The sequence below is a fragment of the Oncorhynchus keta genome, chromosome 12 (genome assembly GCF_023373465.1).
Source record: "Oncorhynchus keta strain PuntledgeMale-10-30-2019 chromosome 12, Oket_V2, whole genome shotgun sequence".
Lineage (NCBI taxonomy): Eukaryota > Metazoa > Chordata > Actinopteri > Salmoniformes > Salmonidae > Oncorhynchus > Oncorhynchus keta.
This window is the reverse complement of record NC_068432.1, coordinates 3,051,122-3,123,210: the sequence shown is the minus strand read 5'-3', so window position 1 is coordinate 3,123,210 and position 72,089 is coordinate 3,051,122. Positions and strand designations below refer to the sequence as shown.

At 42.3% G+C, this 72,089-nt stretch overlaps 1 protein-coding gene and 1 pseudogene across 2 annotated transcripts; both read right to left on the bottom strand.

The window, feature by feature from the left end:
- Positions 1–7,594: 7,594 nt before the first annotated feature.
- On the bottom strand, positions 7,595–7,647 carry LOC127906550 (uncharacterized; annotated as a pseudogene).
- Positions 7,648–34,493: 26,846 nt separating this feature from the next.
- LOC118390874 (septin-8-A) lies at positions 34,494–70,945 on the bottom strand. 2 transcript variants are annotated; one of them, XM_035781585.2, is made up of 10 exons: positions 70,655–70,945; positions 61,955–62,069; positions 61,501–61,696; positions 60,453–60,639; positions 58,961–59,122; positions 54,258–54,354; positions 52,158–52,326; positions 51,816–51,948; positions 49,962–50,131; positions 34,494–35,479 (listed from the first exon to the last, which is right to left on the bottom strand). In XM_035781585.2, exons 1-10 carry the CDS (start codon positions 70,682–70,684, stop codon positions 35,317–35,319), a joined length of 1,422 nt encoding a protein of 473 aa, XP_035637478.1. In that variant the 5' UTR covers positions 70,685–70,945; the 3' UTR covers positions 34,494–35,316. The 2 variants fall into 2 exon arrangements, with proteins under 2 accessions (XP_035637478.1, XP_035637479.1); XM_035781586.2 differs by lacking the exon at positions 34,494–35,479 and adding an exon at positions 46,629–47,697 and having other exon boundaries at positions 70,655–70,938.
- Between the last annotated feature and the right edge of the window lie 1,144 nt (positions 70,946–72,089).

The window sequence follows — 72,089 nt, the reverse complement described above, 5'->3', positions numbered from 1 at the left end:
CATCGAAGTAAGCCCTGTTATAGTGCATTTCCACCACCTACTATACTGGCATATTTAATTCTGAAATATCAGTGACATAATATTACATTTTGTGTTAGAAAGAAATGTTAAGAAATGTTGGGGTGTATTCACTTGGGGTGTCTATCTCCTGATTCTGCCTCCTCAACCCTCCTCTCCTCCCTTTCTGCATCCTTTGACTCTCTATGTCCCCTATCTTCCAGGCCGGCTCGGTCCTCCCCTCCCGCTCCGTGGCTCGACGACTCATTGCGAGCTCACAGAACAGGGCTCCGAGCGGAAATGGAGGAAAACTCGCCTCCCTGCGGACCTGGCATCCTTTCGCTCCCTCCTCTCTACATTTTCCTCCTCTGTCTCTGCTGCTAAAGCCACTTTCTACCACTCTAGATTCCAAGCATCTGCCTCTAACCCTAGGAAGCTCTTTGCCACCTTCTCCTCCCTCCTGAATCCTCCTCCCCTCCCCCTCCTCCCTCTCTGCAGATGACTTCGTCAACCATTTTGAAAAGAAGGTCGACGACATCCGATCCTCGTTTGCTAAGTCAAACGACACCGCTGGTTCTGCTCACACTGCCCTACCCGGTGCTCTGACCTCTTTCTCCCCTCTCTCTCCAGATGAAATCTCGCGTCTTGTGACGGCCGGCCGCCCAACAACCTGCCCGCTCGACCCTATCCCCTCCTCTCTTCTCCAGACCATTTCCGGAGACCTTCTCCCTTACCTCACCTCGCTCATCAACTCATCCCTGACCGCTGGCTACGTCCCTTCCGTCTTCAAGAGAGCGAGAGTTGCACCCCTTCTGAAAAAACCTACACTCGATCCCTCCGATGTCAACAACTACAGACCAGTATCCCTTCTTTCTTTTCTCTCCAAAACTCTTGAACGTGCCGTCCTTGGCCAGCTCTCCCGCTATCTCTCTCAGAATGACCTTCTTGATCCAAATCAGTCAGGTTTCAAGACTAGTCATTCAACTGAGACTGCTCTTCTCTGTATCACGGAGGCGCTCCGCACCGCTAAAGCTAACTCTCTCTCCTCTGCTCTCATCCTTCTAGACCTATCGGCTGCCTTCGATACTGTGAACCATCAGATCCTCCTATCCACCCTCTCCGAGTTGGGCATCTCCGGCGCGGCCCACGCTTGGATTGCGTCCTACCTGACAGGTCGCTCCTACCAGGTGGCGTGGCGAGAATCTGTCTCCTCACCACGCGCTCTCACCACTGGTGTCCCCCAGGGCTCTGTTCTAGGCCCTCTCCTATTCTCGCTATACACCAAGTCACTTGGCTCTGTCATAACCTCACATGGTCTCTCCTATCATTGCTATGCAGACGACACACAATTAATCTTCTCCTTTCCTCCTTCTGATGACCAGGTGGTGAATCGCATCTCTGCATGTCTGGCAGACATATCAGTGTGGATGACGGATCACCACCTCAAGCTGAACCTCGGCAAGACGGAGCTGCTCTTCCTCCCGGGGAAGGACTGCCCGTTCCATGATCTCGCCATCACGGTTGACAACTCCATTGTGTCCTCCTCCCAGAGCGCTAAGAACCTTGGCTTGATCCTGGACAACACCCTGTCGTTCTCAACTAACATCAAAGCGGTAGCCCGTTCCTGTAGGTTCATGCTCTACAACATCCGCAGAGTACGACCCTGCCTCACACAGGAAGCGGCGCAGGTCCTAATCCAGGCACTTGTCATCTCCCGTCTGGATTACTGCAACTCGCTGTTGGCTGGGCTCCCTGCCTGTGCCATTAAACCCTACAACTCATCCAGAACGCCGCAGCCCGTCTGGTGTTCAACCTTCCCAAGTTCTCTCACGTCACCCCGCTCCTCCGCTCTCTCCACTGGCTTCCAGTTGAAGCTCGCATCCGCTACAAGACCATGGTGCTTGCCTACGGAGCTGTGAGGGGAACGGCACCTCAGTACCTCCAGGCTCTGATCAGTCCCTACACCCAAACAAGGGCACTGCGTTCATCCACCTCTGGCCTGCTCGCCTCCCTACCACTGAGGAAGTACAGTTCCCGCTCAGCCCAGTCAAAACTGTTCGCTGCTCTGGCTCCCCAATGGTGGAACAAACTCCCTCACGACGCCAGGACAGCGGAGTCAATCACCACCTTCCGGAGACACCTGAAACCCCACCTCTTTAAGGAATACCTAGGATAGGATAAAGTAATCCTTCTCACCCCCCTTAAAAGATTTAGATGCACTATTGTAAAGTGGCTGTTCCACTGGATGTCATAAGGTGAATGCACCAATTTGTAAGTCGCTCTGGATAAGAGCGTCTGCTAAATGACTTAAATGTAATGTAATGTAATGGGTGTATTCTTGCACATCGTAGCAAATCATAGCAAAGCGTAGGAAAACGTTTTGCAATGAAAACGAGAGTTTCTAATTGTACAAGTTCAGGTACATGTTACGTTCGTTGGATGAATTAGACCACGGTGCAGCGTGGTAGGCGAACATTTTGTTTTTTCTAAAATGAACACAGAAAAACAACAAAATACAAAACAAACGTAAAGTTCTGCAGGCTACACAGCACCTATACAAAATCAAGATCCCACAAACTAAAGGGGGGAAAAAGGCTGTCTAAGTATGATCCCCAACCAGAGACAACGATAGACAGCTGCCTCTGATTGGGAACCATACCAGGCCAAACAAAGAAATAGGAAAACTAGAATGCCCACCCAAATCACACCCCGACCTAACTCAATAGAGAAATAAAAAGGCTCTCTAAGGTCAGGGTGTGATAGTACCTCCCTACTGTCAAGTTGTCAGGTGTTGAGCCGTCAAGAATGATAATTTAAATGACTTAGCCTACTGTACAAACACAATCGTTCCACCTCTATTTGTGTAATAACACAGTTGTTCTTATTTGGCCCTCTGGGGTAATAAGCCGTTTTTAATGAGATCTGTGGAAATTAATCCATCCCTTCACCTAAACTTCACCTATTCATTATATTAAAATGCCCAGTGGATAATACAACGGTGTCAAAAACAAGTGAGTAGAGAATACAGCATGACTAGCATACAGAATAGGATTGGTCCTCAGAGATGCCTGGAAAGAAAACTTTGTTAGAGATGTTCAAAGAACTCAGAGCTCATCTTCTCACAAACACCACCTGAGAGACTCACTCATATCCATTTTAGCCCCATCTCTTTCCCATAATCACACACTGTCTGTGCGTAATGGAGGGGGGAGGAGGGTGGTGATGGAGGAGTGGTGAGGGTGGGAGGCAGGAAAGGGCCAGGGAACATCTGGGGCATTTCGACGAGCTACTTGTCTGTGTTTGCCAGACAGTGCATCCCTGAGCCAGCGGTGCAGGTGGGAGTCTGACAGGCAGGCAGATTATCTTCAAGGCAGCTCCAGCAGACCCCAGATCCAACACTGAAAGAGACATCAGCAGCACACTGGCCGTGTGTCAAAAGGCACCCTGTTTCCTACAGTATGTTACTTTTAACCAGAGCCTTATGGGACATGGTCAAAAGTACTGTACTTAATAGGGAATAGGGTGCCATGCGGGGCTCAGAATCTGTTTGCTACCTCTGTGTGTTCCCTTCCTGCCTGGGCTTTAGAGGTGACGCACAGTCTCCACTTTGATTTCCCAGGCAGAGCTCTGTCTTAGACTGTCACAGCACAGCCAGCCTGTGTGAGTACCATACGAAAGGTTGGTGTTTCTGATCATTCCCCGTCTGGCTGGGCCAGGAGATCCAGCATGATGCTTAATTGATAAAGAGAGAGGATAAACCTGTCAGGGGAGAGTAGAGAGTAGGAGAGGAGAGGTTCCTTCTCTCTGGAGTCGTTTTGCTTGTTATGAGTGTGAAATGTTTAAGCAATAAGGCACGAAGGGGTGTGGTATATGGCCAATATACCATGGCTAAGGGATGTTCCTACGCACGACGCAACACAGAGTGCCTAGATACAGCCCTTAGTTATGGTACAGTGGCCATATACCACAACCACCAGAGGTGCCTTATTGCTATTATAAACTGGTTATCAACATAATTAGAGCAGTAAAAATACATGTTTTGTCATACCCGTGGTATACAGTCTGATATACCACGGCTGTCAGCCAATCAGCATTCAGGGCTCAAACCACCCAGTTTATAATGTTTTTTATCTACCTTAGTTGAGCAGGTCACTCTGAATAAGACTGTCTGCTAAATGACAAAAATGTAAATGTATATATGAAAATTAACATACTAAAATGAACAGTAAAACACACTGTATATTTTTCAGGGCGAAGCTCATTAAAATGATACTCAGCATGCTTTGCAATTGTTCATTTTTACTTATAGTATTTAGTTATTTTAGCAGACGCTTTAATCACCCCATAGTGCCATCAGACTTCTGATACCAATGCATGGGGTAAGGGGGGCCACAAAATGTGAACCACTATTAAAATGGTATAGAAAAGTATTCTGTATTTTGAAAATACAAATGACAGTATTTTGAAAAATCTAAATACATTGGAGTGTATTTCAAACCAGTGCAATTCAAATGACAAAATACTCAGAAATCATTCAAATACGTATTTCAAATACACTGCCCATCATTGCCAGTGGTAAACAATCAGCTGAATACAATAGCAAATTCGTTTAACACCAAGCAAATACATCGGCTGAATACAGATTGGCAATAGTGAGTATATAAACAACAATCTGAGAGGACTGGCAAAACAATGTAGCACCAGCTGCGCCACTAATACAATCATCCGGCAGAAAATGTAAATAGTGTTGGTAACCCATATTTATCATTTAAAGAAGTGAATGTCCCGTTTCATGTGGCTGATTAGAGCCTGTTTCTATAAAAAAGGATAGTGAAGTTTACCATCAATACAAATACTCCCAGATCACTTTTCAAAATAACAGAGATTCTCAGCTGCGACTTAAGGGGCCATAGAGACGGCAGTAAAACTGTGCAGTGGACCATCTCTGGCTAGTGAAAAGGATATGGCAACTGGCAACCAGAAGCATGGGAATGATGTGGCTGGCTCTGTAGGTGTCTTGAATAAGGAACATGAATGATTACTTGCCAGTCATATGTAGGCTTGGGACCCCATAATGTCCTAGTGGAATGATGTTTTTAGACATTTTATGAATACTTTCTGAAGGCACTGTAAATAGATAACATCTGGACAACAAACACCCCAAAACAGTATGTCTGGCCTTATTTACGCAACAGTTTTATTTATGAGAACAGACAAAATGGCGACGAGTTCAGTTAACTTTGTCATAGCATATACAAAAAGTCAGAGTTTAAATGGCTTCTAACCTCACAGTGCATTTACATTTTGCGAGTAGTAGTAGCACACTTTGCCACATTTCCCAGGATTTCATGTGCCAAATTATTTTTAATGTGCATATACCACAGCTACAGTTAAATAAATCATCCAACAAAATGTAAGCAGGAAATGTTGCACTGTCTACACTGACATGAGAGGCAATTTAGCCCATATATCTGAATAATGAATATATCGTGTACTTATTTTAAACATCCTTTTAACCTCAAACTCTGATGCCCTCTGGTGGCCTTTTCTAAACGACACATAATATTGTACACTACCCTCATAAAGTACATTTCGGTTTCAAAGCTATAAGTCCTACAAACACATGCTCAATACTGTTAGAAAGGTAAGAACTGGGGTTCTGATCAATGTGACTACTACAATACTTATTTTCCACCATAATTTGCAAATGAATTTGAAAAATCCTACAATGTGATTTTCTGGATTTTTTTTCTTCATTTTGTCTGTCATAGTTGAAGTGTACCTATGATGAAAATTACAGGCCTCTCTCATCTTTTTAAGTGGGAGAACTTGCACAATTGGTGGCTGACTAAATACTTTTTTTGCCCCACTGTATATATCCATTAACTTTTTTTATTGTAACCAATGAGCTAGATCAAAAGTGCATGTGGAGAATGCATACAATTTAATGTGGATGGAGAAGGAAATGCATTGCTAAACAATGACCATCAGGTTGTACCCTTTCCATGCATATTAACTGTTTGCACTTTTGGTGACTTTGGTACGCCCCAAACCCGCCGGACCCAGTACCGGGTCCAAAACAACCACTCAGAGTTTAACAGGTTAAAACATGTGATCTAAATGCTATTTTATTCAGGACACTGAACCATGGCTCCTGTTCATTAGAGGTCAAAGTGTTTCACTCCCATGAGTCCAGCTATGACGCCTGTGTCATTCCCACATACAGTTGTCCTGGCTCAACTAAAACTCCCCACTGCAATATCTGCACCCACAACAGAGGGCCACCGGATCCCGAAACTGCATATAGAATCCCAGTTTAATGACAAAACATCTATTGCAATCCCTTTCAAGTAGAATACATTACATCTACATTACATTACAACACACTTGACAGCTTAACACATGGAATGTTGCAATGTATTCAATGTTTTACATTCGGCATGCATTTGTTGTGCAACATGAAATAAATATCATGTGGAAAATAAACACTTCTGAAGCCAAAGTAACACTTCTCTGTTCTACATTATGCGTCAAATCATTCTGACCTCAATAGCTAACTCCTCCATATGGACTGCGCTCCAACCATTAATTCATATTTATGTGTCGTTTCACATCGCTTGGTGGGTTTAAAATGTTTAATTTGGCTCAGGGCCATTAAACGATTTTGCTAAAGTGCCTTTATTCGGGTAACTGCCAAAATAAAGGAAACACCAACATAAATAAAGGTCTAAATTCAATCAGATCAAGTGTTAAATGTAAAGAAGGCTGCATAGGATTTCTCTTAATGTGAGTCCATGCTGCAAATGGCAATGTCAGTTTTAGGTATAATGCTGCGAGCCGCTTGTGGATTTGACAGCTTTAACGCAGCCCCGCCTTTGACACCATCAAAACATTATCTATGAGGATTTCTGCTAAAGCGGATCTGATTGAATCAGGCCCAAAGTGTCTTAATGAGGCATTGGGTCACAACAAGCCAGAACAGCTTCAATTCACCTTGGTATTGATTCTACAAGCGTCGGGCACTGCAACCCCATTCTTCCACGAGAAAGTCCATCATTTGGTGTTCTGTTGGTGGTGGTGGTGGTGGTGGTGGTGGTGGTGGTGGTGGTGGTGGTGGTGGAAAACGCTGTCTCAGGCACCGCCACATAATCTCCCGTAAGTGTTCATTTAGTTGAGATCTGGTGACTGAGATGGCCATGGCATATTATTTACATTGTTTTCATGCTCATCAAACCATTCAGTGACAACCTGTACTCTGTGGATGGGGGCATTGTCATCGTATGGGGGCATGGCAATCATAGATAAAATAATGGGCAAAATCATTTATACATGACCCTAAGCATGCCCACATAAAAATACTATAGTATACTATTGTATAAATACTACAGTGAATACTGTAGTATTTGCTGTCCTATTTACTGTAGTGTACTGTAGTATTTACAGTAAACTATAGTATGAATAATGTAGTAAATTAAAAAATGTAGTACAAGCTATAGTAATTCATGTAATGTTTTTCTTGATTGTAATATACTGTAGAATTAACTGTAGTGTTTTTGCAGACATTACTGTAGTATTTACTATAGTGCGAAATAGAAATGGAGGCTTTCTCCTTCAGGAAACCTACTGGATAAATACTAAAAGAGCACATTTTCCATCTTCTGCAGGCAGGCAGGTGAACAGAACAGAACAGAACAGTGCTTCTGCTCTTTTCTATAACCTATAGGGAACACAATATACGGTCTATACTTGGCATGTAGGTTTCTCAGTTATGAGTGGCACAGATTTCAATATGGGGAGGGGAATGGGAAGGTCATATGTTAATAAAATAAAGTAGTTTTTAATAAAGTTTTAAAAAGTGGAGTGTTTTTTCGGACTGTTGTGTTGTTGCGGACATTGTAGTATTTACTACAGTTTTTTGGCCGAAAATACTGTAGTACGTACTATAGTATTCTACAGTATATTACAACATTCTATAGTAAGTACTTGTGGTGCTGTAAAGGCCAAACCCTCTTACCACGCCCTTCACGCACCTTCCCAGCTCCTTCCTTCCCAGTTAGAAAGCTAATAGAGCTGGGCTGAGTTCATTACTCAATCGAGTGTTTGGTTGAGATCTGGTGACTGAGATGGCCATTGCATATCATTTACATTGTTTTCATGTTCATCAAACCATTCAGTGACAACCCATGCTCTGTGGATGGGGGCAATGTCATCCTATGAGGGCATAGCATTCGTGCTGTGGGGATGTTTTTCAGCGGGAGGGTCTGGGAGCCTAGTCAGGATCGAGGCAAAGATGAACGGAGCAAAGTAGAGAGAGAGAGATCCTTGCTGAAAACCTGCTCCAGAGCGCTCAGGACCTCAGACCGAGGCAAAGGTTCACCTTCCAAAAGGACAACGACCCTACACAGCCAAGACAACTTATGCGTGGCTTTGGGAGGAGTCTCTGAATGTACTTGAATGACCCAGCCAGAGCCCAGACTTGAACCTGATTAAACATCTCTGGAGAGACATGAAAATAGCTGTGCAGCGACGCTCCCTGTCCAACCTGACAGAGCTTGAGAGGATCTGCAGAGAAGAATGGGAAAAACTCAAAATACAGCTGCCTAGCTTGTAGTCAAACCCAAGAAGAACTGCTGCCAAAGGTGCTTCAACAAAGTACTGAGTAAAGGGTCTGAATACATACAGTTTAAGTCAGAAGTTTACATACACTTAGATTGGAGTCATTAAAACTAGCTTTTCAACCACTCCACACGTCTTGTTAATAACAAACTATAGTTTTGGCAAGTCGGTTAGGACATCTACGTTGTGCATGACACAAGTCATTTTTCCAACAATTGTTTACAGACAGATTATTTCACTTATCATTCACCGAATCACAATTCCAGTGGGTCAGAAGTGTAAATAGACTAAGTTGACTGTGCCTTTAAACAGCTTAGAAAATGACATAAAATGATATCATGGCTTTAGAAGCTACTGATAGTCTAATATAGATCATTTGAGTCAATTGGAGGTGTACCTGTGGATGTATTTCAAGACCTACCTTACAACTCAGTGCCTCAGTGCTTGACTTCATGGGAAAATCCAAATAAATCAGCCAAGACCTAAAAAAAAAAAATGGTAGACCTCCACAAGTCTTGTTCACCCTTGGGAGCAATTTTCAAACGCCTTAAGGTACCACACTCATCTGTACAAACAATAGTACGCAAGTATAAACACCATGGGACCACACAGCTGTCATACCACTCAGGAAGGAGATTCTCTCTCCTAGACATGAACGTAATTTGGTTGCAAAAAGTGCAAATCAATCCCAGAACAACAGCAAAGGACCTTGTGAAGATGCTGGAGGAAAGAGGTATAAAAGTATCTATATCCACAGTAAAACGAGTCCTATATTGACATAACCTGAAAAGCCGCTCAGCAAGGAAGAAGCCACTGCTCCAAAACCTCCATAAAAAAGGCAGACTACGGTTTGCAACTGCACATGGGGACAAAGATCATACTTTTTGGAGAATTGCCCTTTGGTCTGATGAAACAAAAATAGAACTGTTTGGCCATAATGCCATCATTATGTTTGGAGGAAAAAGGGGAGGCTTGCAAGCCGAAGAACACCATCCCAACCGTGAAGCAAGGGGGTGGCAGCATCATGTTGTGGGGGTGCTTGGCTGCAGGAGGAACTGGTGCACTTCACAAAATAGATGGCATCATGAGAGAGGGAAATGATGTGGATATATTGAAGCAACATCTCAAGACATGAATCGAGAAGTTAAAGCTTGGTCACAAATTAGTCTTCTAAATGGACAATGACCCCAAGCATACTTCCAAAGTTGTGGCAAAATGACGTAAGAACAACAAAGTCAAGGTATTGGAGTGGCCATCACAAAGCTCTGAACTCAATCCTATAGAACATTTGTGGGCAGAACTGAAAAAGTGTGTTTGATTAAGGAGGCCTGCAAACTTGACTCAGTTACACCAGTTCTGTCAGGATGATTTGGCCAAAATTCACCCAAATTATTGTGGGAAGCTTGTGGAAGGCTACCCAAAACATTTGACCCAAGTTAAACACTTAAAAGGCAATGCTACCAAATACTAATTGAGTGTATGTAAACTTCTGACCCACTGGGAATGTGATGAAAGAAATAAAAGCTGAAATAAATCATTCTCTACTATTATTCTGACATTTCATATTCTTAAAATAAAGTCGTGATCCTAACTGACCTAAGACAGATAATTTTTACTAGGATTAAAAGTCAGGAATTGTGAAAACTGTGTTAAATGTATATGTGTATGTAAACTTCCGATTTCAACTGTACAGGGGGTACCGGTACAGAGTCAATGTGCAGGGGCACCGGTTAGTTGAGGTAATTGAGGTAATATATACAGTGGGGCAAAAAAGTATTTAGTCAGCCACCAATTGTGCAAGTTCCCCCACTTAAAAAGATGAGAGAGGCCTATAATTTTCATCATAGGTACACTTCAACGATGACAGACAAAATGAGGGGAAAAAATCCAGAAAATCACATTGTCGGAAATTTTATGAATTTATTTGCAAATTATGGTGGAAAATAAGTATTTGGTCACCTACAAACAAGCACGATTTCTGGCTCTCACAGAGCTGTAACTTCTTCTTTAAGAGGCTCCTCTGTACTCCACTCGTTACCTGTATTAATGGCACCTGTTTGAACTTGTTATCAGTATAAAAGACACCTGTCCACAACCTCAAACAGTCACACTCCAAACTCCACTATGGCCAAGACCAAAGAGCTGTCAAAGGACAGCAGAAACAAAATTGTAGACCTGCACCAGGCTGGGAAGACTGAATCAGCAATAGGTAAGCAGCTTGGTTTGAAGAAATCAACTGTGGGAGCAATTATTAGAAATGGAAGACATACAAGACCACTGATAATTTCCCTCGATCTGGGGCTCCACAAAACAAGATCTCACCCCGTGGGGACAAAATTATCACAAGAACGGTGAGCAAAAATCCCAGAACCACACGGGGGGACCTAGTGAATGACCTGCAGAGAGCTGGGACCAAAGTAACCAAGCCTACCATCAGTAACACACTACGTCGCCAGGGACTCAAATCCTGCAGTGCTTTTGCACCACTGTACATGTGGGTAGAGTTATTAAAGTGACGTATGCTTAGATAATAACAGAGAGTAGCAGCAGTGTTGAAGGGGGGGTAGAAGCTGTATGTTCGGTAGTCTTATGTCTTGGGGGTAGAAGCTGTTTAGAAGTCTCTTGGACCTAGACTTGGTGCTCCGGTACCACTTGCCATGCGGTAGCAGAGAAAACCGTCTGTGACTTGGGTGGCTGGAGTCTTTGACCATTTTTAGGGCCTTTCTCTGACAACGCCTGGTATAGAGGTCCTGGATGGTAGGAAGCTTGGCCCCAGTGATGTACTGGGCCGTACGCACTACCCTATGTTGTGCCTTGCGGTCGGAGGCTGAGCAGTTGCCATACCAGGCAGTGATGCAACCAGTCAGGATGCTCTCGATGGTGCAGCTGTAGAACCTTTTGATGATCTAAGGACCCATGTCAAATCTTTTCAGTCTCCTGAGGGGGAATAGGTTTTGTCGTGCACTCTTCACAGCTGTCTTGGTGTGCTTGGACCATGTTAGTTTGTTGGTGATGTGGACAACAAGGAACTTGAAGCTCTCAACCTGCTCCACTACAGCCCTGTCAATTTAAATGGGTGCATGCTCATCCTTTTTTTCCTGTGGACCCACAATCATCTCCTTAGTCTTGAACATGTTGAGGGAGAGGTTGTTGTCCTGGCACCACACGACCAGGTGTGATTACCAACAGCAACTAGACAATCTACAGGGAGGAGGTTACAGCCCTGGCGGAGAGGTGCCAGGAAAAACACTGTTGTGAAGAAGGCACAACAGCGCCTCTTCAACATCAGGTGGCTGACAATGTCTCCTGAATTAGCCTAGTGCGCATGTGTGCCCACCCAGCACTGATGAGTCACTGTAGCAAGTAAATACCTAAACGTCCAAGCTCCATTGACTCCAATTACCATAACAGCCAACCGAAAAGGGGTAGTGGACTAATCCAATAAGCTTGTGGAGTGAAAAGGTAGCAGTAACAAGCCTCCAGAAGACTTTCAGTGTGGGTTATACCTGCACTAAGAGCTGGGCAGCTCGGCAATTGCAACATATACACATGATGATTATGTTGAAATTAGATTGATGTAATACCCTGTTAGTTCGATTAGGTCAATATTTAAGTTTGAAGTTTTAGCCTAATTTCAATGTTCACCATTCTGGTGCTAATGAAATGAAAACAGTACAGCTTGATTCTATTTTTCAAATCAAATGTTTATTCCACGGTGATTCCAAGTCACAATACATTGACAAATTAAGTTGAAACAACGTTGATTCAACCAGTGTATGCCCAGTGGGGGGAGTTATTTGCACCAGCTCTGCCATCCATTAGAGTGATATACTGTACTACCACCCTTACACTCCTCTGCAGAAAGACTCATTCCGATCGGCATTTATTTTACAGCCGTGGTGTAGCGGTGAGGGGTAAAAAAGTGTGGATAGTGTTTAATTTATTTACAAATAAACAATAGAATATTAAATGGTAAAAACCCTGAAATGTAATGCAGAAAGTATTACGTGCATTATCAAAACCACACATAATATAACTATTGAGGTACAGTTCAGATCCAAATCTAACATGACCTTTTTCTACTATAGCACGGGGTAAATCATTTTGCTGTGTACAGAACAACAATCTTCTCTCCATTTTCCCAGAGCAGAGCTACATGCATTCAGCCACAACCTATTCAGAGCCACCCTCCAAACTTTACTGTACATTGCCAGCTGGATGCTATAAGGAACAGGACACTGTTGTAAATTAATGCTACAATCATTTATATTATCCAGTTGGACAGCATGTCTTTTAAGGACAGTTTGCAGCAGTGAGAGATTATGAATAGTATACCCTCCCCAGGAAAGGATGAGTCAGTCGTTGAAAAACTCCTCATTAATGACACAATGACAAACCATTTTGATGAAAGATCTTCCAGAGTTAGTGGATTAAGCACATTTCTAAAGCCTCGCTCCAAGGCAACATTTACATATGCTTCACTGAGGGAAAATTGGCTAAATGTGTCATGATCTTCAACAAATGCTAAATGGAGCGTGGTGCCCTCCACTACCAATGTAGACGATATCCTTATGCATGGCAAATGGACCATCACTAAATGAAATGTTCCCTAGAGAGTCAAATGTGTGATTAATAACATTTTTGGAAACCCAAGTAAAGATGTATGGATACTGTTGAAGTTACCACCTGGTATGTATTGTCTGGTTTAGGTCTCCCTCCAGTGGATGGTTGCATGTACTACTACTAAACGCTGTCAGAAATAATACATTCTTCATCAAATAATCATTAAGTCTACATGACAGAAAGTCCTTAATCAAAGAAGCTTGACAATGAGTAAAAACAGTTTTGACATGCCAGCTGGACATGCCAGCTGGATCTACAGTAGGCCTTCTATATGCAGGTCAACATGCCAACTTGCATGTTTTTCCAGCTCTGTACACACAAGACTAATGTTTTAATTTTTAATAAGTGACATTTCACACTCAGCACCCTATCTGACATGGCAGTGAGCATTTACGGAGTCACTTCAAGCGGAACAGCCGGCGTGAACGTGCAGTAGAGTGAACAAGTGAGCAGCTCTTAAAAACTTCCTTCTATGTTTCCAACCTCAGGGGACAACTTCCTTCTTAGACTGCCTGCCAATCACCAAGAAGCAGAATATGCAGCATACTTAGGTGACATCTGCTAAACTTGCATGTTTACCAGACGCTTACAGAACAGCAGGAAATCTTACTAATCCAAAAGTATACATCCCACAATACATCCCCCCGTAGACCTGCCGCTTGACAAAAGTAAAGACATTGCAAATGATCATCTATTTGTACCAACTTTCAGGAAAATCAATGACTGCCTGCACAGGTTAAAAAAATTAATCATTCATTCCACTGAATGATCCTTCTTTCTCTGGGTATCTTGATGGTAGTAGACAGCACAGCAGAAGATGCATTTGTGCTATGCTGTGCCGAGGTGTGATGGAAAACGTGATATAAAAAGAGCTGGATTCAACCACTAAATCCCATGTGATGTCAGAGTTGGTCTGAATCAAACCTCGGGCTTCCATCAACCTCTTTGAAATAAAGAATATACATACTTTTTTTGTGTACCCTATCCTCACAATGAGAAAGTACATCTTGCTCATCACCACAAGTAGGCCAACTGAATGTTCTCCGATGCACTTTGAAACGGTCTCTACTCACAGCTAAATAATGTATATGGGCGGCAGGTAGCCTAGCGGTTAAGAAAGTTGGGCCAGTAACCGAAAGGTCTCTGGTTCAAATCGACTAAGTGAAGAATCTGTTGATGATGTGCTCTCGAGCAAGGCACTAAACCCTAATTGCTCCTATACTGTAAGTCGGTCTGGATAAGAGTGTCTGCTAAATGTTCAAATGTATTTGTTGTAATAGCATTAATGAAAATGTGTAAAAATCTGTGTTTTTGCTATACTGGTATCTTTTATTGAGGGTCTGATGATGATGTTGATGTCACAGTTTTCTACTAGGACAACATGAAAACGTAGCAAAAAACTATGCCACATCAAAAGCTGTTGAGAGACTTTTGTTGAGGAACTGCAACATGGATTGGGAAATGCCTGGAGTCGTTAAAGAAAAACATGATTTCTTTGGGGAGAATCAAAGAGAACAAATGCCAGCAGAGTGAGAAGTGTGCCACAAATTGTGGTTGCAGTATAACTTGTTTCGGTTTCATGGTTAAGATTGATTTATGAGGTGTATTGGCCCTGGGGAAGGTCTAAATACCTACCAGCCTGTGAGTAAATGATTTAGAGCCAGAAGTCACCACTGACCTATCAAATGCGTCACATTTATTTCATTACATTAATGTGATGTTTCCTCCAGGGCTGGCCCTGGGCATAAGCAACATCAGTGGTCACTTAGCCGGAGCCCCTGACTCCAAAACATTATAATATATATTTTAGATTGGTAAATTAGTCTAACCAGCTATTTAAACCTGTAGTAATCATGGACAAATTACTGACTGTGTCATGACACAAGGCGAGACCCAGATGCAGATGTTTGGAATCTTACAATATTTATTAATCCAATAGAGGAGGGCAAGAGAATGGTCGTGGACAGGAAAACGGGTCTAAACCAGTTCAATCCAAAAGGTACCGAAGGGCAGACAGAATCAAGGTCAGGCCAGACAGGATGATCAGGCAGGCGGGAAAGAAGTCCAGAGTCAGGTAGGGGTCAAAACCGGGAGGACTAGCAAAAAGATAATAGCAAAAGGAGTATGGGAAAAACACGCTGGTTGACTTGACTAACATACAAGACGAACTGGCACAGAGAGACAGGAAACACAGGGATAAATACACTGGGGAAAACAAGCGACACCTGGAGGGGGTGGAGACAATAACGAGGACAGGTGAAACTGATCAGGGTGTGACAGACTGGGCACCAAGGGCACGTGCCCAGGGGTCCTGACCTCCAGGATGCCTCCATTGATTTCGTTAGTTAATCTCACCCAGATGTCATATTAATGTGGCATAAATCATGGCAAAATGTGTAGAATTTCAGGAAATAAGCTTTAAAACTGCAACCATTTCTCTCAAACCCATGGCAAAATGTGTAAGATTGCAGGGAATTAGCTGTAAAACTGCAATTGTTTCTCTCAACCCCATGGCATAATAAGTAGAATTGCATTAAATGAGTTATATAATTGCCTCAAAAGGCTTGGGCCGGCCCTGTTTCCTACACAAACTCTTAAATGGAAAAAGGTGAAACAGTGCCACTGGTTTGTTGTTTTTTTTTGTTTCGTTTTTGAAAAGGAGCATCCAACAACGTAATTTTTTTTTTTTAAATCATTGTACTCTGCTGTTCTATCGCGTATGCAATGATGTCCGTATTGTGAGAGACACATGCGAACCGGCTGGAAATGTGGAATGGAATGGTCCAATGTAAAGCTAGCGCAAGGTGAGAGGGTGTGTAATAGCCGAGCTGTGTGAAAACAGCCGGGAGCAACTTTGCTAAACTGCACAGTAAGTGTATCATTTGTATTTTAAAGATTATTTCCAACGGTTTCCAAAACTGTATTGCTGTGGAACTGTGGAAGATGGCGCTGGAGGGAATAGCAGCCATTTTACAGGCTTCTGACCAATTGCGCTATTTTTTTTGTTTTAGATGTTCTTAACTTTTGTGCATAATGTTTCCGCCATAATTTCCTTTGACCAAAAAGAGCTTTTATTTATTTATTTATTTCACCTTTATTTAACCAGGTAGGCAAGTTGAAAACAAGTTCTCATTTACAATTGCGACCTGGCCGAGATAAAGCAAAGCAGTTCGACAGATACAACGACACAGAGTTACACATGGAGTAAAACAAACATACAGTCAATAATACAGTATAAACAAGTCTATATACAATGTGAGCAAATTAGGTGAGAAGGGAGGTAAAGGCAAAAAAGGCTATGGTGGCAAAGTAAATACAATATAGCAAGTAAAACACTGGAATGGTAGTTTTGCAATGGAAGAATGTGCAAAGTAGAAATAAAAATAGTGGGGTGCAAAGGAGCAAAATAAATTAATTAATTAAATACAGTTGGGAAAGAGGTAGTTGTTTGGGCTAAATTATAGGTGGGCTATGTACAGGTGCAGTAAACTGTAAGATGCTCTGACAGTTGGTGCTTAAAGCTAGTGAGGGAGATAAGTGTTTCCAGTTTCAGAGATTTTTGTAGTTCGTTCCAGTCATTGGCAGCAGAGAACTGGAAGGAGAGGTGGCCAAAGAAAGAATTGGTTTTGGGGGTGACTAGAGATACCTGCTGGAGCGTGTGCTACAGGTGGGAGATGCTATGGTGACCAGCGAGCTGAGATAAGGGGGACTTTACCTAGCAGGGTTCCTCGGAGAGTTCATCAATGAGCTTGATGCCTTGATAAGCTCCTTTCCTGAGGACGGCTCACCTCTCACAGTTCTGGGCGACTTTAACCTCCCCACGTCTACCTTTGACTCATTCCTCTCTGCCTCCTTCTTTCCACTCCTCTCCTCTTTTGACCTCACCCTCTCACCTCCCCCCCCTACTCACAAGGCAGGCAATACGCTTGACCTCATCTTTACTAGATGCTGTTCTTCCACTAACCTCATTGCAACTCCCCTCCAAGTCTCCGACCACTACCTTGTATCCTTTTCCCTCTCGCTCTCATCCAACACTTCCCACACTGCCCCTACTCGGATGGTATCGCGCCGTCCCAACCTTCGCTCTCTCTCCCCCGCTACTCTCTCCTCTTCCATCCTATCATCTCTTCCCTCTGCTCAAACCTTCTCCAACTTATCTCCTGATTCTGCCTCCTCAACCCTCCTCTCCTCCCTTTCTGCATCCTTTGACTCTCTATGTCCCCTATCCTCCAGGCCGGCTCGGTCCTCCCCTCCCGCTCCGTGGCTCGACGACTCATTGCGAGCTCACAGAACAGGGCTCCGGGCAGCCGAGCGGAAATGGAGGAAAACTCGCCTCCCTGCGGACCTGGCATCCTTTCACTCCCTCCTCTCTACATTTTCCTCCTCTGTCTCTGCTGCTAAAGCCACTTTCTACCACTCTAAATTCCAAGCATCTGCCTCTAACCCTAGGAAGCTCTTTGCCACCTTCTCCTCCCTCCTGAATCCTCCTCCCCCCTCCTCCCTCTCTGCAGATGACTTCGTCAACCATTTTGAAAAGAAGGTCGACGACATCCGATCCTCGTTTGCTAAGTCAAACGACACCGCTGGTTCTGCTCACACTGCCCTACCCTGTGCTCTGACCTCTTTCTCCCCTCTCTCTCCAGATGAAATCTCGCGTCTTGTGACGGCCGGCCGCCCAACAACCTGCCCGCTTGACCCTATCCCCTCCTCTCTTCTCCAGACCATTTCCGGAGACCTTCTCCCTTACCTCACCTCGCTCATCAACTCATCCCTGACCGCTGGCTACGTCCCTTCCGTCTTCAAGAGAGCGAGAGTTGCACCCCTTCTGAAAAAACCTACACTCGATCCCTCCGATGTCAACAACTACAGACCAGTATCCCTTCTCTCTTTTCTCTCCAAAACTCTTGATCGTGCCGTCCTTGGCCAGCTCTACCGCTATCTCTCTCAGAATGACCTTCTTGATCCAAATCAGTCAGGTTTCAAGACTAGTCATTCAACTGAGACTGCTCTTCTCTGCATCACGGAGGCGCTCCGCACTGCTAAAGCTAACTCTCTCTCCTCTGCTCTCATCCTTCTAGACCTATCGGCTGCCTTCGATACTGTGAACCATCAGATCCTCCTCTCCACCCTCTCCGAGTTGGGCATCTCCGGCGCGGCCCACGCTTGATTGCGTCCTACCTGACAGGTCGCTCCTACCAGGTGGCGTGGCGAGAATCTCCTCACCACGCGCTCTCACCACTGGTGTCCCCCAGGGCTCTGTTCTAGGCCCTCTCCTATTCTCGCTATACACCAAGTCACTTGGCTCTGTCATAACCTCACATGGTCTCTCCTATCATTGCTATGCAGACGACACACAATTAATCTTCTCCTTTCCCCCTTCTGATGACCAGGTGGCGAATCGCATCTCTGCATGTCTGGCAGACATATCAGTGTGGATGACGGATCACCACCTCAAGCTGAACCTCGGCAAGACGGAGCTCCTCTTCCTCCCGGGGAAGGACTGCCCGTTCCATGATCTCGCCATCACGGTTGACAACTCCATTGTGTCCTCCTCCCAGAGCGCTAAGAACCTTGGCGTGATCCTGGACAACACCCTGTCGTTCTCAACTAACATCAAGGCGGTGGCCCGTTCCTGTAGGTTCATGCTCTACAACATCCGCAGAGTACGACCCTGCCTCACACAGGAAGCGGCGCAGGTCCTAATCCAGGCACTTGTCATCTCCCGTCTGGATTACTGCAACTCGCTGTTGGCTGGGCTCCCTGCCTGTGCCATTAAACCCTACAACTCATCCAGAACGCCGCAGCCCGTCTGGTGTTCAACCTTCCCAAGTTCTCTCACGTCACCCCGCTCCTCCGCTCTCTCCACTGGCTTCCAGTTGAAGCTCGCATCCGCTACAAGACCATGGTGCTTGCCTACGGAGCTGTGAGGGGAACGGCACCTCAGTACCTCCAGGCTCTGATCAGGCCCTACACCCAAACAAGGGCACTGCGTTCATCCACCTCTGGCCTGCTCGCCTCCCTACCACTGAGGAAGTACAGTTCCCGCTCAGCCCAGTCAAAACTGTTCGCTGCTCTGGCCCCCAATGGTGGAACAAACTCCCTCACGACGCCAGGACAGCGGAGTCAATCACCACCTTCCGGAGACACCTGAAACCCCACCTCTTTAAGGAATACCTAGGATAGGATAAGTAATCCTTCTCACCCCCCTAAAAAGATTTAGATGCACTATTGTAAAGTGGCTGTTCCACTGGGTGTCATAAGGTGTATGCACCAATTTGTAAGTCGCTCTGGATAAGAGCATCTGCTAAATGACTTAAATGTAAATGTATATGTTGTAGATGACATGGAGCCAGTGGGTTTGGCGACGAGTATGAAGCGAGGGCCAGCCAACGAGAGGTCGCAATGGTGGGTAGTATATGGGGCTTTGGTGACAAAACGGATTGCACTGTGATAGACTGCATCCAATTTGTTGAGTAGGGTATTGGAGGCTATTTTGTAAATGACATCGCCAAAGTCGAGGATTGCTAGGATGGTCAGTTTTATAAGGGTATGTTTGGCAGCATGAGTGAAGGATGCTTTGTTGCGAAATAGGAAGCCAATTCTAGATTTAACTTTGGATTGGAGATGTTTGATATGGGTCTGGAAGGAGAGTTTACAGTCTAACCAGACACCTAAGTATTTGTAGTTGTCCACGTATTCTAAGTCAGAGCCGTCCAGAGTAGTGATGTTGGACAGGCGGGTAGGTGCAGGTAGCGATCGGTTGAAGAGCATGCATTTAGTTTTACTTGTATTTAAGAGCAATTGGAGGCCACGGAAGGAGAGTTGTATGGCATTGAAGCTTGCCTGGAGGGTTGTTAACACAGTGTCCAAAGAAGGGCCGGAATTATACAGAATGGTGTCGTCTGCGTAGAGGTGGATCAGGGACTCACCAGCAGCAAGAGCGACCTCATTGATGTATACAGAGAAGAGAGTCGGTCCAATAATTGAACCCTGTGGCACCCCCATAGAGACTGCCAGAGGTCCGGACAGCAGACCCTCTGATTTGACACACTGAACTCTATCAGAGAAGTAGTTGGTGAACCAGGCGAGGCAATCATTTGAGAAACCAAGGCTGTCGAGTATGCCAATGAGGATGTGGTGGTTGACAGAGTCGAAAGCCTTGGCCAGATCAATGAATACGGCTGCACAGTAATGTTTCTTATCGATGGCGGTTAAGATATCGTTTAGGACCTTGAGCGTGGCTGAGGTGCACCCATGACCAGCTCTGAAACCAGATTGCATAGCAGAGAAGGTATGGTGAGATTCGAAATGGTCGGTAATCTGTTTGTTGACTTGGCTTTCGAAGACCTTAGAAAGGCATGGTAGGATAGATATAGGTCTGTAGCAGTTTGGGTCAAGAGTGTCCCCCCCTTTGAAGAGGGGGATGACCGCAGCTGCTTTCCAATCTTTGGGAATCTCAGACGACACGAAAGAGAGGTTGAACAGGCTAGTAATAGGGGTGGCAACAATTTCGGCAGATAATTTTAGAAAGAAAGGGTCCAGATTATCTAGCCCGGCTGATTTGTAGGGGTCCAGCTACTGGACATCAGAACAGCAATCGCTAACCTCAATTTGGATGAGGATTTCTACTTGCGGGGCTGACAGAGCTGGCCGTCTCGCTTCGCGATCCTAGGAAACTTTGCAGTATTTTGTTTTTTACGTGTTATTTCTTACATTGGTACCCCAGATAATCTTAGGTTTTATTACATACAGTTGGGAGGAACTACTGGATATAAGAGCAAGGTCAACTCACCATCATTATGACCAGGAATACGACTTTCCCGAAGCGGATCCTGTGTTTTGCCCACCACCCTGGACAATGGATCGGATCCCAGCCGGCGAACCAAAACAACGACTCAGTAAAAGGGGCAGACGAAGCGGTCTTCTGGTCAGGCTCCGGAGACGGGCACATCGTGCATCGCTTCCGAGCATACTACTCGCCAATGTCCAGTCTCTTGACAACAAGGTTGATGAAATCCGAGCAAGGGTAGCAATCCAGAGAGACATAAGAGACTGTAACGTTCTTTGCTTTATGGAAACATGGCTCACTCGAGACACGCTATCGGAGTCGGTACAGCCAGTTGGTTTCTTCACGCATCGCGCCGACAGAAACAAGCATCTTTCTGGTAAGAAGAGGAGCGGGGAGGTATGCCTTATGATTAACGAGACGTGGTGTGATCATAACAACATACAGGAACTCAAGTCCTTCTGTTCACCCGAATTCCTCACAATCAAATGTTGACCGCATTATCTACAAAGAGAATTCTCTTCGATTATAATCACAGCCGCATATATCCCCCCCCATGCAGACACATCGATGGCCCTGAACGAACTTTATTTGACTCTATGTAAACTGGAAATCACATATCCTGAGGCTGCATTCATTGTATCTGGGGTTTTTAACCTTTCTAGCGCAGGGGTTCCGCTAGCAGAACACTGACAACATTCCGCTGAAAAGGCAGTGCGAGAAATTCCAAAATATTTTTGAGAAATATGTAACTTTCACACGTTAATAAGTCCAATACAGCAAATGAAAGAAACATCTTGTTAATCTACACATCGTGTCCGATTTAAAAAATGCTTTACAGCTAAAGCACAACATATGATTATGTTAGATCACCACCAGGTCGGAAAAAAACACAGCCATTTTTTCCAGCCAAAGATAGGAGTCACAAAAAGCAGAAATATAGATAAGATTAATCCCTAACCTTTGATGATCTTCAGCAGATGACACTCATACAACATCATGTTACACAATACATGTATGTTTTGTTCGATAATGTGCATATTTATATCCCAAAATCTCAGTTTACATTGGCGCCTTACGTGCAGTAATGTTTTGATTCCAAAACATCCAGTGATTTTGCAGAAATACTCATAATAAACATTGATAAAAGATACTAGTGTTATTCACAGAATTAAAGATAGACTTCTCCTTAATGCAACCGCTCAGATTATTATTTTTTTAATTATGGAAACAGAATAATCTGAGAAGAGCTCAGAGCCCAAAACAGCCAGAGGAATATCCGCCATTTTGGAATCAACAGTTAGAAACAACCCCATAAATATTCACTTACCTTTGATGATCTTAATCAGAAGGCACTCCCAAGAATCCCAGTTCAACAATTAATGACTGATTTGTTCCATAAAGTTCCATCATTTATGTCCAAATAGCCACTTGTTGTTAGCGTGTTCAGCCCAGTGATCCATCTTCATGAGGCACAGGCACTTCATTCAGACAAAAACTCGAAAAGTTCCGTTACAGTCCTTTAGAAACATGTCAAACGATGTATGGAATCAATCGTTAGGATGTTTTTAACATAAAACATCAATAATGTTCCAACTGGAGAATTCCTTTGTCTTCAGAAAAAGCACTGGAATGCGAGGTAACTCTGTCGGGAGCTCACGTCATGAGACCAAGGCTCTCTGCCAGACCACTGACTCAGAGGTCTCATGAACCCCTCCTTTATAGTAGAATCCTCATTCAAGTTTCAAAAGACGGTTGACATCTAGTGGAAGCCCTAGGAAGTGCAACCTCATCCATATCTCAATGTGTATTCGGTAGACCAAGCTTTGAAAAACTACAAACCTCAGATGTCCCACTTCCTGGTTGGATTTTTCTCAGGTTTTTGCCTGCCATATGAGTTCTGTTATACTCACAGACATGCTTCAAACAGTTTTAGAAACTTCAGAGTGTTTTCTATCCAATACTAATAATAATATGCATATATTAGCATCTGGGACAGAGTAGGAGGCAGTTCACTCTGGGCACGCTATTCATCCAAAAGTGAAAATGCTGCCCCCTATCCCAAAAAGTTAGGCTAATCTGAAAACAAGACTCCTAAATTCTATCAGCATATCAATTGTGCTACCAGGGCTGGTAAAACCCTGGATCATTGTTATTCTAAGCTCCGCGATGCATATAAGGTCCTCCCCCGCCCTCCTTTCGGAAAAGCTGACGACGACTCCATTTTGTTGCTCCCGGTCTATAGACAGAGACGAAAACAGGAAGATCCCGCGCTCAGGTCTGTTCAACGCTGGTCCGACCAATCTGATTCCATTCTTCAAGATTGCTTCGATCACGTGGATTGGGATATGTTCCGCATTGCGTTAAACAACATTGATGAATACACTGAGTCGGTGAGCGAGTTTATTAGCAAGTGCATCGGCGATTTCGTACCCACAGCAACTATTATTCCTGTTCCCAAGAAAGCGAAGGTAACTGAACTAAACGACTGCCACCTAGTAGCACTCACTTCCGTCATCCTGAAGTGCTTTGAGAGACTAGTCAGGGACCATATCACCTCCACCCTACCTGACACCCTAGACCCACTCCAATTTGCTTACCACCCCAATAGGTCCACAGACGGCGCAATCACAACCACACTGCCCTAACCCATCTGGACAAGAGGAATACCTATGTGAGAATGCTGTTCATCGACTACAGCGCAGCATTTAACACCATATAGTACCCTCCAAACCCCGCCCTGTGCAACTGGGTACTGGACGTCCTGACGGGCCACCCCCAGGTGGTGAGGGTAGGTAACAACATCTCTACCACGCTGATCCTCAACACTGGGGTCCCACAAGGGTGCATTCTGAGCCCTCTCCTGTACTCCCTGTTCACCCACGACTATGTGGCCACGCACGCCTCCAACTCAATCATCAAGTTTGCAGATTACACTACAGTGGTAGGCTTGATTACCAACAACGATGAGATGGCCTACAGGGAGGAGGTGATGGCCCTTGGAGTGTTGTGTCAGGAAAATAACCTCACACGTCAACAAAACAAAGGAGATGATCGTGGACTTCAGGAAACAGCAGAGGGAGAACCCCCCTATCCACATCCACGGGACAGTAGTGGAGTGGGTAGTAAGTTTTAAGTTCCTCGGCGTACACATCACGGACAAACTGAATTGGTCCACCCACACAGACAGCGTGGTGAGCGTGGCGCAGCAGCGCCTCTTCAACCTCAGGAGGCTAAAGAAATTTGGCTTGTCACCAAAAGGACAAACTTTTACAGATTCACAATCGAGAACATCCTGTTGGGCTGTATCACCGCCTGGTACAGCAACTGCTCCGCCCACAACCGTAAGGCTCTCCAGAGGGTAGTGAGGTCTGCACAACGTATCACCGGGGGAAAACTACCTGCCCTCCAGGACACCTACACCACCCGAGCCACTGCCTGTTCACCCCACTATCATCCAGAAGGCGAGGTCAGTACAGGTGCATCAAAGCAGGGACCGACAGACTGAAAAACAGCTTCTATATCAAGGCCATCAGACTGTTAAACAGCCACCACTAACATTGATTGGCTGCTGCCAACATTACTGACTCAACTCCAGCCATGTTAATATTGGAAAAATTGATGTACAAAATGTATCTCTAGCCACTTTAAACAATGCCACTTTTATATGTTTACATATCCTACATTACTCATCTCATATGTATATACTGTACTCGATACCATCTACTGCATCTTGCCTATGCCATTCTGTACCATCACTCATTCATATATCTTTACGTACATATTGTTCATCCCTTTACACTTATTTGTTACGGTTTTCTTCCATTGAAGGAGAGGCAGACCAAAACGCAGCGTGGTTATCTTTATACATATTTAATGAAGATGATAAATGAACAATATACTTCTACAATTACAGTGAAAAACCAAAACAGCCCTATCTGGTGCAACAAACACAGAGACAGGAACAATCACCCACGAAACACTCAAAGAATATGGCTGCCTAAATATGGTTCCCAATCAGAGACAACAATAAACACCTGCCTCTGATTGAGAACCACTCTAGGCAACCATAGACTTTCCTAGACAACTCCACTAACCACAATCCCATAACCTACAAAAAACCCCTAGACAAAACACACCACATAAATACCCATGTCACACCCTGGCCTGACCAAAATAATAAAGAAAACACAAAATACTAAGGCCAGGGCGTGACATTGTTTGTAAAAGGTAGTTGTTATGAAATTGTTAGGTTAGATTACTCGTTGGTTATTACTGATTTCGCTACACTCACATTAACATCTGCTAACCATGTGTATGTGACCAATAACATTTGATTTGATGTATGAATAGGATGTGAATTACATACTGCTCATCCCGGACCAGGCCCAAATCCCGGACACTCGAAGAAGGAAGAGGCGGCATTATAGAGGCCGGCGTGTGGGATACCTGACAAGACTACGTCGTAAAGCGCTTCTAGCCTCCGTTCTACTGGGGAACGTACAATTACTGGAGAATAAACTGGATGAGCTCCGTTCTAAACTATCCTTCCAACGTGATCGAACTGTAATATGTTTCTCCAAGTCGTGGCTGAACAAGGACATGGAAAATATAAATGTAGCTGTTTTTTCTATACATCGGCAGGACAGAACGTCAGCGTTGTGTAAACTCGGGGTGTGATATGTTGCTTTGTTAACAACAGCTGGTGTGCAATTTCTAATATTAAGGAAGTCTCAAGGTTCTGCTTGCTTGACTTCGAATACCTCATGATACGCTGTAGAACATAATGTTTGCCAAAAGAGTTTTCATCTATATTTTTCATAGCTGTCTACTTTCCACCACAAACCGATGCTGGCACTAAAACTGCACTCAATGAGCTGTATATGGCCATAAGCAAACAATAACATGCTTACCCAGAGGCGACGGTCCTAGTGGCTGGTGATTTTAATGCAAATCCGTCTTACATCGTTTCTATCAGCATGTAGAAATGCAACTAGAGGGGGAAAAACTCTAGATCACCTTAACTCCACACAAAGGGATCTTTCAAAGCTCTCCTTCACCCTCCATTTGGCAAATATTACAATAACTTTATCCTCCTGGTTCCTGCTTACAAGCAAAAACTCAAACAGGAAGTACCAGTGACGCGCTCAATATGTAAGTGGGCCGATGACGCGGATGCTAAGCTCCAGGACTTTTTCGCTAGAACAGACTCTAATATGTTCTGGGATTCATCCGATGACATTGAGGAGTTTACCACATCAGTCAATGGCTTCATTAATAAGTGCATCGACGACGTCGTGCACACAGTGACCGTACCTACATATCCCAACTAGAAGCCATGGATTACAGGCAACATCCGCACTGAACTAAAGGCTAGAGCTGCCAATTTTAAGGAGTGGGACACTAATCCGCGCTTAAAAGAAATCCCACTATGCCCTCTGACGAACAACAAAACAGGCCAAGTGTCAATACAGGACTAAGATCGAATCCTACTACCCCGGTTATGACACTCGTCAGCTGTGTCAGGCTTGCAAACTATCATGGATTACAAAGGGAAACCCAGCTGCGAGCTGCCCAGCTGCACCCTACCAGGTGTGCTAAATACCTTATATGCTCACTTCGAGGCTAGCAACACTGAACCATGCATGAGAGAACCCGCTGTTGTGGACAACTGTGTGATCTCATTCTCTGTAGCCGATGTAAGACCTTTAAAGACGTTAACATTCACAAGGTCGCAGGGCCAAATGGATTACCAGGACGTGTACTCAGAGCATGCGCTGACCAGCCGGCAAGTGTCTTCACTGACATTTTCAACCTCTCCCTGACCTAGTCTGTTGTATCTGTTTCCAGCAGACCAGCAGACCCTGTACCCAAGAATGCCAAGGTAACCTGTCTAAATGATTATCACCCCATAGCACTCACATCTGTGGCCATGAAATGCTTTTAAATGTTGGTTATGGCTCACATCAACACCATCATTCCAGACACCCTGGACCCACTCCAATTCGCTTACTGCCCAAACAGATCCACAGATGATGCCATTTCTATTGCACTCCACACTGCCCTTTCCCACCTGGACAAAAGGAACACCTACGTAAGAATGCTGTTCATTGATTACAGCTCAGCGGTAAAACCCCAGAGTGCCCTCCAATCTCATCACAAAGCTAAGGACCCTAGGACTGAACATCTCCCTTTGCAACTGGATCCTGGACTTCCTGACAGGATACTCCCAGGTGGTGAGGGTCAGCATGGTGGATGTTTTGTCGCCTACACTCAGGGGTGCGTTCTTAGTCCCCTCCTGTACTCCCTATTCACCAACAAAAGCTTGTCCACGCACGACTCCAACACCATCATTAAGGAGGTCAGAGACATGACAATGTGGTGTCAGGACAACAACCTCTCCCTCAACATCAGCAAGGCAAAGGAGCTTATCGTGGACTACAGGAAATGGAGGGCCGAGCACGTCCCCATTCACATCGACGGGACTGTAGTGGAGCGGGTAAAGAGCTTCAAGTTCCTTTATGCCCACATCACTAAGGACCTATCATGGTCTATCATGGTCTTCCACACCAACACAGTTGTGAAAGCATTGCACTGCACAGACTTTTATGTCAAAAAAGATGAACCATGGGGAAATCGCTCAGTCATTTCCTGGTTGCTAAAATTCTAATAGTTAACCTAATTTAAGTTTATGTGACAAAACAAACCTGTATAGTGTATAGAATCACCATATAAACTGCAGGGAATTATATTTTCCATAACCAAAAGTATTTTTGTTCATCCAAAAAGTCAATTCAGGGCGCTCCTGCAAAAAAGACAATCTGGACCCTCTCTTTTTAAAATTATCCGCCGAAATTGTTGCAACCCCTATTACATGCCTGTTCAACCTCTCTTTCATATCGTCTGAGATTCCCAAAGATTGGAAAGCTGCCGTGGTCATCCCCCTCCTCAAAGGGGGAGACACTCTAGACCCAAATACTACAGACCTATATCTATCCTACCCTGCCTTTCTAAGGTCTTTGAAAGCCAAGTCAACAAACAGATTACCGACCGTTTCGAATCCCACCGTACCTTCTCCGCTATGCAATCTGGCTTCCGAGCTGGTCATGGGTGCACCTCAGCCACGCTCAAGGTCCTAAACGATATCTTAACCACCATAGAGGAAATACTGTGCAGCCGTATTCAGTGGCCTCCAAATGCTCTTAAATGCAAGTAAAACTAAATGCATGCTCTTCAACCAATCACTACCCGCCCGTCCAGCATCACTATTCTGGATGGTTCTAACTTAGAATATGCGGACAACTACAAATACCTAGGTGTCTGGCTAGACTGTAAACTCTCCTTCCAGACTCACATTAAGCATCTCCAATCCAAAATTAAATCTAGAATCGGCTTCCTATTTTGCAACAAAGCATCCTTCACTCATGCTGCCAAACATACCCTCGTAAATCTGACCATCCTACCGATCCAGTTCTCTGCTGCCAATGACTGGAACGAACTGCAAAAATCACTGAAGCTGGAGACTCATGTCTCCCTCACTAGCTTTAAGCACCAGCTGTCAGAGCAGCTCACAGATCACTGTACCTGTACATAGCCCATCTGTAAGCAGCCCACCCAACTACCTCACCCCCATACTGTATTTATTTATTCATCTTGCTCCTTTGCACCCCAGTATCTCTACTTGCACATTCATCTTCCGCACATCTACCATTCCAGTGTTTAATTACTATATTGTAATTTCTTCGCCACCATGGCCTATTAATGGCCTTATCTTACCTCATTTGCACTCACTGTATATAGACTTTTCTTTTTTCTACTGTGTTATTGACAATATGTTTGTTTATTCCATGTGTAACTCTGTGTTGTTGTATGTGTCGAACTGCTGTGGTTTATCTTGGCCAGGTCGCAGTTGTAAATGAGAACTCGTTCTCACCTAGCCTACCTGGTTAAATAAAGGTGAAATCAAATTTAAAAATATAAAGTATCCCATTGGTTCCTTCATGAACCCCCCGAGCATCCCATTGGTTCCTACATGAACACATACCGCTAGCACAGCAGGTGGGAGGATGGGGGGACACTGTGTGCTAGCTAACCATGTACTGGTTTGCTCGTTAGCTAGCACTTGGTGTGTCCCCTGCCTCCCACATGATGTGTACCGGAGAAAACCTTGCCTGACAGACAGACAGAGGCAAAGGGTACTGTCTACAGGTCTCCCTCGCCTCCCGCTAGCACAGCAGACGAGAGGCTGGGACGACACTGTATGTTAGCTAACTAGTGTAACAGTTTAATTTTAAACCGTCCCCTCGCCCATACCCGGGCGCGAACCAGGGACCTTCTGCACACATCAACAACAGTCACCGTCGAAGCATCGTTACCCATCGCTCCACAAAAGCCGCGGCCCTTGCAGAGCAAGGGGAACTACTACTTCAAGGTCTCAGAGCAAGTGACGTAACCGATTGAAACGTTATTTAGTGCGCACCGCTAACTAACCTAGCCGTTTCACATCCGTTACACTAGCTAGCTTTGTGTACACAGGAATGTCCCTGTATTGATGTATAATATTGTTATATTATTGTTGCAAAAAAACAGAGAGAAAAAATAAATAAATAGCTAGCATGCTAGTTCACGAGGTTGCCACCGCCTCCCGGACTAGCTGGCTAAGCTAGCACACAGTGTTCTTCGCTACCGCCTGCTGAACTCATGCCCCCTGTCGTTGTTAACAGAACTGCAGAAAACAATGCCCAACAGGCGGGAACAAAGGACACTGTCTAATGGTGTACGGCTAGTTACCATTGTCGCCCCGGCCTCTTCTTCTGTGGGGTTTATCGGCGGCTGGTATCCAACGTTATTGTGCAATTAACGCCACCTACTGTAGTGCCTGGAGTGCCCTCACCTCCCACCTGTCCTAGCTTAAACATTTACCAATAGAAGTATAGATGCAGGAACACCCAGAATTGCAGGCTGCAAGTGCACCCTTCACCAGAAATGTTATCTATGGCAAATATGCATTTCTGCAACAGCGGTATTAGGTCTACTTGTTTTGTGGTAACTGATTTATGTAATGTCTATCGATGGTCATCCTCTATGCAGTAGCCTAACAAAATCAATGCTTACAGTTGTTTTTGTGTTGTATTCTTGTTCATTAAAAAACATATAGAATTATTGTAATTTATTAAATGAAGGCCTAGTGCTTGAGGGAGAACAACCGACAAGCTTAGCCTACCCACAACTTCGGGCCACTGTTATAGGGGCTGGGGGCCCTCATAATGTTATGTCTCCTTTGTCTCTGGCTCAGAGAGTGCTGCAGAAGGAACACAGCCTGATAAGGTTTCATTGTTTGAAACACAATGCCCACGACTGGTTTCATGCACATGATAAAAGTAGCGTAGCCCAAATAATATTACTTAATAGTAATTTACAATACATGTTGTAAGGGACATTTTCGGTGGAGGCTCGACCATTTTGTATAACGGATCCCGTATGTTTGCCCCACCAACACAATGTTTTATTACCGACATGATGAAAAGATAGGCGGAGTCAGGGGCGTTCAAAACAGTCGCTGCTGGGCTCGATGTTGTTTCTCTGTTATGTGCCTTCTTCATTTTTATCGTTTTTATGTAGTGTTTGTACATCCGTATAAGGCTGTATGAAATTAAGTATGTGTCTTCTATTTGGTTGTGTACTAGATTGCGAGGAGATCCTGTACTATTGTTACTGACAAATTCCATCTAGTTTGATTGAATAATCTTGCTTTGGTAAACATGGACGATTAAAATCTGAATATAAATGCGCCTGTTGTCGAAGAACATATCTGGATTTCGAAAGGTAAGAAGACTAATTGAAGAAATAAAGCATAGAAAGATATCACGGCAGCATCTGAGCTGCAAAACAAGGGCAATTGACTTCAGTTGCAGCTGTTCACTATCCCGCCCATATGTCTTCTGTTTTTATGCACAAGTAAAAGTTAACTTATGAATGTGCAAAATTGTTCCACCACAGCATACGAAAATCTAAAAATGGCGTGCCTTAACAAAAATGTAACGCTTTTTTTCATGATTTCCTGCCTAGTCAATCTATCAATGGAGCGCTGTGTGCTTTTGTACACTGTTGAAAAATCCCTTCGGTGCTTATGTACGATCCATTGCTGCAACCTGACTCAGGAGTAGACTTAACATAGTACATGTAAATATATTGCCCTCCATTTAGAATGATGTTAGGTTTCGTATGTATTAATTTGTGGATGTCGTCCGTCATCCATTTCGTATTATAAGTCACGAATTACAATTCGTATATTTTACGAATTGCAATTGGTACAATATATTAAGAATTTGCAATATGTTTGATATTTTAGGAATTCCAATTTTGTTGTGGCTAACATTAGCTAGGTGGTCAGGAAGGGTTACCTAACATGTTAAGTAGCTGCAAAAACAATTGTAAGTAGTTGCTAAAGTTGTCTGTGATAAGATTCGAATACGCAAAATTTGAGTTACCAGGCGTTCGAGTTACACTCCTACCCATCCATAACCAAAATTATTGTATTTTCATCTGTTTGAAACTGGTGTACAACACCGAAAGTAAAAGACGCAAAAATGAAACTTAATAATGAGAAGCATAGAACTAGTACACATAGAACAGATCTACCGCATAGACTTACGTTCGACTAGAATGACTGTAAGTCACATTTCTATGTTAATTTTGTAGGGTCCCAGCTTTAAGTAACCTTCTGTTTTATGTAACCATTCTAAACCGAACATATACTAATGAGTGTCTATGTTAATGTAACGGATGTGAAACGGCTAGCTTAGTTAGCGGTGTGCGCTAAATAGCGTTTCAATCGGTTACGTCACTTGCTCTGAGACCTTGAAGTAGTAGTTCCCCTTGCTCTGCAAGGGCCGCGGCTTTTGTGGAGCGATGGGTAACGATGCTTGTTGTCGTTGTGTGCAGAAGGTCCCTGGTTCGCGCCCGTATATGAGACAAACGGGCTGATTATGTTGACACCAGTGGTGGAAAAAGTACCCAATTGTCATACTTGAGTAAAAGTATAGATACCTTAATAGAAAGTTACTAAAGTAAAAGTGAAAGTCACCCAGTAAAATACTATTTGAGTGAAAGTATTTGGTTTTAAATATACTTACATTTACTTTTGATACTTAATTTTGAAAATATACTTAAGTATCGAAAGTAAAAGTATAAATCATTTCATATGACTTATATTAAGCAAAGCACATTTCCAGATAGCCAGGGGCACACTCTAACACTCACATTATTTACAAAAGATGCATTTGTGTTTAGTGAGTCTGCTAGAACATAGGCAGGAAGGATGACCACGTGTTCTCTTGATAAGTGTGTGAATTTCACAATTTTCCTGTCCTGCTAAGCATTCAATATGCATAACTAATACTTTGGGTTGTCAGGGAAAATGTTTGGAGTAAAAAGTACAATGTTTTCTTTAGGAATATACCTCAAACGTATTAAGTGGTACTTTAAAGTATTTTTACTTAAGTACTTTACTCCACTGGTTGACACATTCTGCTCAGAAATCAGCTGTTTAGAATTTAACTATCCAAATTAGATAATTTCTAGCCTGGGGAAAGTGACATTAGATTAACCCTTTGTGAAGAAGAAAGGAGAACCTTGGGCTTTTGATTGGACATTTCAGAAAAGGTTTTGTTGCAAAGTATCTATGACTGACTTTCAATGTAACATATGAAGTTGTGTTTAGCTGTGATCCATTTCATTCTCCCACTGTAAATGGCATGGCCTGTAACACTACGCGGTGTGTCCTTCTTAGGTGGTGGAGAACCCTGGCCGGCACCAAGGTCACAATGAAGAACCCAGGAGCTGCAGAGAACCAACGGTTGGTGGCGTTATTGGAGGATGCACTGGGCAGGGAGATGCGCCTCTGGAAAGTGCCAGTCTTCAAGAACAGCTGCATTCAGGTATATGGGCTATATATCTTGACTGAGCCTAATGTTTGACACAGTCTGACACATTCACCACACACCCCTGCAAAGTTCTGACCTCTTGATTCTTTCCATCGCACACAGGGTACTGACATTACCCCATTTCAACTGCAAGATGTGATCCTGTGGCTGGGTGAAATGTGCAGACTGTTCAACTTCTGTCAAGAAACATTTGCTCTTGGAGTCTGTGTTCTGAATAGACTTCTAGCAACAGTGAAGGTATGGAAATCCTCTGTTCTTGAAAATAATTCACAGCTCACATTCTGCTAAATTCTAGAGGTGCTAAATCACCTTCTGTTTCAGGCCCCGCCCAAATACCTGAAGTGTATCGCCTTCACATCTCTGATTCTCTCAGCAAAAATCAATGAGGAGGATGAGGTGGGATTTTTTATCTCTTGGAAGTTTAGCAAAACATAATTGAACATAGTGAACATAAGTTTATTCTTTCTTATAATCAAAATAAAACACAACTCTAGTTTAATACAATATGTTTATTAGCTCCCTTGCTGATGTCTGTTGAAACAGGTGATTGGATCAGTCAAGGGCCTTGTTGTGCAGAGCGGATGCAACTTTTCAACAGCGGAGATTCTTCGCATGGAGAGAATCATACTAGATAAGCTGAGCTGGGACCTGTATACCGCAACGCCAATCGACTTCATTCACATCGTAAGTAGCCGTGAACACGTCCTCACTGCTTTGACAGGCTCAAACACGGTACAAAAGCACAAAGGAACACACGCTTCATCTTGTCAAAGATGGCCAATGTTAACTTCTCCCCGATAAGAGTATTGGTCCTAGAAATTGTGCATTGATTTTGACTTGTGTCCACCTGTGATATGTCTCTGTCCACACCTGACACCATTGACAAGCGGTCATCTAAAACTTAATGATTAAGTGCAATTTAGAGCTCAGATCAAGCCACGGCACTTATCTGATTTACCTCCAGTAGTAAAGCAGAAAGTAGAACCCTGTTATTTAACAAGGGGGAGAGGCTTTTAAGATATCATTTGTCCAACCCTAACCCACTTCCAATTACAATCTTAACATACATAAGAATTTGCCTAGACTTGCCTAGTTTAAAAAGGTTCAATCAAATTAGATTAATTGGACTAGTACTGTGCTGTCATGTATGCATATTTATTTTCAATTTTTAAAAAAATGCCATGCTGTATAGATTGTTTATGGTACACTGGAGTTTGACATCTTGGAAAGATCCATACTTTATACTACACACCACAAACTGGAAGTCAAATAAGCATCAAACACTAACTATTACCAGACATATTTCTTCCTCAAGTCTAGTAGTAGACGTCTCTGTAATGTTACCATGGCAGACCACAACCATTGGCCAACATCCTTGAACAGAATTCTATTGGTGTGAAGTAAAACTTTTAGGGCAGTTTCATTGTTTCACACCAGAGCCAATGTGAGAATTTCCTCAAATTATAACGTAAGATTGTTCTGAATACTGAAACATTTCAGAGATTGATGAATGTCTCACCAGTTAGTTGTGTGTAGATTATAGTTTAATCCATAAGAACTATTCCATATTGTCCTAGCTCACAATAGGTTTATTACAAAAATACAAGTATTGTAGAATTCAAAAAAGAAACATGATACCAAGAAAATCTAGTTAAATAAAAATAAATTCTCTAATACTTTTCAAATAAACTTTCCAACAATTACATTACCCTGAAAATGTACTTTGCATTCAGCAACCGAAATAGTGGTCATATCTCCATTGTCTTTCAAACAACAATGGGTACTACAGGAATATTGTCACATACTTTCCACCATAACACAGTTGTATGATTGAGCTGTGGATTCAAAGATAAGCTCTTTCAACATTTCCACTAGATCTGTTACACGACAACCTGAAATTCTAAAGTTTTTTTCCTTTGCTCAAACAACATGGCTGACTATTTGCTAAAGAGTGGAGACATGCAAATGCATTCACAATTTTGTGACAAAGAAGAGAAAAAAAAGGATTTGGTGCATTACAAATGTAGCCCCCCATGTTGGTTTTACACTAACAGTCTTAAAACAGGGAGACAGACTAGCACTGCACACAGCAAAGAGGGCATCACACCCCAGGCAAGGAAAGGGGGCAGATGGGGGTTACTAAGAAGATAATGTAATGTGGGAATGGCTGTTAAAGAGAAGATGTGGAAAGTTGTCCGTGATCGATATGAATTGTGACGAATGGATGAATGAATGAAACAGTGGATATGTATTAATGATGGTCTCCATCTTCTGTATTTTGTGATTCTTGCAGTTCCATGCCCTGTTGATCTCTGGCCACCCCCACCTTTCGTCTGTGGGTGCTCATTCTCAGAAGAGGCCTTGCCTCCAGGCGGCATTGTGGACTAGGCAGGTGCAGCACTGTATGGCCTGCCACCAGCTATCACAGTTCAAGGGCTCCACACTAGCCTTGGCCATCATTACCTTGGAGTTGGAAAGGCTCACCCCAGACTGGTTCTCAGTCTTCACCGATCTGCTGAAGAAAGCACAGGTAAGACACGCCACATCTCCCAATGGCGCTATCACCACCCCTCACTGTTCAAAACACTTGGCTGTTTGCTGTCATGCTTTCGTGTTTGCAGTGTAATTATGCAACCAAGTTGGTGCTCATGTAAGTAAACATTAGGGTCAAAAGTTGACAGACCTACTCATTCCAGGGTTTTTCTTTGATTGTAATATTTTCTACATTGTAGAATAATAGCGAAGACATCAAAACTATGAAATAACACATGGAATCATGTAGTAACCAAAAGTGTTTAAAAAATCAAAAAATATTTTGAGATTCTTCAAAGTAGCCACCCTTTGCCTTTGACAGCTTTATACACTCTTGGCATTCTCTCAACCAGCTTCACCTGGAATGCTTTTCCAAAAGTCTTGAAGGAGTTCCCACATATGCTGAGGACTTGTTGGCTGTTTTTCCTTCACTATGCGATCAAACTCATCCCAAACCATCTCAATTGGGTTTGAAGTTGGGTGATTGTGGAGGCCAGGTCATCTGATGCAGCACCATCACTCTCCTTGGTCAAATAGCTGTTACCCAGCCTGAAGGTGTGTTGTGTCATTGTCCTGTTGAAAAACAAATGATAGTACCACTAAGCGCAAACGAGACTGGATGGTGTATCAATGCAGAATGCTGTGGTAGCCATGCTGGTTAAGTGTGCCTTGAATTCTAAATAAATCAAAGATAATGTCACCAGCAAAGCACCATCACACCTCCTCCATGTTTCACGGTGGGAACCACACATGCAGAGATCACCCGTTCACCTACTCTGCATCTCACAAAGACGGAACCAAAAGTATTACATTTGGACTCATCAGATCAAAGGACAGATTTCCACGGTCTAATGTCCATTGCTCATGTTTCTTGGCCCAAGCAAGGCTCTTCTTCTAATTAGTGTCCTTCAGTGGTGGTTTCTTTGCAGCAATTCGACCATGAAGGCCTGAGTCTCCTCTGAACAGTTGATGTTGAGATGTGTCTACTTGAACTCTGTGAAGCATTTATTTGGGCTGCAATCTGAGGCTGGTAACTCTAATGAACTTATCCTCTGCAGCAGTGGTAACTCTGGGTCTTTCTTTCCTGTGGCAGTCCTCATGAGAGCAGTTTCATCATAGCGCTTGATGGTTTTTGCAACTGCGCTTGAAGAAACGTTCAAAGTTCTTAATGTTCTGTATTGACTGACCTTCATGTCTTAAAGTAATGATGGGCTGTCGTTTCTCTTTGCTTATTTGAGCTGTTCTTGCCATAATATGGACTTTTGCCAAATAGAGCTATCTTCTGTATACCACCTACCTTGTCACAACACAACTGAAACTCAAATGCATTAAGGAAAAAAATTCCACAAATTAACTTTTAACAAGGCACACCTGTTAATTGAATTGCATTCCAGGTGACTACCTCATGAAGCTGGTTGGGAGAATGCCAAGAGTGTGCAAAGCTGTCAAGGCAAACGGTGGCTACTTTGAAGAATCTCAAATATATTTTGATTTGTTTAACACTTTTTTTGGTTACAACATGTGTTTTTTCATAGTTTTGATGTCTTCACTATTATTCTACAATGTAGAAAAATTGTCAAAATAAATAAAGTAGGTGTCCAAACCTTTGACAGGTACTATAAACCTTTCTTTCAGTTCACAATAACACCTTTTTTCTCACTTTTCTTTTTTATTTGGTCTTTGTATTTGTATGTTCCTGGTTAAAACATATTTTTCTATATTTCAATCTTATTTTTTATTACAGTTGAGTTAAAAACAATGGAACCCACACAATCGACCTCTGTCATAAGGTGTTTTTATTTTTACTAAACCTGTTTGCCATGTCTGAGGAAATCACTGTGTTTTTCTGTTCCAGATTCAGAGCATGGAGTTCATCCACTGCAAGGAGATGGTGGACGAATACCTCACCAGCCTGGAGTTCTCCCTACCAGCCAATGCAGTGTACATATTTGACAGCACTAAGATGACCAAGCTTCAGGATGAGGTGTCCTGGGAGCCTGCGGGCAAACCGGGTCTCGGGCAGACCAGGAGGGGAAAGGGAAGCCAGGGGGAGGGGGATACAGACAAGTTCTACGATGGTTTTAGGTGCCTATACAACGAGGGGTTGGCTCTGGAGGTCGACGGGGACAGTGATACTAATATCCTCCATGAGGCCCACCAGAAGAATGTGTCCCCCTGCCCACCTCTCCACCCTGCTGTGAGCTAATATCCTGTTGGACTGAAACCTGTCTGCATGTGTTGGGGATTGTTTTTATTTAGTTGAGGACCAAGAATACCTTGTCAGGAACTTGGTATTGCCTCTTCCATGACCTATTCAGCACTTTGATATTTAGAGGAGCTTTTTATATACATATAATTTTATAATTATATTTTTCAAGACTCATCTTTTTGTTTTTACTTTGTTGTACTAAAACATGTTTGTTCTGTTGACCTTTCAAACAAGTTAATCACTATAGCTACTTTTACAAAATGCTTTGATTACAAATGACAGTGCTGCAAAGACATGAAATTCTTTCATTTTAAAGCTAGTCACATCTCAATGTGTGGAACTGTTATAACGTGCCACATTGAACTGATGTGTTATAGTTATACAGTGGAGTATTGTAGTGCTTTCAACTGTGAAATACATATTTTTTTTGTGTGAAGTTGTAACGTAAATCGTGTTCCGTCGTTGATGTTACACTGTTTTCCAAAGTGAAAAGCGTTCATTTCTTATCTCTTTGGTTGTCAGAAAAGGCAGCTATGTTACTGTTATGTTATCTCCAGAATAAAAGCTATGACAAATGTTCAATTTCATGACCACCATCTCTTCTTTGTAACTGAAACAATAAGATGAGTTTTCAATAAGCTGTCCACATGTATCCCATCCCTTTCTACCCATCATAACCTGAAACGTTTTATGTAGACACTGGGAAAAAATCATGTATTCTATGCACAAATTCTATGAAGTCTGCTGTTTCAATTGTTCATGGTAAATGGATGACAGCTCTCTGTTCTACTTCAGGTTGGTTCAAGACCACAATGTACCAGCCTTTCGTAAACGTTTTTGTTGTAAATCATGTGGTGGGGCAGAACGCACACAGCAACTTCCTCTTTCACTCTTGTTTACTTCTTAATAGCAGAGGGTTATACTTTTTACTGTAAGGCTAAGATGGGCTCTCTCCATTTTGTTCTGTTGGTCTACAACTTATATAATTAGTGTACAGATGCCAGATCTTAACTTAAATCACTCTCGTTGCAGATAACTTTTCTGATGCAACAGGAAATTCAAATGAGCCTTGTGATTGGCTAAACATGAGCAGTTCTCTTTCTCCGTTCTGAGGCAGTCAAAGTCCTTGGGATCATGGCTTGCTATCTTGGTGTTTTCACATACACTACATGGCCAACAGTATGTGGACAACTGCTTGTCAAACATATTCCAAAATCCAAAATTAATATGGCGTTGGTCCACCCTTTGCTGCTATAACAGCCTTAAACAGCCTTGACTCTTCTGGGAAGGTTTTCCACTAAATGTTGGAACATTGCTGCAGGGACTTGCTTCCATTCAGCCACAAGAGCATTAGTGAGGTCGGGCACTGATGTGGGGCAATTAGGACTGGCTCGCAGTTGGCATTCTAATTCCTCCCAAAGGTGTCCGACAGGGTTGAGGTCAGGGCTCTGTGGTGGTCAGTCATCTTCTTCCACACCGATCGACAAACCATTTCTCTTTGGACCTCGCATTGTGCACGGCGGGGGCATTGTCATGCTGGAACTGGAAAGGGCCTTTTCCAAACTGATGCCACAAAGTTCAAATCAAATCACATTTTATTGGTTGCATAAATGTTTAGCAGATGTTATTGCAGGTGTAACGAAATGCTTGTGTTCCTTGCTCCAACAGTGCAGTAATATCAAATCTAAAAAGTAAAAGAATGGAATTAAGAAATATAGAAATATTAAGAGCAGCAAGTAGTCCGTAGTAGAAATACAGTACCAGTCAAAAGTTTGTAGACACCTACTCATTCAAGAGTTATCCTTTACGTTGACTATTTTCTACAATGTAGAATAATAGTGAAGACATCAAAACTATGGAATAACACATACGGAATCATGTAGTAACCAAAAAACTGTTAATCACTAATATATTTTATATTCTTCAAAGTAGCCACCCTTCACCTTGATGACAGTTTTGCACACTCTTGGCATTCTCTCAACCAGCGTCACGAGGAATGCTTTTCCAACAGTCTTGAAGGAGCTCCCACATAAACTACCAGTCAAAAGTCTTAGAACACCTACTCATTCAAGGGTTTGTTTTTATTTTTTACTATTTTCTACATTGTAGAATAATAGTGAAGACATCAACACTATGAAATAACACATATGGAATCATGTAGTCACCAAAAAAGTGTTAAACAAATCACAAATATATTTTATATTTGAGACTCTTCAAAGTAGCCACCCTTTGACTTGATGACAGCTTTGCACACTTGGCATTCTCTCAACCAGCTTCACCTGGAATGCTTTTCCAACAGGCTTGAAGGAGTTCCCACATATGCTGAGCACTTGTTGGCTGCTTTTCCTTCTCTGCGGTCCGACTCATCCCAAACCATCTCAATTTGGTTGAGGTAGGGGGATTGTGGAGGACAGGTCATCTGATGCAGCACTCAATCACTCTCCTTATTTGTAAAATAGCCCTTGCACTGCTTGGAGATGTGTAGGGACATTGTCCTGTTTAAAAAAACCAAATTATAGTTCCACTAAGCCCAAATCAGATGGTATGGCGTATCACTTTTAAATAAATCACAGACAGTGTCACCAGCAAAGCACTCCCGCACCCTAACGCCTCCTCCATGTTTTACGGTGGGAAATACACATGCGGAGATCATACGTTCACCCACACGCGTCTCTTACTCTGCACCCTGATCTCTCTTTTGACGAACATATCAAGACTGTTTCAAGGACAGCTTTTTTCCATTTACGTAACATTGCAAAAATAATAATAATAATAATAATATATGCCATTTAGCAGACGCTTTTATCCAAAGCGACTTACAGTCATGTGTGCATACATTCTACGTATGGGTGGTCCCGGGGATCGAACCCCCTACCCTGGCGTTACAAGCGCCATGCTCTACCAACTGAGCTACAGAAGGACCATCAGAAATGTTCTGTCCAAAAATGATGCAGAAAGGTTGGTCCATGCTTTTGTTGCTTCTAGGTTAGACTACTGCAATGCTCTACTTTCCAGCTACCCGGATAAAGCACTGAACTTCAGTTAGTGCTAAATACGGCTGCTCGAATCCTGACTAGAACCAAAAAATGTGATCATATTATTCCAGTGCTAGCCTCCCTACACTGGCTTCCTGTTAAGGAAAGGGCTGATTTCAAGGTTTTACTGCTAACCTACAAAGCATTACATGGGCTTGCTCCTACCTATCTTTCCGAGTTGGTCCTGCTGTACATACCTACACGTATGCTGCGGTCACAAGACGCAGGCCTCCTAATTGTCCCTAGAATTTCTAAGCAAACAGCTGGAGGCAGGGCTTTCTCCTATAGCTCCATTTTTATGGAATGGTCTGCCTACCCATGTGAGAGACGCAGACTCGGTCTCAACCTTTAAGTCTTTACTGAAGACTCATCTCTTCAAAAGGTCCTATTATTGAGTGTAGTCTGGCCCAGGAGTGTGAAGGTGAACGGAAAGGCACTGGAGCAACGAACAGCCCTTGCTGTCTCTGCCTGGCCGGTTCCCCTCTCTCCACTGGGATTCTCTGCCTCCTAACCCTATTACAGAGGCTGAGTCACTGGCTTACTGGTGCTCTTCCATGCCGTCCCTAGGCATGGTGCGTCACTTGAGAAGGTTGAGTCACTGACGTGGTCTTCCTGTCTGGGTTGGCGCCCCCCCCCTTGGGTTGTGCCGTGGCGGAGATCTTTGTAGGCTATACTCGGCCTTGTCTTAGGATGGTAAGTTGGTGGCTGAGGATATCCCTCTAGTGGTGCGGGGGCTGTGCTTTGGTAAAGTGGGTGGGGTTATATCCTGCCTGTTTGGCACTGTCCGGGGGTATCATCGGATGGGGCCACAGTGTCTCCTGGCCCCATCTGTCTCAGCCTCCAGTATTTATGCTGCAGTAGGCTATGTGTTGGGGGGCTAGGGTCAGTCTGTTATATCTGGAGTATTTCTCCTGTCTTATCCAGTGTCCTGTGTGAATTTAAGTATGCTCTCTCTAATTCTCTATTTCTCTCTTTCTTTCTCCCTCTCTCTCTCGGAGGACCTGAGCCCTAGGACCATGCCTCAGGACTACCTGGCATGATGACTCCTTGTTGTCCCCAGTCCACCTGGCTGCTGCTCCAGTTTCAATTGTTCTGCCTGCGGCTATGGAACCAGGCCTGACCTGTTCACTGTGATTACTATTATTTGACCATGCTGGTCATTTATGAACATTTGAACATCTTGGCCATGTTCTGTTATAATCTCCACCTGGCACAGCCAGAAGAAGACTGGCCACCACACATAGCCTGGTTCCTCTCTAGGTTTTTTCCTAGGTTTTGGCCTTTCTAGGGAGTTTATCCTAGCCACCGTGCTTCTACACCTGCATTGCTTTCTGTTTGGGGTTTTAGGCTGGGTTTCTGTACAGCACTTTGATATATCAGCTGATGTAAGAAGGGCTATATAAGTAAATTTGATTTGATTTTGACAGACACAGTGGTTGGAACCAAAAATCTCAAATTTGGACTCCAGACCAAAGGAAAAATGTCCACTGGTCTAATGTCCATTGCTCATGTTTCTTGGCCCAAGCAAGTCTCTTTTTCTTATTGGTGTCCTTTAGTAGTAGTTCCTTTGCAGCAATTCGATAATGAAGGCCTGATCCACACAGTCTCCTCTGAACAGTTGATGTTGAGATGTGTCTGTTACTTGAACTATGTGAAGCATTTATTTGGGCTGCAATCTGAGGTGCAGTTAACTCACATGAACTTATCCTCCGCAGCAGAAGTAACTCTGGGTCTTCCTTTACTGTGGTGGTCCTCATGAAGGCCATTTTCATCATAGCGCTTGATGGTTTTTGTGACTGCACTTGAAGAAACTTTCAAAGTCCTTGAAATGTTCCGCATTGACTGACTTTCATGTCTTAAAGTAATGATGGGCTGTCATTTCTCTTTGCTTGTTTAAGCTGTTCTTGCCATAATTTACCAAATAGGGGTATCTTTTGTATACCACCCCTACATTGTCACAACACAACTCATTTGCTCAAACACATTAAGGAAAGGAATTCCACAAATTAACAAGGCACACCTGTTAATTGAAATGAAGCTGGTTGAGAGAACGCCAAGAGTGTGCATAGCTGTCATCAAGGCAAAGGGTGGCTACTTTGAAGAATGTCAAATGTATTTTGATTTGTTTTACACTTTTCTGGTTACTACATGATTCCATGTGTGTTAAGTCATAGTTTTGATGTCTTCACTATTATTCTGCAATGTAGAAAATAGTACAAAATAAAGAAAAACCCTTGAATGAGTAGGTGTGTCCAAACGTTTTAAGTATATCTGAAGAAAACATGGATAGAATAGTGTATGTACAGCAATAGTTGAATAGGATGGACTTGACTAGAATACAGCATGTTCAGGTCATTCAGAAAGTATTCAGCCCCCTCACTCTTTCCACAGTTACGTTACAGCTTTATCCTAAAAATTGATTCAATTATCATTTTTTCCTCCTCAACCTACACACAATACCCCATAATGACAAGAGAAAACAGGTTTCTGACATTTTTGCAAATGCATAAAACCTTCAAAAACATAAATACCTTTATTTATTTAAGTTTTCAGACACTTTGCAAAGAGACTCAACATTGAGCTCAGGTGCATCCGGTTTCCATTGATCATCCTTGAGATGTTTCTACAACTTGATTGGAGTGCACCTGTGCTCAATTCAATTGATTATACATTATTTGGAAAGGCACACACCTGTCTATGTAAGGTCCCACAGTTGACAGTGCATGTCAGAGCAAAAACTAAGCCATGAGGTCGAAAACATTGTCCATAGAGCTCAGAGGCAGGAATTTGTCGAGGCACAGATCTGGGGAAGGGTACCAAAAAATGACTGCAGCATTGAAGGTCCCCAAGAACACAGTGGCCTCCATCATTCTTAAATGGAAGAAGTTTGGAACCACCAAGACTCTTCCTAGAGCTGACTGCCCAGCCAAACTGAGCAATCGGGGGAGATCGGCCTTGTCAGAAGGACAACCATCTTTGCAGCACTCCACCAAATCAGGCCTTTATGGGAGAGTGGCCAGACAGAAGTCACTCCTCAGTAAAAGGCACATGACAGCCCACTTGGAGTTTGCCAAAAGGCACCTTAAACACTCAGATCATGATGAAACCAAGATTATACTATTTGGTCTGAATGCCAAGCGTCACGTCTGGAGGAAACCAGGCACCGTTCATTACCTGGCCAATACCATCCCTAAGGTAAAGCATGGTGGTGGCAGCATCACCGGCAGGGACTGGGAGAATCGTCAGGATCAAGGCAAAGATGAACGGAGCAAAGTACAGAGAGATCCTTGATGAAAACCTGCTCCAGAGCGCTCAGGACCTCAGCCTGGGGCGAAGGTTCACCTTCCAACAGGACAACAACCCTAAGCACACAGCCAAGACAACACAGGAGTGGCTTCGGGACAAGTCTCTGAATGTACTTGAATGACCCAGCCAGAGCCCAGACTTGAACCGGATCAAACATCTCTGGAGAGACATGAAAATAGCTGGGCAGCGACGCTCCCGGTCCAAACTGACAGAGCTTGAGAGGATCTGCAGAGAAGAATGGGAAAATCTCCCTAAAGACAGGTGTGCCAGGCTTGTAGTCATACCCTAGAAGAATCGCTGCCAAAGGTGCTTCAACAAAGTACTGAGTAAAGGGTCTGAATATGTACAGTTGAAGTCGGAAGTTTTGGTGTCATTAAAAATCGTTTTTCAACCATTCCACAAATTTATTGTCAACAAACTATAGTTTTGGCAAGTCGCTTAGGACATCTATATTGTGCATGACACAAGTAATTTTCCAACAATTGTTTACAGATTGTTTCACTTATAACTCACTGTATCACAATTCCAGTGGGTCAGAAGATTGGAAAACAACTTGGAAAATTCCATAAAATTATGTCATGGCTTTAGAAGCTTCTGATTGGATCAACTGGTGGTGTAGCTGAGGATATATTTCAAGGCCTACCTTCAAGCTCAGTGCCTCTTTGCTTGACATCATGGGAAAATCAAAAGAAATCATCCAAGATCTCAGAAAAAAACATTGTAGAACACAAGTCTGACTCTTCCTTGGAGGCAATTTCCAAATGCCTGAAGGTACCACGTTTATCTGTAAAAACAATAGTACGCAAGTATGAACATCATGGGACCACGCAGCCGTCATACCACTCAGGAAGGAGACGCATTCTGTCTCCTAGAGATGAACGTACTTTGGTGTGAAAAGTGCAAATCAATCCCAGAACAACAGCTAAGGACCTTGTGAAGATGCTGGAGGAAATGGGTATGAAAGTATCTATATTCACATATCCTATATCGCCACTGCTCCAAAACCGCCATAAAAAAGCCAGACTACGGTTTGCAACTGCACATGGGGACAAAGATCGTACTTTTTGGAGAAATGTCCTCTGGTTTGATGAAACAAAAATAGAACTGTTTGGCCATAATGACCAGCATTATGTTTGGAGGAAAAAGGGGGAGGCTTGCAAGCCGAAGAACACCATCCCAACCGTGAAGCACAGGGGTGGCAGCATCATGTTGTGGGGGTGCTTTGCTGCAGGAGGAACTGGTGAACTTCACAAAATAGATGGCGTCATGAGGAAGGAAAATGATGTGGATATACTGAAGCAACATCTCAAGAAATCAGTCAGGAAGATAAAGCATGTTCGCTAATGGACAATGACCCCAAGCATACTTCCAAAGTTGTGACAAAATGGCTTAACTTCTTTGGGATAGGGGGCAGCATTTTCACTCTTGGATGAATAGCGTGCCCAGAGTGAACTGCCTCCTAGTCAGTCCCAGATGCTAATATATGCATATTATTATTAGTATTGGATAAAAACACTGAAGTTTCAAAAACTGTTTGAATGATGTCTGTGAGTATAACAGAACTCATATGGCAGACAAAAACCTGAGAAAAAAATCCAAACAGGAAGTGGGAAATCTGAGGTTCGTAGTTTTTGAACTCAGCCCCTATTGAATTCACAGTGGGATATGGGTTATTTTATAATAATTTATAATTTTATAATTTAATTATAATCTACCATAAAGCAAACCACGAGTAACCACGCCAGCTCAGGACCTCCACGCCCGGTTTCTTCACCGGAAAAACTCATTTTTATTGGTGGGCTTGGCTCCCCAGTCGGTGCACCCCTGCCCAGTCATGTGAACTCCATAGATTATTAGAGCCTAATGAATTCATTTCAATTGACTCATTTCCTTATGAACTGTAAGGCTGCAACATATAAGACATTGTTGAATGTTGCGTTTTATATATTTTTTCAGTATATGTAACGAAAGGGATTTGGTCAATTGAAACTTAGTAGAAAGTCAGTTACTTCCCCCAGAAATTACAGAGTAACTAGAAAAGTACTAGTTCCTCCAAAAATATTAAGGGCATTTGTGGACCAGATTCAAACTCATGCCTACTCAGGCACGTGTGCCATTGTCAGTGGCTGTACCCACTGGTTCATGGAAGGAACTGAAATAACCTTTAATTTATTTTGCCTATTGGTTGCCTTGAACATAGAATAAAACAATTGATCTAAAAAAACAGATTTTCCCCTAACGAAGAATACATTGTCCCCTACAAATATTGTCCATTTATTATAATCCACATAAGAATTCACACGCGACGCTCTGTAGCTTGCACGTAGCATACATAGGCTACTTGTACGGACACCCAGGGAATCTGCAGTCTAAATTATCACGTAGACTACAAACACAGCTACCAGCTGACTCCTAGCGTCAATTCTAAATACACATTCAAAATCCTTATGGTGCAAGATTATTTTCCTCCTACGACGAAAATGGGTCATATTAAGATCCGACGTCTGTACATTATAAACTGTTTAAACGTAATTAGAGCAGTAAAGATACATGTTTTGTCATACCCATGGTATACGGTCTGATATGCCACAGCTTTCAGGGCTCGCACCCCCAAGTTTATTAAATGAAATCAAATCATGGGATAGGGAGACATCCAATGCGATGGTTGCATTTATTTTCAATGACAACGAGTACTTCTAGTCTTTCGACGTAAACATTTCTATTGTTAGTCCAGGCCTCTATTAGTTTCTGCATTGTATATGGGCCGTGTAAACTGACACCACTCACATACTCATGTCAATGGCTTTACGGTACATCACAATTAGACAACATACAGGATAGTGTGCTTTATCATATCCATTTTGCATATCTGCATTTTAATAAAGCCAAGTAAGTTCTGAAAATATTCACATACAGGTTTCTGGGTTAACATAAAACAGCACCAGAATTGATTGCATATTTTTTAATATTTAGTACTAGTATACTTGATGGTACCTACATATACCGGTTTGCAAAAATATAAATATACAGGTACTGTACTTAGTTACGTTATTGCTATGCAGGATTAAGGTCTGGCCTAGTTTGGCTCAGAATTCAGACCCCACTCTATGAGGTGTACGGCCATTGTCTTATGTCAGATAGCGTAATGAAATGTCTACACTTGTCGGTTGAATCACGTAGGAGTGACGCCACCTGATGTAAGACAATGGTGTTTGGCTGGTGAGGAGTCGAGTCCACCTACATTACCAGTAAATGCTTATCTATTAACATTACATTAACTGACAATATCAGAGAACAAGGTAACAACACAACTTAGTACCAAAAAACAGTGAAGTTCAAAGTCCATGATTTTGTTGTTGTGCCTTCTGTTATAAATCAGTGATGGTGAGCAAAACACATCAGTAAGTCTCAAACTAGAAAAAGAACCAGATGTATAAAAAAACATGTTCCAAATGATAACATTAATGATCCTAGAGAAGGGAATGGCCACTGTCAGCAAGTTAGCTCTCTTGGTCTCCTGTCCCATCAGGGTCTTTGGTCCATGTGCACAATGTCATGAAGGAATGTCAAAAAAAACAAGCGTTGACGTCACTATGATGATGGAAGACAAATCCATGGTCGGCTTGGCATACTGGGCTCATACATTAACTGAAAGAAAATGACAAAGAAAATGACCACAAATGACAAAATAAAAGTGAATGGTAACACACTGGAGTGAAATAATGCAAATCATACACATTCCACATTCTTTCAGAAAAATGTATGACTTCATGAAGATGAAGTATAATGAAGGTGAAAGAGAAGACAGAAAAAGAGGTCAGAAAATGTGTGGATTGTGCCTCAGAATAAATATAATGTCAGTACAGAATAATTAATGAAGGAGTGATAATTCAGAGCTGTCAGGGGAGGGAGCCCTTCAACTCCATTTAGAAGACCACTCATGAAAAATGCCAGTGTAAATGTAAAGTTCTAACAAAACTGTTAAGAGATTGAAATTTACACAATAGTTACAGGGAGGAAAATGGGGGGTTAATATGTTTTTTTATTTAGTCTAGGGGAAGGTCGTGTAATTTGTACATTGATGAAATGCCTTATGCTCAGGGTTTGAGAATTAATTGTTTATTATAGTATCTCATGTGTGCCCAATGCTGCCCCTCATCCCCAATTCTCTGCTGGGTGCGCAATATCTAGCACGCCAGTGTGGTCTCAATCAAATGATCCATGGCCTAGGCTATACAACAAGCATGCTGGGAGAAGCACAGGGCAAAGTTATATTTTTAAGAAAATGTACTTGAGTTTTTTGCACTGCTGGGATGGTGTGTGTGATATATATAAAAAAATAATAAAAAATAAACACTAGGCTACACTGCATTACACATTGCGATGGATAGGCGTTCCCATTCATGGTTTGACTGACATTCAGAGGGAGCGCTACAACTTTCTATAGCCGAGAAGCATTGGTGGAGTGTTATTTTTCTTTTAGGTGAGAGCAAAATAAATAATTCAGTGACAATCATTTCTCAGATCAAAGTTTGTACCTACAGATTGAATACTTAAATGATAATCCCGAGAAGCCGGTGTTTGGAGGATATATTAACACTGGTGTCGAGGGCCGGTGTTATCATATTATCCATCAGATGGAGACTGTAGAAGCAATAAAATAAAAAAAAGTTGTGTGACTGCCTCACATAGAGCCCGTCTCTCTATTTGGATACATCCATAACAATCAGCTAATGATGTGCAATTTCACCTGGCATAGAAAATGTTGTATAAAATAATAAGTGATGAGTAGGTCTATCAGATGTAGGCAACGTCTTGATGAGGGTTATTTTGAGCGCCCTTTGAACCGTGGTGCTGAATGGATAGCAGTAGTCGCGTATCATTCTAAATTCCACTGCGCAAGGGGAGATTTATGGACATCAAGGCAGACACACAAAAAAATGTGGATCCTCGATCTTGTGATAAGGTTTGTGCGATGGATCAGTTTGTCTGCATATGCAGTAGTGGTGGTACTCCGATAGTAGGGCGAGTTCAAGTCTCGTCATACAAGACTGTTGACGACAGCCGTTTTAGAAAGCCCTGGTAGAGATGTCTGTGGCTGTTCCTGTTATGTTGGACCTGGCCCGCTTAAAGTGTTCATGCCTCCGACAGGCATCGGCACAATAGCAAAAAAAAATCCATTAATTGATTTAAAAAATTGAGGCGGATACGGCCTCAGTGTTCATAGTAAACGTGTGATGGAAGTAGCACTGAATTTTACAACATTCATGTTTGCACTCAGCAGACCAGAAATTTGCGCAGTGCCATTTTTTTTTGAGGGAACAGTTTTTTCAAGTGCTCAGGGAGAGTTGAGTAAAAATATATTTTACTACCATTTAAACTTCAGAGAGTTACCATTTTCTCCAGGTATCCCTCATAAATAATGTACAATCCCTAATGTAGTGAAAACCCAAGCACTACCTCAGGAACTATGACATCTGTCAGACTAACCACAAAATGGATGAACGGTTTCACTGATAACTGCCAATGCACATATTATCCACTAGATGGAGACTTTACAAGCTTTTTTTTTTTTAAAGTGTCTTGACTGCCTCACAGAGAACCTGTCTCTCTCCAACTAGGAACTGCTAAGGTCAGGTATTTTCCATAAATCTGTCTGCTCATATTCATATAACTATTTCAGTGTACAATAAATACATCACCCTGGTATGGAATTTGGGGGGACGGAGGGGAAGGCCTCATGATCACGGTATATACTCTAAGTCAATCCACTGCTATCTGTGATCTCAATTCAATCCTTTGGGGAGAAAGGGAGGACAAAGGGACTTTGAAGCTAAACCATAGGGTAAGAGAAGATAAGGGAGGAATAAAGGGAAGGGAGAGCGAGTGGAAGAGGACAGGAACTTGCTTACTTTTTCTTGTCCTTGTCCTTCTTGAGTGGCTGGGCTAAGGACAACGTCTCAGCTGCAACCTTCCTGCGGTTGAAAGCGTTCATTTCCTCTTCCAGTTCCCGCCTCTTCTCCTCCACCTTCCTCTTCTCCTCCTGGTGCATATGCTTCAGCTGCTCAAATTTGCTGTGCAACTGATTGTGGCAGATAGATAAGATGTCAGGCCAAGAGGTAAAACTTGATTATCTACAAACCAAATATATCAAAAAGGTCAGCACAGGTATAAATATGCAGTTACATTTGATATTATGTAGGTGTCAATGTCAACATTCAGTACCAGTCAAAAGTTTGGACACCTACTCATTCAAGTGTTTTTCTTTATCTTTTACTATTTTCTACATTGTATAATAATAGTGAAGACACCACAAGTATGAAACACATATGGAATCATGTATAAATGTACAAAATCTATGTAGAAAATATATTTCACATTTGAGATTCGTCAAAGTAGCCACCCTTTGCCTTGATGACAGATTTGCATACTCTTGGCATTCTCTCACCCAGCTTCATGAGGTAGACACCTAGAATGCATTTCAATTAACAGGTGTGCCCCGTTAAAAGTTAATTTGTGGAATTTCTTTCCTTCTTAATGAGTTTGAGCCAATCAGTTGTGTTGTGACAAGGTGGGGGGGATATAGCGAAGATAGCCCTATTTGGTAAAGACCAAGTCCATATTATGGCAAAAACAGCTCAAATAAGCAAAGAGAAATGAGTCCATAACTTTAAGACATGAAGGACTGTCAATGCGGAAAATTTCAATAACTTTTAAAGTTTCTTCAAGTGCAGTTGCTAAAAACCATCAAGCGCTATGATAAAACTGTCTCTCATGAGGACCGCCACAGGAAAAGAAGACCCAGAGTTACCTCTGCTGCAGAGGATAAGTTCATTCGAGTTACCGGCCTCAGAAATTGCAGCCCAAATAAATGCTTCAAAGAGTTCAAGTAACAGCCATCTCAACATCAAATGTTCAGAGACTGCGTGAATCAGGCCTTCATTGTCTAATTGCTGCAAAGAAACCACTACTAAAAAGGCACCAATAAAATGAGACATGCTTGGGCCATGAAACACGAGCAATGGACATTAGACCGGTGGAAATCTGTCCTTTGGTCTGATGAGTCCAAATTTGAAATTTTAGGTTCCAATCGCCATGTCTTTGAAACTTGGAGAAGGTGAACGGATGATCTCTGCATGTGTAGTTCACACCGTGAAGCATGGAGGTGGTGGTGTCATGGTGTGGCGGTGCTTTGCTGGTGACACTGTGGTTTATTTAGAATTCAAGGCACACTTCACCAGCATGGCTACCACAGCATTCTGCAGCGATATGCCATCCCATCTGGTTTGAGCTTAGTGGGACTATCATTTTATGTTTTATAAAGGCTATTTGACCAAAAAGGAGAGTGATTGTGCTGCATCAGATGACCTGGCCTCCACAATCATCTGACCTCAAACCAATTGAGATGGTTTGGGATGAGTTGGACTGCAGAGTGAAGGAAAAGCAGCCAAAAAGTGCTCAGCATATGTGGGAACTCCTTCAAGACTGTTGGAAAAGCAAAAGCTGGTTGAGAGAATGAATGCCAAGAGTGTTCAAAGCTGTCATCAAGGCAAAGAGTGGCTACTTTGAAGAATCTAAAATGAAATAACACTATTGTTTACTGCATATTTCCATGTGTTATTTCATAGTTGTGATGTCTTCAATAAATTAAGAAAAACACTTGAATGAGTAGATGTCCAAACTTTTGACAAGTACTGTACAACTGAATCCTACATAAGACCCCCCCCACCTTCCTCCTCTTTCCCAGCCAGCAGCCACACCCTCACCTCTCTCTCCTTCTCTTTCAGCTCTGCCTCAGTCTCCTTCACTTTGTTGACAAACATCTGTCTCATCTCCTCCTCCTTCTTCTGCAGGTCTCCCATGAACTCTTTCCTCTTGGCTTCGTAGGTCTCCTGGAGGCTGTGGACAGGACAAACAAAGAAGTGGCTTACTACATATCAGACTAACTACAGCTTGGACTAACTCACAAAGAAATTGCCATTTTTAAAATCACTCACAGAGCATCTTTACATGTTGAACTCAGATTCATTGGTCTGCTTTCTTATAACATATGACTAAACAATTAATTTCAGTGTTTGTGTGTTCTGTGATCAGCCTTGCTGCCTCACCTGAACGGCTCACAGTCAGGGTCTGTATCTTTGAATCCCATCTCCTCCAGTTTGCAGCGGCGATAGAGCTCGTAGTGGCGGGCATGAGTCTGCTCCCTCAGGTCCTCCATGTTCACCCTGATCAGCATCTCACGCAGCTTCACAAAGTCACAGTGGCTCTCGTTCTCCACTGGACGGGACAGCACAGAGACAATGCAATGTCAACAAGACTATGTTACTAACTTCTGAGGTCACAGGCACCACCCTCAACCACGGTCAATGAATCTACATGAGTGATATACAAGTTCAATGGGTCCACGTTGTGGGACTCCTGAAATTGATTAATGATAAACTAGGTGCTGTAAGATAACTCTCCTCTCAGAGTAGGAGTAGCATCACATTAACTGAGGAAAGCACAGTACGATTGAGGGGAAAACATGGGGATATTTGGCAAGAGTAGTGTACATTAATTAGAAAAAAAAGGACAACGTTCAGAGGTTATGGTCCACTAACACAGAGTCAAAGAGTTCTCAGGCATCCAATCATGTGAGGACTGGAGCAGGAAGCCTTTCCTGCTTTTCACACTGACATAAGTGGGGGGAGGATTTGCCCAGAGGAAGGTCATGGACTCCATGGCGTCAGTGGTATACTGCAGGATATAGTGGAAATAAATACTGTATCAACCCCAGCTGTGAGCGCTGTGCTGGATGTAAGGATGTGGTAAAAAAAACTAAGTGCCAATTAGCACAGCGTTTAGTGTGGAACATGATCACTTTCGACATGAGTCACTACACCTTCAGTATACAGAGAACGTGAAAATACTTTGAGAGAAATGACATACACAGACAAATGACCTCCACTTTGAATTCTTTGGAGATGAGAAATGTGGAAGAAAATGGCTGACATCTGGCATCTAACAACCTCTCTGGTAAACTCTCCCCGTTGAGATCCGGGGTGCAATTTGCTGACCCCGGGAAACCCAGAGTTGCCAGGGCAGGGGAGAAACACATTACACTCTGCACAGAAATAGTTGGGAGGGAAGAAATACCAGCAGTCTGCCATCTGTCATAGTTGTCTGGGGTTCAGAGATAAGAGAGATATCCTGAGGTGAAATGTAAAAAAGCACTCAAAATACACACACACACACACACACACACACACACCCCGAGGGGAAGACAGAAGATCATCCAAAATTATTTCCAGATGATCTTCTGAACTTCCCAATACCTTTCTGATGTATTTTAATCACTTCAAACCACACTTTCTTCAGATTGAAATGCTTTCAAAAGTACGGTCAGACTGATTGGTAATAAGCCGTCATAGTCCCAATTCAAAAAGCAAAAACTGGCAGTTGCTCACATCACTTTGGGAACCTATGACTTAATCATTTTCTATCTAGCCTATAATTTATCACCCTATTGATTGATGGAAATCGTCTGCTACACGCTTAACCTATGAGGCAGGCTTTATAAATAAACCTAAACCACAGTCCTTGAAGGATTGTGGATTGGAAACAAGCCACAGGATAATGGAGAGAGCGTTCTGAATCAAACTCCCAGCTGGGTTCAAATATTAGGGTCACACTGTTGCTTTTATGATTTTTGTCTTGTTGCTTTTTGTTCTATGTTGCTATGTCTGTATGCTTCGTCTTGCTTGTCCTATGTTGCTATTTTCTATATTGTAATTGTTTTTAATAACCTGCCCACGGACTGCGGTTGAAAATTAGCTGACTGGCTAAAACTGGCACTTTTACTGAAACGTTGATTAATGTACACTGTCCCTGTAAATAAAAATAAACTCAACACTAAAAAAATTCTCACAACAGTGCTCAGTGACAAGATCAAATTACAGCGTTTAGCCATCCCTGTCGACCACAGCTAAACATCTGCAAACAAAGCAAACAATGTAGCAGTGTCCCTGTAGTAATACTACCAATAGATGTAGCAGTGTCCCTGTAGTAATACTACCAATAGATGTAGCAGTGTCCCTGCAGTAATGCTACCAACAGTGCATTCATCGGTCTCTGCCATTTTCCAAAGACACTAGGGACTGATTCCTGAACAGTGGTTCTCTCCTGAAATGAAAAGAAGCAAAAAGACGTACAGAAGGAGAGGTACTCACCTTGCACTACTCCCCAGGGATACTGCCTGGCCCGCACCGTTTTGTTCCCCACTTTGACCTCCTCGATGCTCCCCACCACAGCGAATGGGAGGTGAGCCTGAAAGAGTTCAGAGGTCAAGAGGTTAGTCAGGTTACAGATTTGACCAGAAGCAGCTTCCACGACACCCATCACTCTCACACAGGTTACACTTCCTTCCTCACAGCATAGCCAACATTTTTACTGGACAGGTCTAACTGCTTAGACAGATGTCCATGGAAGACAGGGGGAAAAAAAGCAGACATGCGATAAACTTTGGCTGTACCAACGTTGCCATAGACCACACAAGAGTAACTCTAAACAGTGTTGACATATATACGTTACTTCAGTTACTGTGTTTAACATCTAGCCAGCTTTATTTAGAAGCATGTCTTGTTGGTCTGATTAAACCTATGGGCCCGATTGCAACAGAGATGTGGAAGCTGCGGATTACCTGCAGGTTACAGCTGGATTTCTCAACGCTCTAGTACCGGGAGATTACAGAGCTCCAAGCTAAAATAACCCTGGTTGCAATGAAATAAAACTAGAAGACCAGCTGATCTGACGCTGTTACTGTCAAGCCGGCTTAACACTATAGACAATGGAAATGGCAATTGTCTGCGTTTACGACTCCCACCCCAGTGGAGAAAACATCCTATCAGGAACAACGAAATATAAATATATTTTTTTTTTTTTAAAGAGAAGAATGTGACATATTATGACTGGAAATGTAGCCTGTTAATTAACAATGGATTATAACTTTGCGAAAATAACGTTCTTGAAGATCAACTTTATATTAATTCATTAAAGTTACATGGATTGCAGCAACATGTGCGACAGACATTGCTTCTTCACTAAAGTACAATATGCCACAATAGGCCCACTGCCTAATTAATGTAGCACTATACGAAATGATAAGGTTCATTATTGACTTATCACATTCTATAAATAAATAATCTCCGCTGTCTGCACAATATTAGAATAAAATACAATTTGATTCAAAATACAACACAACCACAATTTTGTTTCAAATCTCAAATGTGTAGTTTACAGTTCAGGAATATTTATTTTTCCCCTCTTGAAAAGAAATGGCCATATTCGAGTCAGACAAGTAAAATCATTAACGGATTACATAAATAGTCAACTATTTTTTTTTATCCAACACCATGATGTTTTGCCATTCATAAATGTGCAGGGTAGGCTACATTGCTATTGTAGATTTGTTGTGATAAATGAGTAAATGAAATACTTTATTTCAGTTGTACAGAATGATTGTCAAATACATAAATCGCAAGATCAAATTGTTCCAATGATAATACCCACCAGAGCACGAAATCATCTTGAAAAATGTTGGTCGCAATCAGGACTAAAGATTATGACGTCCACGTTATGGAACGGTAAAATCGGTGGCGGGTGATGGTTGTAATTGAGATCAGATGTGTGGTTGATTTGAGCATGTAATGATGGTGAAAGCCCTTTCCACTCACAGCACGCGTCATTCCGAATACGAGTTGAATATGACAGAGTTCGTCATTGATAAGCGCCTAAATTGGAACACAGTGGCTGTACAGTAAGACGCTATACAGAGGTTCTCCACTTCACTGTATGGTTTTTGACCGACGGTAGTTATACACTTGAGTACCGTGCGCGACAAAAATATGTCCCTCCCCTTCTGCTAATTAAGATACCTTTTCACGTTTGTTGTTATCCGAGTGAGGTCAACGTTGATGTCATACAAGCAAACCACACACCCATGAGTCCCAAATGTGAACTTCACATTTCCATATTTGAAAACTACATTTGCAGTATCAATGATTATGATCGCTATGTTTGATCCACAGTTACAATGACGGGATGCGTTTGCCATGGAACACACACTCAAATGCACTCATGACTCTATTCTATGTGCAACAAAATTACAGTCGGTTTGTCTGAAATGCCTTCGAAAGCCTAACACTGTAAAATTGTATTTTAGAACTTAGCAAGCCATGTCAGCAATAGAATAAGTTTTTAAATGATGCCCACCTGACCCAGATTGCGATTTATAATGGACCATTTTTGGATTGCGTAAAACAGTAATTTTGTCTGATGGTGGGCACAGTTTGGAGAGATGAGGCCACTTATTTTTTTATTATCTTGCACCTACTCCCACATTTCAAATAATATACTTATGTTGCTGAACATATTTTCAGATTTCCTTATTGACCAATGCTGCTGTGAAAAGTACAGTAAAGGTCAAGTGCACATCAAATCAACAGTAATGTTTGGATTCATTCTTGTGTCAGGTGAACTGTTGTGTCCTCACCTTTGGTGTGATCATTTCCCCATAATCTCCAGTGGTCACCTTCAATTGCTACCATGCTTTTTATAATTCTCCTGTTAGAAACATTTCAATTTGGCCCTGTGCATATAGGTACACTTCCACGCGTGTGTGTAAGGGCATATCGAGAGATCCCCTGGCGATGATCTAGTGACCAGTGTTGGTGCAACTGGCCCATGGTCTTTATTGCTCCCAGAATGACCCTGGCCAGTGAGCCATCATGAGGAAAACATGTTCACCAGAAGGAACCTCAAGAATTAAGTGGCAAGCCAAAACTGGCTAGGGCCCAGGCACAGAGGTAATCTAGCCTGAACACAGCGCTATAGGTTGCGTCCCAAATGGCACCCTAATCCCGATTTAGTGCACTACATTTGATCAGGGCCCATAGGGCTCTGGTCAAAAGTAGTGCACTATAGTATATAGGTAATAGGGTGCCATTTGAGACACAACAATAGACAGGACAGAACAACAACTCCTGTTCTGTCTGCTCTACCAATGCCAGGCAGCCAATTAATTTACATCAGGGATGGGCAACTTTAATGGGGGTGGGGGCTGCAGTGGCTCGCGGGTCTGCAGGCCCACATCCATACCCACACACGCAGAACTGATTTGTGCAATCAACCTCAAAGTCTAAGCTGTTGGGGGCGGGGAGAGCCCCCTCATACCATGGATCATTTAGCAATTTGATTTAGAATTTTAGGATCCCTTTAGGTATCTTTTTTTGTGGGGTTAAGATATTGAATTTGGCCTTTAATACTATAGCCCATAGAAACACATTGAACAACACATTCATGAATTGCAAAAAAGACAGGCACAAAAATAAGGTTTAAAAGTGTCTGTCCTGTATCAAGGAGCAAGCTCCGGATATGACTTTTTGGACACATATTTAACCCCTTATTTTTGTTGCCACAAAACTACATCCATTTCTTTGTATGGGTTACTTTCAGACGAGTGACACTTGAGGGGGTCGTAGAGCAAAACGGAGAACACCATAGTGTTCATGAGTCTCCCCTTCCCTGGTCTCTAGATTAAACCGGCAGATTTTGATGGGGATGTTTGTATTACGTTACTGATATTGACTCTTATGAATTAAAAACGACTTAACACACAGTTCAGACACCGAATAGAAATTAAGAGAAGGCTGGCATGATTGAAAGCTTTTCTTAAAAGATGCACTATGCAGAAAGGGCTCTGTCATTTCCTGGACTGCTCTAGAGGAGATCTGCATGGAGGAATGGGCCAAAATACCAGCAACAGTGTGTGAAAACCTTGTGAAGACTTACAGAAAACGTTTGACCTCTGTCATTGCCAACAAAGGGTATATAACAAAGTATTGAGAGACTTTTGTTATTGACCAAATACTTATTTTCCACCATAATTTGCAAATAAATTCATTAAAAATCCTACAATGTGATTTTCTGGATTATTTTTTCTCATTTTGTCTGTCATAGTTGAAGTGTACCTATGATGAAAATTACAGGCCTCTCATCTTTTTAAGTGGGAGAACTTGCACAATTGGTGGCTGACTAAACACATTTTTGCCCCACTGTACATACATATTACCGTTCAATATTTTGGGGTCACTTAGAAATGTCCTTGTTTTTTTTGTCAATTTAAAACATCAAATTGATCAGAAGGATGAACCAGACTCGTGGAGGTGGAGGTTTCTGAGATCTTGGCTGATTTCTTTTGATTTTCCCATGATGTCAAGCAAAGAGCTGAGTTTGAAGGTATGCCTTGAAATACATCCACAAGTACACCTTCAAATGATGTCAGTTAGCCTATCAGAAACTTCTAAAGCCATTACATTTTTTCTCAAGCTGTTTTCCAATAATTGTCCAAGCTGTTTAAAAGGCACAGTCAACTTAATGTATGTAAACTTCTGACCCACTGGAATTGTGATACAGTGAATTATAATGGAAATAATCTGTCTGTAAACAATTGTTGGAAAAATTACTTGTGTCATGCACAAAGTAGATAGCAGTCCTAACTGAAGTAGATGTCCTAACCAACTTGCCAAAACTATATTTTGTTAACAAGAAATTTGTGGAGTGGTTGTGAAACGAGTTTTAATGACTCCAACCTAACTGTATGTAAACTTCCGACTTCAACTGTATGCATGTATGTATTACATTCACACAATTTTTTTTTATCTGCGAGCCGCCAGTTGCCCATCCCTGATTTACATAATAGGAAATAGCTGGCACAGAGAACGAGTCGTGCAGTTCTTCACAGTTCTCTACAGTTGGAAAATAGTACAAACGGAGGCAGTTTCAAAGGGAGGAAACTATGTGCAGCTATTAAAACCATACATTCCTATACAGTGAGGTTAACACTGAGTGAGTGTACAAAGACAGAGAGACTCACATTCATGGAGGAGTTGATCTCGGTGACTGCATCATCGTCTGTGGGGAACTGGTAGATCTGCACTCCGTTGCTCACCAGCTCACTCATGATCTTGATCTTGAATTTATGGAGCTCGCTCTTGGAGATTGTGTCAGCTTTAGCAATGATGGGTATTATATTCACCTGAAGGATAAAAAAAAAGTATATTTCTGGCCTTAAGATCAACTCCACTTGGTTTGCTTTGAGGTTATTCCTTCGAATTGAATATCTTCAGATATTCTGAAAAGTTTTGGAAGGGTTTCGTACAATTGTAAATCAAAGCATGATTAGATAAGATGCTGAAAAAAACGACAGATTTAGTCACCGACGTCTCTCGTCACCTCCAGGCTATATAGGATATAGTTTGTTAAGGTCAAAAGGAGGCCTTATTCGATGTGACCATTCACAATCATTTTGCTACAAAACAGATGTGGTGGTTGTTTTACATAGTTTCTTCCTTCCTTTACAAAAAGTCTATTGAGGTAAAAGAGCAGATACCCATCTCTAGAGTCCCTAGACCAGACCACCTTTTTAACTGTCACCGTTCCGGCTTAATAGCCTTTCTGGAAGTGTAAGTCAAACCCCATTGCCTGTCTGCTTTACATCATAGACCTTTAAATAAAAATATAAACTGATTTATAGTCTGCTCTTCGCCTCCTGTGAAAGGGTTCATTTCTATCAGCTCAGAGAGCGATAGAGCCATGCTGGAGGAGAGTATTGGCTAAAGTAAGCTACTATGCTTTGCTCATAACCACACTATCGGTTTGATATGCGTCACTGCATTACCAGACACAAACAAGCCTGTAATTGCCTCTCCACCACTCCTAGAACCGCTTTATAGTCTGTACAACCGGCCTGATATACAAGCTCTGTAAGGTTGTCGTTAATAGGGGTTTGAGTACCGTATGCATTGTCAGGTCCGTCTCAGCCTCTGAGTGTTTCACACATTTCACCCGCCCCTTTTGGGTAACTAAAAAAATAATTATAATTATATATATATAAGCTAGTTCTAACACTCCCTCTCCCTCACCCACACTTCAACTGCAATAGTGATGAGATGAATTCCACAAGTTTACTAATCGAGGCACCGACCATTCATGTTTCCAATAGGCTGAAATCAATGTACTGTTCTAAAATATGGATCTGCTGCCCAATACCCAGTTACTCACACGAAACCATGAACGAAAAAAGATCTTCATAGAAGTAAGAAGTTACAGCATCATACTTGCTTAATAATTCTGACCAATACACTAGGGTATGATATAAACCTCAGGAAATCCTATCCAATAAAATGCTATGTGGAATGTCTTTCGCTTCCTTTTCTAGGACATTGTGAGTCCCCAGACCTACAATGAATATCTGACTATTCTACAACTGAAATTCATACCGGTCAAAGTTAAATGGTTTTTAAGTCAAACAATAGGATGCAGTCGGTTTTTTGCCCACAAGGCATTGGTGGTAGTTGATCCTTTACCTTGCTGTCCAGTTTCTTCATGGTAACTAAATCCAAGGACTTCAGTGAATGCCCAGTGGGAGCGATGAAGTACAGACAGATGTGGATCCTCCCGTCGTGGTAGTTGAAGAGGGAGCGCTTGATTTTCAGCTCTTCCTGAAGGTAGTTTTCAAACTGTGTGTCGATATAGTCCACTATCGGTTTATAACTGCAAAATGAAAAGCAATGGAGTTATACGAAGTGTAAAACAAAGTTTGACTTTGATTCCTTTTGTTCCCACTATCCCATGTACATTCTTTGTTTCTTTCAAAGTTGCCAGTGGGGGTATCAGATGTCTGTGTGCAAAAATTATCTTTATTCAAGTATCCAGCATCTACTTGTGTAAAAAGTTTTTTTTTGTAATATTTAAGAGGTCACAGAGGTGAACATTTAATATGCCAGTGTGTTTAATCTAGCATTCTGAGGAAGTGAGACAAAAAAACAAAGTCACTGTTAAACCCTGGTTAGCTTGTGAAATCATGGACTAAAAGTACTAGTCACATCCCTGTGTCCACCACTATACTGTAGCTTGTAGGGTAAATAAGTGATCTAAAGGCTTGCCAAGAACATATCTACACAATGTTTAACCTCGACTTTAACGTCTCTAAGCTATTTTCCCAGAACGCGTCACTGATGACCTTTAAAGACTATTTGGGACGCATTATTGCTACAGCTTTTTCCCAAACAACATGAGTTACGGCCTGTTCCTCCCACTGTATCATTCAGGGGCGTGTGAGCCATCTTGCTGCGGAGATCACACAAACACTCAGTCCCACAGCTGTAGTTCAAACCAAGAATGTCCTCCTCCTCATCCTTCTAAACCCCGCTCCATTCAGGGGGCGGGAAAAAAATGTCCTGAAAAATTAGTGACCGTGCTTGTCTTGTCTACATTCCAGGCAATGTAAGCAATTTACTCTAAAAGATGGCATGTTATCATTCACTGTGAGTATGAAAAGGATAGAGAGACTCAATGGCAATGTTTCAATTAGTGAACAGCTGAAAGTAGGATTCTAAGCATCTGCTGCTTTACCTCTCCTCCTTGTTGATCTGATCCCCGAACCCCACAGTGTCCACAATAGTCAGCTTTAGGTGGACGTTGCTCTCCTGGAGGTCGTATGTTCTGGGCCGCATACACACGCCATTCTGGTAGTGGCTGGCCTCCTCGTTCTCAAACATTGTGTTAAAAAGTGTATTCATTAACGTCGACTTGCCAATACCCGTTTCCCCTAGGAGGCAAGAGAGGGAAAAGTGTTGTTAGGTCTCAATAACTCTCAGGGGAGGACATTCTTCTCTCAGCCTCTTCACAGCAGCAGTCGTCTTAATTCTCGTTCATATCAAGGACAGAAATAACCCTGGCTGCAAACCGAATGGCGCCCGATTCCCTATATAGTGCACTACTTTTGTCCAGAGCCCTATATAGGGAATAAGGTGCCCTGAGATGGTAGTGCTACTGTTACTGCACTACCATGTGGTTTGATACTCACCTACACAGAGGATGTTGAAGCAGAAACCCTGTGTCACCGATTTACTGACCAGCTGATCGGGAAGGCTGTCAAAACCAACATGGCCGCCCAAACTGAGGTTACGCTTTTCTTCATTCTGCAAAAAGAAAGTATTAAATAAATGAATAATGATGGCAGGGCGAGAGATATGCGAGGGGGTGAAAGCACTGAGAGAAAACATATTACTTGTGAATCGAGGACATAAGCAATATGAAATACCACCACCACATTCCATCTGTCCCCTATGCATATGCCATTTTCAGATAATACATTATACAGGACATGTAGCTCATCATAATGTGCCTTAAAGCTTAAATAATGAGATGAGCACTCTGGAGAGTGCTGAGGAGGGAGCTGGAGTAATCATTCAAACAGGAGGTGCCATCTCTGCACAGAGAAGAGACTAGAGATTCCAAAAATCAAGTGGGATTAATTGAGGTCACACAAAATAAATCTGGCAACTGCAACGGTTAGGGAGTGAGCCTACTCCCACCTCAGTGAACAACAGCTACTCTCTAATGATGAGTAATGGGGGGGACAATAATGTAGTCCCGTATCTTGCCCATCTCCATTGTGCAGGGAAAGCAGAGACACCATCTGGAGATCAATGGGCTCATCCACATGTGTCTGGCTTAGTCTTTCCTACTAAGGCTGCATATTTTCTTTGTCACCGGACACAGCCTAAGAGCTGAGCAGTGCAAGCAGGCCTGTGTGCAATTGGAATCGACTGAGGGCCACAAAGGGGATGCAAACTAACACAAAACCTGCTCCAGTGTGTTTTCTCAAGGATCATACAGAACTGCGGATGTGGACACGAACTCCTCAGAGATTAACTCTGACTGAATGCACACGTCACATAAGCTGAGAGGCATCCATCCTTCACACTAGTCAGGGAATGGAGTTTATATAGGAGTGCAAAGTAATAGTATAAGAGTCATGAGATAGTACCTTTCAGAGAGACTCTGGTTAAAAGAAAGGAAACACCACACTTCCTCTTGATCCAGTGATTTGCATGGGAAACGGCTGACCTCAGAAATATGTGGGGGCGATTCCAAAGTGACAGAACTTCGCTGAGATTTTTCTCTTTAAAATATATGCCAACCAAAAACCTTGAAAATCAATGTTAACAAACCATAAAACTCCATGCACAATGACTTTGCATCCGCACATTTTTTTACTTTTTAAATTGTTCAAAGTTTGTTAACTGAATCACAGTAAACCCTCCCTCTATGTTATTCTGGTACAAAGTGTTGTATCTGCACAGTTATTCCTGTAAATGTGTTTTTGTAAAAAGTTCAGTGGAAATTATTAAAAGTAATCCTTGTGCATATAGTCCTACAGTTTGTTATGAAATCAATGTTGTTGGTTTTTTGGTATAGAGTCGTGGCCAAAAGTTTTCAGAATGACACAAATATTAATTTGCACAAAGTCTGCTGTCTCAGGTTGTATGATGGTAATTTGCATATACTCCAGAATGTTATGAAGAGTGATAAGATGAATTGCAATTAATTGCAAAGTCCCTCTTAGCCATGCAAATTAACTGAATCCCAAAAAACATTTCCACTGCATTTCAGCCATTCCACAAAAGGACCAGCTGACATCATGTCAGTGATTCTCTTGTTAACACAGGTGTGAGTGTTGATGAGGACAAGGCTGGAGATCACTCTGTCACACTGATTGAGTTTGAATAACAGACTGGAAGCTTCAAAAGGATGTTGGTGCATGGGATCATTGGTCTTCCTCTGTCAACCATGGTTACCTACAAGGAAACACATGCCATCATCATTGCGTTGCACAAAAAGGGCTTCACAGGCAAGGATATTGCTGCCAGTAAGATTGTACCTAAATCAACCATTTATCGGATCATCAAGAACTTCAAGGAGAGCGGTTCAATTGTTGTGAGGAAGGCTTCAGGGCACCCAAGAAAGTCCAGCATGCGCCAGGACCGTCTCCTAAAGTTGATTCAGCTGAGGTATTGTGGCACCACCAGTACAGAGCTTGCTCAGGAATGGCAGCAGGCAGGTGAGTGCATCTGCACGCACAGTGAGACAAAGACTTTTGGAGTCAAGAAGGGCAGCAAAGAAGCCACTTCTCTCCAGGAACAACATCAGGGACAGACTGATATTCTGCAAAAGGTCAGGGATTGGACTGCTGAGGACTGGGTCATTTTTATTTTGAGTCATTTTCTCTGATGAATCCCCTTTCAGATTGTTTGGGGCATCAGGAAAAAAGCTTGTCCGGAGAAGACAAGGTGAGTGCTACCATCAGTCCTGTGTCATGCCAACAGTAAAGCATCCTGAGACCATTCATGTGTGGGGTTGCTCCTCAGCCAAGGGAGTAGGCTCACTCACAATTTTGCCTAAGAACACAGCCACAGCCATGAATAAAGAATGGTACCAACACATCCTCCGAGAGCAACTTCTCCCAACCATCCAGGAACAGTTTGGTGATGAACAATGCCTTTTCCAGCATGATGGAGCACCTTGCCATAAGGCAAAAGTGATAACTACGTGGCTCGGAGAACAGAACATCGATATTTTGAGTCCATGGCCAGGAAACTCCCCAGGCCTTAATCCCATTGAGAATTTGTGGTCAATCCTCAAGAGGCGAGTAGACAAACAAAACCCCACAAATTCTGACAAACTCCAAGCATTGATTATGCAAGAATGGGCTGCCATGAGTCAGGATGTGGCCCAGAAGTTAATTGACAGCATGCCAGGGTGGATTGCAGAGGTCTTTAAAAAGAAGGGTCAACACTGCAAATATTGACTCTTCGCATCAACTTCATGTAATTTTCAATAAAAGCCTTTGACACTTATAAAATTATTGTAATTATACTTCAGTATTCCATAGTAACATCTGACAAAAATATCTAAAGACACTGAAGCAGCAAACTGTGGAAATTAATATTTGGGTCATTCTCAAAACTTTTGGCCACAACTGTACATTTTATAGTGAAAAATCAGAGTCTCTGCGTAATTCCATTTCCATGTAATTGCTGGGAGGCTAGTAAACCTTGACAAGAATTGAAAGCTCCTTGTACAGTCCCTTGCTTTATCTGTGACAATACATTACAAATGACAAAGTACTTAAACAAAAAAAACATAATGTTAACATTAAGCCTTAGGGCAAAACATGGATCTTGGGACGATTTATTCCCAGACAAACTGACAGAGACCTCCAGTAGAAATTTCATCCCCACCTGAAGTCGATCTGCTTTAGTGAACTAACACACAACCCATCAGCGACACACTACTGCTGCTACTGGCACTACACAGAGTATAATGGAGAATTATTAGCACAAGGCTGCACAGGCTGCACAGGCATGGCACCAGGCATCCAAGGAAAAATAAAGTCTATGTTTTCTTTAATAAACACACTCGTACACAGAGCTGCCTGTCTGGCAGAAACTCATCCGTCTCTCTCGTCACACGCCGCTGTCCAAAAGGAAAGACAGAAACAAGACCGAGGAGAGGGGAGACAGCAGTGGCCATTTTACAAGAGCGACAGGAGCATACCAATCTGTTGGTGTCAGGAAATTCAGTTACAGCCAAATCGACAGTTTCATAGGTTTGTACATGCGTATGACATCAGATGGTGAGATATAGGAATCAAAATAACATGGATAATTGACTCCCCACACAGCCTAGGCTAATCAGTGTTTTACAACAGTGGATGTGACAGCCCAGACCTCCAGGCTGTACTGTGTTGTATGGTCAATATAAAACAGATTATGCAACACTCAGGTTACAAGAATCTGTCCCAAATCGTTCTACAGAGAATGCTAGAAACTTCATTATCATGGGGATCAGTGGCGGTCAGTGCCGTTTATGATGAGGGGGGACAATTTTTTTTCCAAAAGCATTGCCTTATGTCTTTTACAGCATATTGGATGACGGTCATTCATATTGCATTCACCCAGTTCAATGTAACATCGATAGGTTTAGGCTACTATATGATACTCTAATTTTCCCTTAACCCATCATGAGGTTGCTACACCCTAGCCTATGAATGAAAGTTTACAACGTAGGTGCACACAGGTGGAGAGAATTTTGAGGTGACAGACAGTGACACATTCAATACTGCCTTGCACACACATGCCTGCATCTAGCTCATCTAGGGTGTCATCATTAGTCCAACAGTTGCAAACAAGACTTTCTACTAGACAATTTCTCAGGTACTTTTATCCATTTCGTTTGCTTCAGTTTAAGAAATGTTTTTCAACAGAATTAATACACCCCTGATCACATGTAAACACAGTTCACTTTCATAGCAGCCACGTTGTATTCCTTCTCTCACCTTTTCTCCTTCGTTTGTGGACTTCAATGCACAACACATCAGCTGTATGTGACCAGGCAAAAAAAAGGCTTGCCAAACCATGTCATAACCGCTGCACACAGCCTACATCGTCATCACCTTATTAGCTAAAGTAACATCCTAGTCAACATAGCTAATAGAACTAATGCGTTAGTAAACCCGCCACAATCATGCAGTAACATTACAGTGTATAGTCATTAAGCAGTTCAGCATTTACACTGGTGGGCCCCGGTGCCAATAAATTAATAAAACCAAAAGCTTACCTTGACTTGGAAGACTTCCAGTGTTGTGTTGGATAGTTATAGGCAGCTAGCTAACATGGCATTCCTCTGTTTGATCCAGGTGTTTGAGTAGACTAAACTAACTATCTGTATTTGCTAGCTAAGTAAGTGAAACTGAAAGTGTGGAAAAAGACAAAAAAGACCAAATCTCTCTCACTTCTTCATTTTTGAAGAAATTAATTTGTTGAAAACTGTTCAACTATTGTCTTTCTCTGAGTCAACTATTCACATTCTATGTACTGCAGTGCTAGCTAGCTGTAGCTTATGCTTTCAGTACTAGATTAATTCTCTGGTCCTTTGATTGGGAGGACAACGTGTCAGTTCATGCTGCAAGACCGCTGATAGGTTGGAGGACATCCTCTGGAAGTTGTCATAATTACCGTGTAAGTTTATTGAAGTGAGTGAGAACCAAGACCCTCCTAGGTTTTTATTGAAGTCAATGTACCAAGAGGAGGACGGAAACTATCTGTCCTCCGGCTTCACCATGGAGCTACCCTACAGAGTGCTGTTGAGATTACTGTAGACTTCCATTGCAACACAGTGTGTTTTAATCAATTATTTGATCACTTGAATATATTTAGAATAGTTTTACCTAAAAATTCAAAAATATTTAATTTCACTGAGGATGGTCCTCCTCCCCGTCCTCCTTTGAGCAGCCTCCACTGATGGGAATAAAATACTGTCAAAGAAAAAGTGGATATCCAAGAAAATAACACTACTGGTTTGCAAGCAGCAGATGCATATCTAAAATAGGATTACTAATATGCATCAACAACAATTTTTTTTTTTTTTTTTTAAGTGTCAAAACTCATTAGCATGCCTTTCATCTCAAGGCAATGTGCGTGGCCCAATGGTATGCATTATGTTGGCATCATAACACATTGATGTTCTTAGGGGTCAGTAAGCATCAAACATTCTACAGCCGCTACGGGCAATTCATTATATAAATCAGGGCTAAAATAGATCGCTGTAGTACAATACGATCAATGCTCCCCTACAACTCTTGTTTTATTGTTTTGACACTGATTGTTTCACATAGCTTTCTGCACCCTAATTTGATCAACCTATCAATGCAATCAACCATACATCCTCCCCATCAACAACCAGTCATAATTAACAGTGCCCTTCAAACAAATCGTCTTGCTTGCATCGTAGGCTACAACATAAAACTTGGGTAGTAAATAGGAATGACACAGTTGTTCCTCACACCAATTTCACTGCATTCCCGATACGCAAATCTAATCATTTGGCTTGATCATTCTGTAATCACTGCCCCTACTGGGCAATACAATGGAACCTATGGGGAGTACTGTATCTGCATGCAATCTGCAATTTAGGAGGTGTTCTCTCTTTAGGGTGAAAAATCTCCCTTCCCCAAATCAAATGTGACAAGTTGAGGAAGGAGTGGCTCCTCTGTTAATCTACTTATCCAAGCAATTTAGTGCTTACTGTCTAATTCAACAACTCAAGGAATGTGTGCTTATGGATTGGCTAAAAGTTCAATCAACACTGTGGACCTGTACCAAAAAAGCTTATCACACCATCTTGTGTGGTGTCTTTGTAGCCTCATGCCTCACACACACACACCACACCATTCATATTTTGCATTGTTTTTGATGACATGTAATCATAATCCAGGTTTAGGTTTTGGGTAGCCTGAATCAGTGTTAATTTCCCCAACAATAACTATAACGAAAAATACTTGTCAATTACCCATTTTTCCTGACTAAAACTATGACTATAACGAGACCCATGGGAAAAAAACTCAAACAATGTAACATTTTAGAAGTATAGTAATACTTCCGGCATTTTTTAATGCCACTGTTATTTGGCCCCCTTGATTATGATTATGAGAAAATCAGAGCTATAAATTGTTTAACCTGTAGTCAAAGCTCCATAGCCTATATAGTTAATTATGGCTGGCATTGGTTAAAATCTGCCACAATATCAATGTTGCCAGCTAAGGTACACAAAGGAATAATAGGCCTAGTTGGACATGGCTATCTGAATGTGCCTAAATATTCATAATTTAATATAAAAAATGCACTAACTTGTGATTAAAATGGTTGTGACTAAAACTAGACAAATTGTCCAGAGTTTTAGTCGACTGATAACTAAAACTAACAAAGGATGAAATTACATAAACATGGCTAAAACAAACAAAAAAAGGTATTTTAAGACTAAAACTAGACCATCTAAAATAGCTGCCAAAATGAACACTGCCCTGAAGACCATACGTTGAGTTACATTGAGTTCTACAATGGGCATAAATGAGCATTTGGATCAGGAAAGTTTAATCTCACAACCTCTAAAAGACAGAATTTTGAAGAAAATGTTTTAACCTACTTTACCGGGTTGTCCGTGTGGTTGGTCGTTTTGCGAGTTGAAGTGTGAGACTGTATCCATAGAAAAGTATAATTAGTTAACCAATTGCTACCCGGACTATGTGCATGGACCCTATTTGCAATAACTCTTGACTCATCACATACGCTGCTGCTACTGTTTTATCTATCTATCCTGTTGCCTAGTCACTTTATCCCCACCTATATGTACATATCAACCTCAATTACCTTGTACATAGACTCGGTACTATTACCCTGTGAATATAGGCAAGTTAATGTTACTCATTGTGTATTTATTCCTTGTGTTATTATTTTTCTATTATTTCTATTTTTCCTCTCTCTCCATTGTTGGGAAGGGCCCGTAAAGTAAGCATTTCACTGTTAGTCTACACCGGTTGATACGAAGCATGTGACAATCATTGATTTTATTTGATTTAATTACTTCAACTTTTCAAAGCGCTTGGTAGTGCGTTCAGATTTCCATCACCCGAAGTATGTACACAACGTGGTTCTGCGCATGTTTCAGATCATAGAAATCTGAACTTCGTACCAGCACTTTGAAAAGTTCATGTAATTATACTTTCCTGTGGATATATTCTCACATTCCTACCTGCAAAAGGACCAACCGCACAGACAACAGGTAAAGTAAGTTCAAATATGTTTTTAATTCAACATCCTGGCTTTTAGAGGTTTGGAGAAGAAATGTTGAATCCAATGCAATTCAAAATTGTATCTTCAGGATAGGTTTTGGGATGCATTCAGAGAGAAAGAACTACTACATCAGGGCTCCCAAGTTGCGCAGCGGTCTAAGACACTGCTTCTCAGTACTAGGGGCGTCACTACAGACCCTGGTTCGATCCCGGGCTGTATTACAAACGGCCGTGATCGGGAGTCCCATATGGCGGCACACAATTGGCCCAGCGTCGTCCTGGTTAGGGGAGGGTTTGGCCGGGGTAGGCCGTCATTGTAAAATATGAATTTGTTCATAACTGATTTGCCTAGTTAAATAAAAAATAAAACATCATTTTAATAGTGCTCAGAAACAATGAAGTGCTGCAAAATATATATAAATAAAAACTCTTCAAAAAAAATACCTGAGTTATTGAGAATTGAATTGGGCTACTGAACAAAAAGATGCCCATCTTCCCTTCAAAAAGGCAATTCAATCTCCATCATAACATTAAATCATTAGTATGGAGGCTAGCCTAAGCATAATTTTAGACTGCCTAAACAGGAAGTTCCAATGTAACCACATTGTGTCTCAAAGGAAAAAGGTCAAATCAATGATTAGATAAAACCAACCAATGATTAGTAAACAATGTTGCTACATTGTAGCTAATATGGGGTAGGCTAAATGCTTGTCCAGGGAGATTTGGAGTCACTACAATTTCCTGTAGGTGCCATACCGTGGTATGAGCAGCTATCAGCTGGTGTAACTCAATGGAGGAATTACACCAATGCACATACTACCGGTATATGCTACTATCAATACAGCAATAACATTATGCCTTTGTATGTAGTCAACTCATTACAAAACTCGCAAATAATTAATGAGCCATGTCCTGAGCACAAGACCATCAAACAATCCAACGTGAACACTTATTGAGAGAAATCACTTCCACCATCTCTGCTCACTACAGTTAGTCCACATAGCCCACACTCCCACGAAGAATTGCAAATTCCCTTACATAGATGCATATTGCGATACGCTGATAGGCAGAAAACTGTATTAGTGTACTTACGGAAAATATGTCTACATCCGTAGCAGCCATGGTGCGGAATGTATACGTTTTAACGCCGAGCTAGGCAAAAGGGAACTAACTGCCCTCGTCTCACTCTCTCCGTAAACTGACACAGGGGAACGAGCTTGGTAGTGCTTCCAATATGGCCACTTCCTGGAAACTCCCATTTGGTTTAGGAATGCTGTCGGAGGTATGCAAGCGACGACAGGACAGCGCGCTGAAGATTTGGAACGGTTGTTATTATCTTTGCAGATGAAGAAACATTTTCAACATTCTATCATTGACGTTCCAAGCGCTGATGATTATGAAAAGCCATCGATAAGCTTTTGCCGTGCAGGTCACTCATGGGATTTGTAGTTTGGAGAGCTTTGACTGCAATACCTGATTTGGCCTGCAAGAGCGTAAGAGGCGAAGCGAGAGGATTTTCCTGCGCCCAAAATTTGTCCGAATGAGATAAACCCTTTTTTGTATGGAGGTCTATGATAGAGTGTCGAATTACGTGAGGCTTATTTGATAGAATTATAAGTCTCGTTATGTTTAGGCTGTTACAAATGTACTGATATACACACAAATAATGCATTATCTGATGAATCGCTTTAGAAAGGGGCACAAGACAGGGATGAATGACCTCTCTCCCACCAGTTTGCACTGCCCTTATAGAAAAAGATTGCCGTTTTGAAACTGACAAAAAGTGCATTAACTGCAGTCAACTGTTGAATTTTGGATGTAGTAATTGCAGAATAACTGTGTTGTACTGCACTCTAAATGCAGGTACACTGCAAAATTACTGCAGTAAAAAACTGTTATTCTGGACCCAGTATTTGCCGCGTACAACAGTTATACTGCACTTTATAACTGCAGTTGTACTACAGGACCCAAACCTAACACGTATCAGTATTGGTAAACATGAACATAAACTAAACTTATTTGCAGAATAGTTCCTGATATTCCAGACCAATATTGAAAACGCAATGCCCCCCTTGCAAAAAAATATGTTCAGAATACTCTAAATGCTCTGTATATAAAATAGGGAAAATAACAACTCTTGATCTCTACGGCAACCCTTTAAGTGGGCCACAATAACATATCAAATACTTAGGATGGCTTAATAAGTGACAACAAACAACAAATATATAAAGATAACTTTATCCCATTACTCAACCATGCGTAAACAGATCTAATTCAAACAAACAATCTTCCCATAAATCTTACAGGCAGAATAAACCTCTTCAGAATGGCATGGCTCCCAAAGTTTTTATATTTATTCTTGGTAATACCCATGACCACACGGAGGACATTCTTCTAAAAGTATACTAGGTCATAACAGACTTTATATGGTCAAATACAACTCATAGAATAAAAATGGAAGTTCTACATCTTTCTAAATCAGAGGGTGGTTTTAACCTTCCAGACTTGCAATTGTATCAATTTTGCC

Excerpts from the sequence above, each read along its gene's own strand:
- LOC118390874 (XM_035781585.2), bottom strand. The coding sequence starts at position 70,684 with ATGGCTGCTACGGATGTAGACATATTTTCC. Across the intron at positions 60,640-61,500 it reads CAGATCAACAAGGAGGAGAG|TTATAAACCGATAGTGGACT; the intron begins GTAAAGCAGCAG and ends TTCATTTTGCAG. Across the intron at positions 51,949-52,157 it reads CCTGACTGTGAGCCGTTCAG|CCTCCAGGAGACCTACGAAG; the intron begins GTGAGGCAGCAA and ends TCCTGTCCACAG.